The sequence below is a fragment of the Marmota flaviventris genome, chromosome 12 (assembly GCF_047511675.1).
Source record: "Marmota flaviventris isolate mMarFla1 chromosome 12, mMarFla1.hap1, whole genome shotgun sequence".
NCBI classification, from domain to species: Eukaryota; Metazoa; Chordata; class Mammalia; order Rodentia; family Sciuridae; genus Marmota; species Marmota flaviventris.
Genome location: NC_092509.1, coordinates 77897573 through 77968149, shown reverse-complemented (window position 1 = coordinate 77968149; position 70577 = coordinate 77897573). Strand labels below are relative to the sequence as shown.

The 70577-nt window shown below is 49.4% G+C and overlaps 2 protein-coding genes across 3 annotated transcripts; both read left to right on the top strand.

Annotated features, from left to right (window-relative positions):
* The first annotated feature begins 37408 nt into the window (after positions 1-37408).
* Positions 37409-50700, top strand: Prelp (proline and arginine rich end leucine rich repeat protein). 2 transcript variants are annotated; one of them, XM_071619737.1, is made up of 3 exons: positions 37409-37529; positions 44627-45618; positions 48119-50700. In XM_071619737.1, exons 2-3 carry the CDS (start codon positions 44643-44645, stop codon positions 48292-48294), a joined length of 1152 nt encoding a protein of 383 aa, XP_071475838.1. In that variant the 5' UTR covers positions 37409-37529; positions 44627-44642; the 3' UTR covers positions 48295-50700. The 2 variants fall into 2 exon arrangements, with proteins under 2 accessions (XP_071475838.1, XP_027801521.1); XM_027945720.2 differs by having other exon boundaries at positions 37409-37539.
* A 4478-nt stretch (positions 50701-55178) lies between these two features.
* Optc (opticin) lies at positions 55179-62935 on the top strand. The gene is made up of 6 exons (XM_027945721.2): positions 55179-55415; positions 56103-56238; positions 57787-57945; positions 58846-59048; positions 62184-62279; positions 62765-62935. The coding sequence occupies exons 1-6, from the start codon at positions 55179-55181 to the stop codon at positions 62933-62935; spliced, it is 1002 nt and encodes a 333-aa protein (XP_027801522.2).
* Positions 62936-70577: the final 7642 nt, after the last annotated feature.

Sequence of the window (70577 nt, the reverse complement as noted above, 5' to 3'; positions counted from 1 at the left end):
AGCTGGCTCACCCTTGGGCCATGGCAGTGTCGACTGTGCCCTCAGCTCCACCTCAGCCCACACCTGTCCTGCCTCCACCTCCCCAGGCTGGGGCCACTCAGCAGGAATCGGCAAAGCACCACCCAGGGCTGTTTCTGTGGCCATAAATGTTAACTAAGCACTCCTCACGCTATTCGTCTTCACGCAAAAGAGAAGGAAACGGACAGGCTGGTGCCATCGACTGCATCTAACAAAATGAGACTCATTGGAGATAAACGTCAGGCCCTGAACCTGGATTCGCAAATCCAACTTCAAGAGCACAGAGTGCTGGGGGCGAGTGGTAGACGTGGCAATTGTAGGAAGGCTTTGGGGCTTTGAGGGCACGGGTGTGATTAGGGCCAAACCTGAACATTCGTCCTTTGGCTGTGTAAATGATAATGTTCACACTGTGCTCAGCACAAAAGTGACCTGCGGGTGGGCACTACCTATTCTCCCCACTTTACAGAAGAAGAAACCTGGGGTGCAGTGTGGCTCACATAACTCATTCAAGGTCTCATGGCTAGTAAGTGGCAGAGCCAGCTTCAATGTGGGCCAGACCCCAAATGCTCTGGAAATGAAGAATGGAATTGGGGACAGGCAGGCAACAATCATCCTCTGCCCCGTGCTAGAGAGAACCCATTTTCAGAATTCTTCTATTTTGTTCTAAGACCAGCACTCCAGGTCTTTGTTAGAGGCACAACAGGGCACATTTACAAGGTGTTTAGGAAGGCTGAACAAAGGAAGCATGCTTTTCTCTTGCATGTTTCATCCCCAGGGGGTCCCAGCCCAGAATGTGGGAGCCACCAGTCACTACTGGGCCCCAGCTCCTGGTCTCACTAGGCTTAACATCCCTAAAAACCCAGCTCCAACTCCTGCACTCTAAGCCCTGCCTTCCACCTCCACAATGTCTCAACCTGACCCCCCCCCCCCGTCCCAATGGCCACTTCTCTAAGGCATCAGCACCTCTCCTGTGATCCCGAGGTCCTTCCTAATGCTTTCCCAATCACTCATCCACAGCAAGCCACTCTCCCCACAACATGAGCCAAATGGGGTCATGTCACGCCACCATCCTAATCCCTTCTATCCCTTACACTCTACCTGGAATATGACCTCAGACCCTGAATCTGGCACTGCCTAACTCTCCAGCCTCTCTCCCTTGGCCCCTTATTTACTGGGCTTTAGCCATGTTGGTCTCCCTCCGGTTTTTGCTTCGTGTCTTGCTCCTGCTGGCCGAGAGGCCCTCACACATGTCTGGAATGCTCTTCCCTGACCCCCAGTTCCAATAGCTGCTCCTTCTCATCTTTCAGATCTGAGCTTAAGGGTCATTTCCTCCAAGAGACCTTCCTACCTCCCAGCTCCTGAATAGGTCTGCCCTCTTGTTCTCCTGCGCAGCTTCCAGGATTCTTATTTCTTTATAGCTCTCAGCACAATTAGAAACCATGTCGTTATTTGTGCATTTGCGGTAAATTCCGTGAGCACAGGGACCACTTTGCTTTCCTCGCATAGTAAACCCAAGGCCGAATACAGAGACACATGGTAAGAATTCAATAAATATTTATTGAGCAGATGAAGGGCTTGAAGGAGAAACAGTTCAGGAGCCTACGAGAGCTTCCAAACCTGAACGGGCTGTCATCTGTGTGATCTCATATTTCACAGCTGGGACCAATTTATTTAGCAAACTCTTAACAGGGCGCTTAGGAGGCACCCAGCACTGCTCTGAGCACATTCTGCATTTGAATTCCGTCCTTCTGATGGTCCTGGGAGGCAGGCACTGGAATGGCATTGCTTCTGTTGTTTGACAAGGAAACAGTCCCAGAGAGGCTGCGGAGCTTGCCTAAGGGATCCCGCCTTCAGTGGGGGCCGAGTGGGAGATGGAAGCGGAGTCCGTGCTCTGAAGAATCTCCACGGAGGCCGCAGTGTGGAAAGTGCCCTTTCTGGAGCTATGGGAGACAGCCCTCCCCAAGGTGGTGGTCCCAGAAGCAAAGGGCTGAGTCCAGGGACCTGGTGTGCCCACGTGTTGGTAGGCATCCAGGCATAGATACGGCCACCCTCTGCGGCCTCCATGGACTGTCCGTCTCCTGCAGTCCTGTCCAGAGGGATTAGACGGATTAATAAAAATTCAGGTGTCTGAACAGTTTGAACACGCTCCCTGGGTGCAGCTCCTTGTTGCTGTCCCCAGGCTGGCCACGACTGGAATATCAATGAGGCCTCTAGTCAGACTGAAGGTCGAGCGACAGCCAGGCAGCAAGGTGGTGCTCACTAAACCAGTCCTTACCTCCTTCCTGCTTGCCCCTGCCTCCATTCCTGACCCCTCCTCGCCTTTCCCAGGATTCCCCTGCCCTCCTGCAGAAGGAGGCAAAAGGGGAAAGGGAGCCACAAGAAAGGACAGGCTGCTTAAGACAACAACATAACCCCCTCCTGAGTTACGAGATTTGGTCCCTGCTGGCAGTTCGCTTGGCCCCCTTCGGTAGCGCAACTTGGGGTTTGTTTTCCAGGCAGGTTGCCATGGAATTCCTGCAAATGGCCCGCACAGCCCAGGGAGAGGGGTCTGGGGCAAGGGGACCTAGAAGCACCCATCCTGTGGAATGGGAGGAGGCCTTTTGGTCTCCTGGGCATTTTTCAGAGGAGCAGGAGAACTGCCTCCCCTCTCCCTCCTCCCCTCTCCCTCCTCCCCTCTCCCTCCTCCCCTCTCCCTCCTCCCCTCCCCCCCACCCCATCCCACTCCTCCCTGGAGCAGGCAGCCAGTCAGATGGCCAGCAGGGGCCAGCCACAGTCTCACTCCAGTTGTTTGGCTTCCTGTCTGCCCAGCACTGTGCAGGGGCTCTGTCGTGGTGGACAGAGATAGGCTTAGGTCCCTTATGCTTGTGGCAGGGCTGAGGCGCCTGGGGCCTGGTGAGATGATGGTGGGAGGGGGACTGTCCATGGGAGACATAAGGCAACTTCCCACCTTTACACAAACTCAGGGGTGATGGAGAGAGGGTAAGGATGTTTACTTAAGCCCCAGGAAGGATAAAAGGAGGAAAGATTAGGATGTGGGGGGCGAGGGGGAGTGGGGACCTACCTGTCTTAGGGTGGGCCCTGAACACACAGGGAAGTCCTCTGGAAGCAGACAGTGACTTTCTCCCAGCCAAGGCAAGGACAGAGAAGCAAGAAAAACTCCTAGAGTGGGGAGAAAGAGAGGCAGCTGACATTTATTGAAGGTCACTGCAGGAAGCAGAGTGCCAGACACCCTGCAGACGTCAGCTGGCCTGTGAGTCTCACGTGGCTACATCCTCTTCCCCAGTGAACAGCGTGAGAGTTGTCTGGGCTCTCTTAATTGAATGAGTGGCAAATAGAGAATGCTGGACCTCAGAGGCCAGGTGAAACATCTGGATCTGACAAGCCAGAGATGTCTTATGACCTTGACCTTGAAAAAGTAATTTCCATATCACAGTCAGTTTCCCATCTGATGAAGCGCAGCCTGGGCTCGATGTTCCCTAAAGCCATTTCCATCACTAAACATATGATGTTTAGTTGGGAACCTGCCTCCATTTATGGCAGCAGGTTCAGTTCCTACTTCTGGTATGATGTCACCTGGGCATAATCTCTAGGCTGGAGTACTGCTAGAAGCCCCTTCAGTGTTGAGGCCAGAGACTGGACATGATGATGATATTGTCTCTGAGTCTGCTTTAATTATCCAAATAAAGAAATAATAATTTATTAAGCCTACAATTTATCCAATGTGGTGTTTAATTGGCAATACAAAGGGTAATTAGACTTGATCCTAGCTTCAATGAGTTGACAGGCTTAAGGGAAATCTGTACCCATGAAGGATGCTTCTAAGTGTGATCAAAAATCACTAACACTACTGGGGCCGGGGCTCGAAGGCAGCATAAATGCCTGGCATGTGTGAGGCACTGGGTTTGATTCTCAGCACCGCATATAAATAAATAAAATAAAGGTCCATCAACAACTAAAAAAACATTTTTAAAAAATCACTAATGTTTTAGAGACCAGCTGGGTGATCCATGCCTGCTTCAGCCCAGCCTCCTTCACTTAGAAATGAAAAGAAAGACCATGGGAGCTGAGGCTGAGATTGTTTGGGACTGTGTGATCTCTATTTTGACGGCTGTGTTTGGTCCCCTTGGATGCTGGCTGCCTTTGATGTGTCTCTGACATCATAATGAGTTGTCTTTGACTGTGGTGAACTGTCGGGGAGGGAATCTGGTGTGGTTGAAAAGTGAGGAGTCTAGTTGGGTGAACAGACCAGGAATAACAATTCACAGTGGCTAAGTGTGAGCAGGGGGCAGACAGAGAGAGGAGTGGTCACGCTTAGGAGGGTCAGGAGCCCAACATTGGAGGGAAGACCCTCAGAAGAAGAGACCACTAGCAGAGTGCCAGGAGGCAGAGGTGAAGGGCCTCTGTATCAAAATGTCAACAGGCCTAGAGGAGAGAGAGCCAGGGGCTCAGTCCACAGATGGCAAATAAACACTGTGCTGGCTGGAGGGTGCAGTGGCCCAGGGTGGAGTGGTAAGAAGCAGTACCAAAGCAGTGGGCAAAGTGTCTTGTAAGTGATGTTAGGGGCCTCAGCTTGATCCTAAGAGAGACAGAAGAGCTACACCTTCCACTTTTGTCCAGAATAGCCCCTAGGTGGACAGTCCCTTCGCCTGCTTTGCTTTGCAAGGTTCCTGGCTGTGTAGTAAACCCTCCTCCTCTCACTTGGTCAGATACTGCCCATCCTTTAATGCCCTGATCAGATTCCCTCTCCTCCAATAAGTCTTCCTGGACCACTTATTCATTCATTCATTAACAAAGGTGGGTTGCATTCCTCCAGGGGACTGTGCTGGGCATGGGTGGTGACCAAGCAGATGAGGCCTTGGCCCTTGCACAGCATGGGGTTCAGGGGTGCAAAGGCCTCAGTGAGATGCCTCCTCCGAGCTCCTGGATCTGCCTGCAGGAGGCCCTCAAGGGTGACTCCACAAGCACAGTCTCCTCCCTCCTAGGTCGATGGCACCATGGGCGGAGGCCAGGGCTCCTCCATCTTTACATTCTGGATTTTGGCACAGGGCTGGGCACTTGGGATGCTCAGTCCATATTTTAGAGATAGATGGCTTCCCAGCAGCACCAAAAGAAGTGGGACGTTCTCCCAGCTCCCTCCAATTCTGCACAGCCCCTCTGCAGGGAAGGGAGACAGAAGCCCCAGCGGAAACTTTGGCCCCAGGATGCAGAGAGAGACAGAGAAGCTTGAGGCCGGGATGAAAGGAAACGCCTGGGCTGGCCGCCAGCCCTGGATGCCGTGGGCTGGAGTTCGTGGTCCTCGGGTTCTGGAATGTGACGGGCTTGCCAGGGCAGCTCCTCCCTCAGCTGCCTGCTCCTCACCCTGGACAGAGCCACGCTGGCAGCTCCTGCTGGACCTTCCTCACAGTGCACGGGTGCCCCATGGTGGTCAGAAAGCAGGTCCCACTCTCACTCCTCCTGAGGGCTGTGTCCCATTAAAGGAAAGGGCTCATAAGTGTTTGTCCCCACAGTGTATTTCTCCTTCCCGGCATGGGATGAGCCTTGAGCACGGTCAAGGCCAAAGCCCTTTCTCCAACGTAAAATCTCCTTTTTCCAGAGGCTGCTTGCCTGGGCTTCTGAGTTCTTTCCTGACACATGGCACACTTATTGTCAGGGCAGGCTGACCCTGTGCCATCCTCCCCCAAATCAGGCATTGACCCTCCCCCTTCTGTGGGTGGACCCCAACACATTCTAAAGAGAGAGGGTGCTCTTTTGAGACCAGTCTAAATGTCCAGGGGGCCCAGGACACCCTTTGTAATCTTCCACCTTTGAGAGTAAAAATGGTGGCAGACACCAAGGCTTCTATCCCACCTGCAGCTCCCTGATTTGGGAGATGGTCCAAGCACAGATGTGAAGAGCAACATCAGAGGGGATGAAGGCCGGGGAGCCATTGAGGCTGGGGCACAGGGACAAGGCAGGAGGCTGAAGGAGGAGTGGGGTTCTCTGGGGCTGAGATGGCATGTTGTGGAGCTTAGGAACACCCATTTATTCTCTCTTTTCTTCAAATAGCAGGTGGTATGCAACAGCTGGAAGGAGATGAATATCAACCCCCCAGAAGTCCCAGGGTGGAAGGTCCTGTCCCTGTGGCTCTTCCCTGAGGTCTTTGCTGCTTGTCGTCTTGTAGGGCATGAACCTCCTGGAGGAACAGTGCCAAGGTCCGAGGTCCAGGAAGCTAAACTGGAGTTAGAGAGACAAATGCTGCAGAGAGCAGAGGCAGCTACAGGAAGCAGGAGCCGAGCCTGTGAAGTCGGGCAGCGGCGGGGCCAGAGGTGGAGGAGGGCAGCTGGAGAGGGACGCTTCTGGGAAGCCAGATGCCCCGGAGGCAGGAGCGCGTGGACACTCCCTGAGGTCCATGTGCTGAGGCTGGGCAGGACTTGATGACACTCATTTCCTTTAGCCCTCCTGCAGCAAGGGGCCTCACCTCCTTTACAGCATATTGAGCTTATATAAGGAGTTTGAGGGACTTGCTGGAGCTCTCACAGCCAGTGGTGTCGAGAAGATTTTAATCCACGTCTATCAGATTCCACGTGGCTCTCCGACCCTCCATTAGCAGTTCACCCGAGAGAGGAGGTGGCGCCAGGGGAGATGACAGGACTCAAGCTCCAGAATTCCAGAAACTTAAGACTGAAATACACCAGCTCTGCCTCCAGAAGAAATTAGGTCTCAGCCAGAAAAATGTCATGTCTTAATTAGGTAACCAATTAATTTTTGAGCAGAAGTCAAGAAACAACCATCCTCCCTCAGCCCTCTCTGCCCCCCCCTTCTTCCTTGTGTCCCTGCCACCCCATCTTCCTTCCTCCCTCTGACATGATTCATGGAGCAATTACAACCTGTCAGGAATAATGTTAATTATGAAGAACAAGCATGAATAAGAGCCGTTCCCTGCCCTTGGGAAACTCAAGCACGTGGGGAGTTCCAGGAAACTGAGGCAGCTCTTTACAGACTCCTCATGCTCAGCACAGTTTTGTCCTTGCTTCTGAACTCCGAAGTTCACTGTCAGGCCCAGCCAACCCCATGCTTCTCCTCCAGCCCAGCTCCCCCTGTTAGGGATAGGTCAAGCTCCCTCCAAGCCTCTCTTCCTGGAGCCACTCCAGGGGATGCACAGAGCGGGCAGTGAGCTTCAAACAAGCCTGAGCCTTTGGGCTTTGCATCTGCTCACAGCTGTGCCTGGGGTGGCCCAAATTCTCCAGGTCATAAGTCACACTGACTTCCAATCTTGGAACATAGGAACAGTTTCTTGGCTTCCAGCCTCTTCCTCTGTAGCCTCTGACCCAATCAACTCCTCTGCCTGAAGCCAGTCACCACACCCCATTCCTCCCTGCTACGCATGGCAGGGCAGAGCAAGGCTTAGTGGCACCCATGCTGCCCACTCTCAAGGCCTGATGCCTGTTTTCCTCTCTCATTTATTTCTCTGTGTACCACTTATGATCATGCACTCATCCTTTCTTGCCTCTCCAATTCTTCTTCTAGCTCCAACCATACACCCCTTCTCTTCTTCTTCTCTTTACTTTCCTCTTGATTCTTCAACTCAAAACCCCCAAATGTAACATCTGGCAAGTCAAGACCGTCCCTGGAGAGAGGGGAGGGAAAGATGTTGATTGGGAGAAACCATATCCTCTTGCCTACGTGGAGGAGATGGAAAAGACCGGAAACATTTTTATAGTAATAATTTTTTCCCCATCACAATAGCTATCACTTCAGGGAGCCCTTCCCTCTGAGCCCCATAGGATAATTTCTGGATTAAACTAACCATATTCCTAGGTTATTTTTGTCCCCACTGATTCCAAATATTTTGTTCCAATTCCAAGTTACAATGGGCTACCATCAGTCAACTGTTCCAACTTTGAGTTGAGAAGTGTGTCTAGACAAAATCATGGAATTTGCAGGGAAATGGATGGCACTAGAGCAGATTATGCTTAGTGAAGCTAGCCAATCCCTAAAAAACAAATACCAAATGTCTTCTTTGATATAATGAGAGCAACTAAGAACAGAGCAGGGAGGAAGAGCAGGAAGAAAAGATTAACATTAAACAGAGACATGAGGTGGGAGGGAAAGGGAGAGAAAAGGGAAATTGCATGGTAATGGAGGGAGACCCTCATTGTTATACAAAATTACATATAAGAGGTTGTGAGGGGAATGGGAAAATAAACAAGGAGAGAAATGAATTACAGTAGATGGGGTAGAGAGAGAAGATGGGAGGGGAGGGGAGGGGGGAATAGTAGAGGATAGGAAAGGTAGCAGAATACAGCAGTTACTAATAGGGCATTATGTAAAAATGTGGATGTGTAACCGATGTGATTCTGCAATCTGTATTTGGGGTAAAATTGGGAGTTCATAACCAACTTGAATCTAATGTATGAAATATGATATGTCAAGAGCTTTGTAATGTTTTGAACAACCAATAAAAAAAAAAAGAGAGAAGTGTGTCTAGAATATCTCTGGCCCACCCTTCCTCTTAACAACCCTAGTATATTCTGACTGTATTCTTACAATATTGTTGATGATTCCCTCAGTGCCTGCTCAGTCACCTAGAGTGACTGAGTGAAGGCTTCTTAATACCCCAAATTCTATCTATTTCTATTTTGTCCTAAGCCTCGTGAGTAGGTTTGTATCAGTTAGCAATACTGCATAACAAATCACCTCAAATATAGTGATTTAAGATAGCAATAATCATTTATCATCCTTTGTTGTTTCTATGGATCAGAAATCTAGGGGTGGCTTAGCTGGGTAGTTCTGGGGCATGCTTTCTTGTGAGGTTACTATCAAAATGTCACTAAGACTGCAGTGTGAGGCAGGAGAATCCACTTCCCAGTTTGCCTATCACAGGCTGGCAAGAGATGCTGGCTGTGGGAGAGGCCTTCGTTCCTCTTTAAGTGGGCCTCTCCATGTGGCTTGGGCTTCCTCACAACATGGTGGCTTGGTTTCAAGCTGCAGACAGACAAGGTCAGGTGAAGTTGAACCTTTTTATGACCTAAACTTTAGAAGTAACATAGTAACACTTCTGCTGTGCTCCATTTGTCAGAACAATCCCAACATCTTGCCAATGAAAAGGAGAGAAAATATAAATTCTGCCTCTCCGAGGGAGGAGTATTAGTTACAAGAAAAACAAGTGGGATGGAATAAATATGTAGGTATGACCACAAAGTCTCTGACTATTGAGCACATAATACAAAGTTATTGGTGAACTTAGTATTTACTGACACCTGGAATTAAAAGTCATGTCATAAGGGGCCTGAGATAAAGAGGAAAAGGATATAGTGCCCCAATCTTTCACCACTCCCTGTATTCACACTTTTTTTCTTGGAATCTTATGACTTCTTAGCTTGACTCTGGTCCCAACTACATGATTTCAATTGACCAATGGAGCATTAGCAGTTGCAGACGTTTTCAAAAGCCCATATTTCTCCTGGGCTCTTGCGCCTCTGGTTTTGCCATGAAATGCATCTGGGGTAGCCCACTGAGGGATTATGAGGCATGTGGGGAGAAGCCAAAGCCTGCTGATCTGCAGGGTTATGCTCTGAATAAACTCCTATGATTTTAAGACCCTGCAGTTTAGAGATGTCAGTTATGCTGTGCTTTTGAGGCAATTGATAACTGATAGGGCCTCTCCTCATATTGTCATGGGAAGCACCTCGTGAGCAGGGAGCCAGGCACCTGTGCTCTAGATCTGAATATCTGCACTAGACAGAATAATGCTCCCAAGGAATGTCCATGTCCTGGTCCCCAGAACCTGTGAATATGTGGCCTTACATGGCAAAAGGGACTTTTGTGGTGAAGTTCAGGACCCTGAGATGGAGAGGTGATCCAGGTGGACCTGATGCAATCACAAAAGTCTTTATGAAAGGGAGGAGGGAGAGTTGGTGTGACGATGGACACAGAGGTTGAAGTGATACCCTGAAGACGGAGGAAGAGGCCACAAGCCAAGGGATGCAGACAGTCTCCAGATGCTGGAAAAGTCAAGGGAACAAGTTCTCCCCTAGAGCCTCAGAAGGAATGTAGTTCAGTGGTGACTTTGATTTCTCTCCTAAGACACATTTCAGATTCCTGACCTCTAGAACTATAAGAGGATGAATTAGTGTTGTTTTAAGCTATTAAACTTGCAGGTATTTGTTAGAGCAGCCTTAAGAAATGAATATAGTATATAATAACTCTAAGTGCTCCAAACAATCACATCACCAGGAGCCTAACTTATTCCTAATGGAAAATGGGGATGGCTATGGTTTGGTTATAGTTTGAGTGCCCACCAGGGCTTCATGGATTAAAATATATTGCTCTTATGAGAAATTAAGAGGGTGAAAACTTACTCCAACTAGGGTTAAGAGGTGGGGGCTTTGGGAATTGATCAGAGTTAGATGAGATCATTAGAGTAAAACCAGTGACTGGATCCTGGTGGTTTTATAAGCAGAGGGAAAGAGACAGTCTCCCCACACAGACCCCACTCTTGCCATGTGATGCTTCGTGCCACCTCAGGAGTCTGCCCACAAGAAGGCCAGCCCCTGTAGAGACCTCTCAACCCTGGAGCTGAATCAGGGTTGAAAAGAGCCCAGTCAACCTCTTTTCCTTGTAGACTTCCTGGGGTATTCCATTAGAGTAGCAACAGCACAAATGCACTAATATAGGATATGTGATTGATTGAAGATTGTATCTCTGCTACTGCTCCTTTGAAGCTCTGGGTTGGTCTTAGAGACTTTCTTGACCAGTGGAGCGAGGCACAGATGATGTTCTGAAAATTTCAAGGAAGTTTGCAGCTTCCTCCCAGGTCTCTGGAAGCACTGAGAAACTTGTGGCTAAAGCCGCCTTTATCAGTCAAACACTGAAATGCCCTCAGACAAAGCCACATGGAGCAGAAGAACCATCCAGCCTTGTCCCAATTCTGACCCACAAAATCCAGAGATACATTAACAAGTGTTTTAAGCCACTAGGTTTTGAGGCAGCTATAGTCCAGCATGATTACCTGCACAGTGCATTAACACCTCCCTCACCTCCCTTACGGGGTAGTAGGAGTCTCAAGGGAATAGCGTGGGAGAAGGACCCTGAAAGCGACCAGTTAGATTATCATTATGCAGGAGCTGAAATGGAGTGAAAGAGGAAAGGCAAAGCCCCCAGATAGGTGCTGTTGAGGATAAGACACTATAAAGATGACAAAACTGAGACTCAGAGATGGTGTGCTGTGGACTGAATTGTCTCCTCACCCCACATTTATATGTTAGATCCCTAACTCCCCATGTCACTATATTTGGATAAAGGTTAGGGTCCTAATCCAATGGGATTGTTGGGAACTTCTCCACATGCATGCACTGAGGAAAGACCATGTGAGCTCCCAGCAGGGAGGTGGGCATCTGCAGGCCAGGAAGAGGACCCTCACCAGAACCCAGCAAGTAGCTACCTGCTCTCAGATTTCCAGTCTCCAGAACTGTGAGAAAATGAACGTCTATGGTGTCTTGCTATGGTAGCCCAAACAGACTAACACAGGCGATTACCAAAGTCCCTCTGCCACTAAGCAGGCTTTCCTAATTCCTGTTATGAGGCTTTTTCTGCCGTACCCATTGTCTCTGAGAGAATACATATCCCCTCCACCACCTGCTCTCTGGGCATCTTGTGGGCAAGTTTCTTTGACTAAACCACATGTAGGGAGGGAGGATTTGGAGAAGTCAGCCCTGTTTAAAGCCAGGCCTGTTTCCTACTCAATCTTCCACCAAATTTTCTACGGCTCTCCTACCCTGAGTCACTAATCTCTTCTCACTGCTTTCACACCCCATGGGGTATTTCCAGGAGCAATAGTTTGGGCAAGTGGTCACAGATGGACTGGACAAAGAACCCAGCTTTCCCCCCGGGAAATAGCTTGGCTCTCTTCTTCTTTCTATCACTCCTTCCATTGGCTTCCGGAGACAGGGGAGCCCTGGCGGCTTCCCCTAGACTTGTCGTCTAGATCTCTCTATCACCCCACCATTTCCCTGGAAGCTGAGGGAGGCCGTGTGGAGTTGGGTGGGTTGGACAGGGTGGGGAGGATGGTTCAGCAGAAGGTCTGGGAATCAGAGAGTCTAGGATTGGAACTGGACTGGGATAAGGAGAGTGAAGAAGCCCCAACCTTCCAACTCCCTTGCTGCAACTTCTCTTTTCCACTGGCTCCGTGCAGCCATGACCTCTGTGCCTGAATTTGCCAAACACAGGAATGGTATCACTGTTTCCCACGATGGAATTTCCACCCTTTCTGCAAAGATACTACCTACACATTTTTTTTCTTTTTTTCGTGGGGTGAGGGACTGTTGGGAATTACACTCAGACATGCTTTACCACTGAGCTACATCCCCAATCCTTTTTTATTTTTTTGTTTTGAGACAGGTCTCACTAAGTTGCTTAGGGCCTTACTAAGTTGCTGAGGCTGGACTCGAACCTGTGATCCTCCTGCCTCAACCTCCCAAGTGCCTGGGATTACAGGCATGTGCCATTATGTCTGGCTCCCAGAAAATTCTTGAAGGCAAGGCTTAGTGAACAAAACTGGCTTGGAGGTCCTGAGGCACTCTCTGTAGGATGGGGAGACTAAACACGTACGCCTGGGTGTGCATGTCTGTGGGCACATTTGAATGGGGAAGTCACTGAAGAAGGTCGAGCTGAGAGAGGGCGTTAACTGAGCTACTCTCCAAAAGTCCCGCTGACACCCTCCACCTGAGGGTTAGGTTACCTGGGGACATGAACTAGCGGGTGATGGTCCAGTGATCTGGAAGTGTGCCCTCCCTCCTTCTGCAGCCAGAGCCCCTTTCTCCCTCCTGAGGTGTGGGAACAGTGAGCAGACAGCCATGGTCCCTCTTCTTCAGCAAGAACATTTCCAAGTCGTTTTGCAGCCTGTCCCCATGGAGGCCTCTGTTGGCAGAAGGTTCCATGGCTCCATCTCACAAATTGTCGAGGGGGCCGGGAGGGGTACTCGGGACTCACCAGGTGTCCTTCAGAGGAGTCAGGGTGAGGCAGCTCTTCCAGACATCAAGGTGGCGCTCCATTAAGTGCATGAAGGTCAAGGGAGGCTGTGTCTGGAGTCTATGCTGGGCTCCCCTTAGCAGCAGGCACCAAAACACCCGCATTCATGACCTATTACACCAACAGAGGTGGCAACGGCTGTGAAATTGCAAAACATTTTCCATCCCCAGTCCCTGTTCTGGTGACTTCTCTCTTCATTGCTCACTCTTCCAGTTTTTCCATATTTGCCTGAGTTGAATGAATGACTGGATTCAAGGGAATTTTTTCTTTTTCTTTTCTTTCTTTCTTCTTCTTCTTTTTTTTTTTTGTGTGAAATGTTTGGAAAATAACTGCAAGCATTACAGTGGACCTTTCTCCTGGTTTTTTGTTGTTGTTGTTGTTGTTTTCTTTTTTTTAAAGAGTGGGGTTGGAATAACATTTTCTTCTTTTGGAAGACTTGGGTTTGTAGACTACCTCACTTACGTTTTCTAAAAAAGTGCCAGTTCTTTAAAAAGCCAATTTGGTAATCTATACACATATATATGATTTTAAATGTATGGATCTTGATCCACAAGCTCATGTGTACAAGAAATGTGACTTTTTATAATTTTCTTTAAGAAATTAAATTTTTATTTGGACTTTTCAGTCAGCTGGGCTGGCAGAATCTCATTCATTTTAGGAATCAACCCCCTTCTCCCACGGTTGTGTCAAATTTGTGGGGTAGACTCAGACTCTGATGTTCAGTGTTACCTGTTTGAAAAACATCCTCTGAGACCTCCATCTCCCACCTGGCCTTGGTGAGTGAACCTCTCAGAGGGGGAGATGCTGCCCTTGTTCCCATCCTGTGGTCCCTTTAGATTGGTGGCTCTTTCTGTTACTTCTCTGTCACTTAATGATGATACTGAGGCACCATCACATGCTGGGACAAACAAGAGATGATTTCCTGGGAAAACGTGTATTTCTGCCTGATGGTTTAGTACCTGCCTTAACATCCCTGCAACACTTGTCTCCGGGACCCTGTTGCCTCCTATTTGCTGTCTGGTGCAGAGGGTGTAAGTCTTCCTGGGGTTCCTTGGCTCTCTTGGGGCTCAGCCCAGTTATTGGGTCAAGAAATGGGTCAAGGCTCACCTCTCCAAAACTCATAAGTGTCTGAGTTCTCTATCCATTCACCCAAGTTTTAGGAGATACCAATCATGCAGCGGGTATTGTTGTATTTTTCTTCCTATTTTTTTTTTTTTAATATAATCTGAAGGATGCAGTCAAAGGGATGAAAACTGGGTGGAGATTTTTGCTCTGCTGATACAGCTCTGCCCGGAGGCTTTGAGGAGGAAGGTCAAAAAGTAGAAGGAAATATTGGGAGGGAACATAAGTCACTACTTCAGAAATTTTCCTACCCCACCCAAAGACTCACAGCCTTTTAATATGGTGACCATATGTCCGGTATTTTCTATGATAGCCCCAATTCAAATAACTTTATTCTTTAAAAAAAAAAAAAAAGAGGCCCTCTGTTCAATCCCTAGCTAAGTACATTTTATTTGCATCCTTTGCACGAGTTTTTCATATAGATATATTAAAAGTGCAAGTGGGGAGATGATGAGAGGACCCTGAGCTTTACTGTGTTGTGTGTGTGTGTGTGTGTGTGTGTGACCTGTCACAGCAATGTGGGTGTGCTTCTGGGTCCCATTGTGCTGGCTGGAATAAGGCATTTCTCAGAAACCCCATCCAAAGAGGAAGGGGAGTGCCCTGAGAACTTCCAGCTCATGAGTCCACTTCTAGTTTGTGGGCTCCTGGCTCCCCAACTTGCCAGGGCAGCCAACTCCTCGGCTAGAAAGCTGTGAATTCCTACCTGCTTCAAGGACTCATCAAAATGATCACACAAGTGCCTGAACTTGGGGGAGTGACAACCACATAGCTCCTCCTTCCCTCATTTATCCTTGGGCAGCAGCTGGGATTGTCCCAGTTCACAGTTCACAGTCATGCTTTGTCTTGCAGGGCGAGAAAGCAGTACACCTAAGTCTCCTGGGTATGTCACTCTCCAGCCTGACCCTCTGCCTCTCTTACCTCACAGGCCACCTCTAGCTGGTCCCAGCTACTCCCATGGCTTCAGCTATCACCAGCCTGCAGATCACCCAAGTCTGCGTCGCCAGCCTACAGGTCTCACCTGAACTTCACACCTGTACACCCACCTGCCCATGGGAGAGTTCCACTCAGATGTTGAATGTGAAAAACCTCATCAGTTTGTCCCAAAGTGAGCTCATTCATCCCAGTAAGCTCGATCCTCCCTTGTCTCCCCACCTCTCTGTGTCATAGTCAATACAGGCTTTTAGTCTGTGCATGTCAGTGGGTGAGTTTGGGGTGAAAGGGAGTGTTAGTGACTGCTGAGCCCAGCCCAGTTTCTGTGCTTGATTTCCAGTCATCTTTCCCCTATCCTCTAGTACCCTCACCTCCCAAACCTATGCACTAACTCACTCTTGAAAGTTCTGGAAAATGCCATCACTATTAAAAAAAAAAAATCCTTTTTTTTTTTTTTTTTTGGTGGAGCTGGGGATCAAATCCAAGTCCTCACCCATGATAGCAAATGCTCTACTACTGACCTACACCCCCAACCCCAATTTTATCAGTTTAATGTATGCTGATACATCTGAAAGGTGTTGCCCACCCTCCCTTTCAGGGGGCACCTCTTCTGGGAAGCCTCCCCTGACCCATCCAGACAGAGTCAGTCAACCTGTCCTCAAGGCTCCCACATCCATATGGCACCCAGCATTCTACTGGGAGCCTCTGAAGGTCCTCAGAATCTCCAGTGCAGCTTTTAATGGACTGCAGATGTCCCAGCCCAGCCGTCAAGCCAGCGGATCCAAATTGTGAGGAAGGAGGCCCCAGGGGATTCAGAGGTACACACTGCAAGGGCAGCCACAACTGCAGGGACTTTCTTTGTATTCATATTTCTTGGAAGCATTAAATTATGAACTCCTTGACAGTGGGACTCTTGTCTGAGTCAACTCTCTAATCCCCATGGCACCTTGGATGGTGCCAAGGAAGAAGAGGACGAATGAACCCTGGTACGACACTGTGGGCTCTGTGCTGCTCTGGTTTAAGGGTTGCCTGGGTGTTAGCTCATTCAGTGTTCTCGGAATCTCCCCCTGTGGTGCACTACTAATCCCATTTATAGAGGAGGAAATGCTTGATGAATGAAGGAATGAATGAATGAATCATAATTCCTGGAGCCTGATTATTTTAAGGAAAACTGCATGTGATTCATGTCATCACATGACTTTATCTTTTGGATAAATTCAGACTTTTCAGCTAGTGAGTATAACGTAGGTTACAGCTGGGTCCTGGAATATGCCTTCTTAGAATAAAACCATATTTCCCAGCCTCCCTTGCAGCTAGGCGTACCCTTTGGCTTGCCTGGCCAGTGGGCTATGAACTGTGATGGTCCTTGCTACTCCCACACCATAGTCCTTCACTTCCTGCCAACAGGGAAGTCAGCAAGGGGTAAGCCTGTCCCATGAGGCCATGCAGAGAAGGGAAGAGGGATGACATAATAGAGAGGTCCCAGCACTGCAGGACTCTATGAAGCAGACTATTAAGGTGTTTTTTTTTTTCTCTCTCTTTTTTAAAAAACATTTTTTAGTTGTAGATGGACACAGTATCTTTGCTTTATTTATTTATTTATTTAATGTGGTGCTAAGGATGGAACCCAGTGCCACACGCATTCGAGGAAAATGCCCAACCGCTGAGCTACAACCCCAGCCCTGTCAAGCTTTTTATATGAGACAAAATCTTGACTTTTCTTAAATATTGTTATTCTGGGTTTCTGTCACGCATGGGAACTGATGTCCTAACCCAGACAATGGGTTTGAGTAAATGGGTATCGTATGCCCAGGACCTTACTGGCCCTTTGGGACGTAACAGGGAGACCTATGTACACAGGACACAGTCCCTACCCTTCACTTGCATGGTGAGCATGAAGAAGTAACTGGAGGACAAAGAAAATAAATATAAGGTGGGTGCTGACATGTTCAGCTCACATCCTGAGCCCCCTGAGTTCAGGTGAGAAATGTCTTCTTCCCCTCTGACCTTGTTAGGGAAGCAGAAAGAGAGAAGCCAGGAACAGATGTGATTATGTTCTAGAAAAGAGACCTACTTGAGTGGTGGCAGAACCAGAAAGAAGTTTCTAGAAACCCACCCAAGAAGCCCAGGAGAGTCCAGCCTGAGTCGGCTGCTTCCCCAAAGTAAGGAGGGGGTTTGACAGAACCAAGCCAGAGGAGCTTCCCCAGGAGGGAGGATGGCATTCTTTTTTTTTTTTGTGGTATATATGTGTATTAAGAATTGTAATGCAAAAAAAGAAGTACATGTATAAAGGCATAAATTGGCATGAACATACTTTATATACAGAGATATGAAAAACTGTGCTCATATGTATAATAAAAATTATAATGCACAGAACTGTGAAAAAATAATAATAATAACAATAACTGCTGGAACAAGAGGATTCTGTAAAGTAGGAGTACCAAACTGAGAAATGAGACATCATCTAGAAACCTAAATGATCATGGGACCTCAAACTTAAATCCTTAAGTTCCCCTCTCATGTATATATTTAGCTCTTGAGGATGGCATTCTTGTTGTCCACTTCCTCACAGCCACCAGCCCAAGACCCAGCTTGAGCTGCTATCTGCTGTCTGGAGGAGAGCTGTCGGGAGAGCATGGAAAACCCTAAGGCTATTACTGAAGTCCTAGGTTACTGTTCAGAGCGCAGGGGGCAGGGCCTGGGCCCACTCAGCTACTCCTAAGCTAACAAGGCCTAAAGGACCATGAATCCTGCCCCTGACTGCGGAATTGATGGTGGAACCTTCCTTCCAGAATTTGTTGGAGGGACAGGTGGCATTCAGGAACCAGTGTACAAAGCAGGAAGGCCCATGTCCCACCACAGCCACACAGCACCTGGGTGACACCCAGTCTTTCTCTCGACCTCCGGGGCCACCTCCTCCTAGAGACTGTGCACTTCTCTCTGAGCTTCCTGTGACCCAGACACCCACACACAGCTCAGTCTCTGGACTGGCCCTCTGGATGGTCCCCACTCTCCCTGTCTGCTAGTCCTAGCTTCCCCATGGACGCAGACACCTCTCTGGGACTCAAGAGGTTCAGGACAGCCTGACTGTACCCTTTACTGAGGAGATTTCAAAAATCCCCCTTTCCCCAGCCACACGTGGGAATCAAGTGCCCAGATTTTTTTTTTTAGATTCCTTTTTTTTTTTTTAGATTTTAGTGTTGTCCTGACACTGTTTTCTAGAGAAGTGACATTGCAAAAGCTTACAGGGGTCTTGAACTCCAGACCTAGACTACTTGGGTTCAAATCCTTGCTCTTCTACTTACTACCCATAACTTTATAGGCAGTTCCTGAATCTCTCTGTGCCTCAGTGTTCCTAGCTATAAAATGGAAATAATAATGACTCATTTTACAGGTAGGGCTGGTGTGAGGAAGGGTCGAGGTGATGCACGTGGAGCATTTAGGTCCTGTCTGCCATAGAGCAGGAGCTATGGAACCGATAACATGATTCTCACGTGGTCTCATGCAAGTCTCATAACACTGGAAAATAGGAAAAAGTGTCTCCTCTTCACAGAAGAGAAAAATCAGGCTCAGAAAAGTTAAGTGACTCTCCTCGGGCAACAGGGTCCGCAAGTAACCACACGGTTCCTCAAAGCGGGGATTCAGAGCCCACAGACGTGGCACATGGAAGCTTTGCGCTCTGGATCCTCCGGCTCCCTGTCCTCAGGCATTCCTGTGGCTTCCCCACACATTTCTGAAGGCTCCCAAGAACAGTCCGCATTCCCACCCCAAACCCACCCTGGGTAGGGGAATGGCCTCCAGCTCACCACACTCCTGTCTGCCTGGTGTCAGGCAGGAACCACACTGGGCTCCAGTGGCAGTGTGGGTGGGCACCGTCGGGATGGGGGAGGGCCACTGCCCCATGTCCTCTCCAGGGCCTGCCTGCCTGCCTGCCATCCAGGTTGTCTCTTATCATTAACCAGCAGGGCTTTGCTAGCACAGCTGCCAGTGGCCAGAGGAGCGAGCCTGTCCCAGACCACGACTCAGCTGCTGAGACGGCTGGTAGACCAGCCGAGCCAGGAAGCGGGCTGGGTCGGGGTCCTCGGACAGGCTGAAGGTAGAGGGCTTTGAGCTCGCTGTCTGCATGGGAGCCTGATGGGATCTGGGAGGCAGACGATGTTGCATGGGATGTCTGGGTGGGATCCCCAGGCAGGATGGCCTGGGCGGGGCCACTGGCAGCTCTGATGAGGTGTTTATGTGAGTGGGTGTGTTGTGAATGCCGATCCCTTCAGGGTGTTCTGAGCTTTGAAACCACAGTCCCTTTGCAGATGTTCTCTGGGGTTCTGATGAGCACCTTCCAACCACATAGGTACCATCTTTATCTCTGTCACAGATGAGGAGCTGAAACTCCCAGGTCCTGACGCCAGATCAGAGTTCTTGTTACTAATCCCACTACTACACAAAGACGGAAGCCAAGGAGACCGGGCTGGTCCCGGACACGGACACGTGCCTGAGGGAAGCGGGTCAGGAACAGGGTGGGGAGCAGAGGCCTGCGCTGCTCTGACCCTGCCGAGGCTTGCCAGGCAGGAATGCAGCCCCAGAATTGCGAGATCTTTGGATTTTTCCAGAGAAGCTGAAAATCTGGATTTTGAAAATATGAAATCTCCCATTTTTCAATGTTGACAACCAATTTAATTTCTATTAAAATGTCTAGTGAACTAAAGAAAACACATTCTTGGGCTGGACTCAGCTCCAGGCTGCCAGATTTGGGCCCACACATTGCCTTCAGGGTGCCAGTGAGTCCCAGATGAGTCCCTGCTGTCCTCCGCCAAAATAGAACATTCAAATGCCCTGGGGTGGATCAAATAAAAGTCAGCATAAAGAAATGATTTGTTCAGTGCTTCTATAGCAGACTTAGTTTGGGGGCTGAGATACAACTTGACAAGAACACGCAAAAGCCCCACTCTCATGCACCATATAATTGGTGAGACATAATAAAGACAAGTATATAAATATGAAAGACAAGTATATAAATATGAAAAATTCATAGTGTTACTACAAAGAAAAATAAAGCCAAAATGGGAGTTTAAAAGTTTTGGGCCAGCTGGGCATGGTAGCACACTCCTGTAATCCTAGCAATTTAGGAGCTTGAGACAGGAAGATAACAAGTTTGAGACCAGCCTGAGCAATGAAGCAAGACTTGATCTTAGAATAAAAATTAAAAAGGGCTGAGGATGTGGCTCAGTGGTAGAGCACCATTGGGTTCAATCCCCAGCACCTGAAAAAAAAAAAAAAGTTTGGGGCAGATATTTTAATTTCATATAGGGTGGCCAGAGACGGCTTCCCTGAGAAGGAGGGAATGTGACTCAAAAAGAGAAGGGAAGGAATTGTAGAGATAGCTGTTGGAAGAACGTCCAAAAGAGGGAATGGCAAGTACAAAGGCCCTGAGGTCCAACAGAGAGGACTGGAGGGATTGAGAAACAGGAAGGAAGCAGAACGGAGGGGCACACAGCAGACTAGAGGTGAGAAGCAAGTAAAGAGGGGAGAGAGAAGTCAAAGCTTTGGGTTTTACTCTGAGATCAAAAGCCACAGCATAATAGGATCTTCTTGTTGCTGTTAAGAATAGATGGAGAGGCCGGGTGTGGTGGCACACGCCTGTAATCCCAGCGGCTCAGGAGGCTGAGGCAGGAGGATCTCAAGTTCAAAGCCAGCCTCAGCAATGGTGAGGAGCTAAGTAACTCAGTGAGATCCTGTTTCTAAATAAAATACAAAATAGGGCTGGGGATGTGGCTCAGTGGTCGAGTGCCCCTGAGTTCAATCCCCAGTTCGCCCCCCAATCAAAAAAAAAAAAAAAAAGATGGAGAGGGGGTTGGGATTGTGGCTCAGTGGTAGAGCGCTCACTTAGCACACGTGAGGCCCAGGTTCAGTCCTCAGCATCACATAAAAATAATAAAGTAATAAAGGTATTGTGTCCATCTACAACTAAAAACAATTTTATAAGAATAGATGGAGAAACAAAGGCAGAGCCAAGAGACCCTTTGGGAGACTGGTAGAATAATCTGGGCGAGGGAATGGCGCTAGCTGGGACTGGAGTGGTGGCCGCGAAGGGAGTGAGAGGCTATCAGATTCTGGATACTTTGTAGGTAACCCAGAGCTGTGCTGGCCCAGGTTTAACCACCAGCTCTCGGGTAGGGCTGATTTCTGTGGTGTCAGTACAGGGAACATTGCAGATTTCAGGTTACCAACAGCATGTCAGCTGCCTCACAAGATTCCCAGAAATTTAACAATTGGCTCTTGTAAACCAATACAGGCCAGCTTCAGCCCCCCACTGGGTAGAACTAACAGGATCTGCTAATGCGAAAAGACAGAAAGAGAACAAGGAGGACTCCAAGTTTGGGGCAGTTCATGAAATGAAATTGTCATTTATTTGGATAGGGAGAAATAAAATGGGATTTGGCTTAGGGTGGAATATCAGAGGTCTCAGTTTGGACATCATGTATTTGAAAAATCCATTATATCTCTTATTCTTATACTTCAAAAAACATGATTATTCCTGTTTTTCACAATGTTCACTTATATCTATCCACATATTGGCCAGTCAGTTGCTCTTCGTTCTTTCTTGACTCTCAGACCTTCCATCTAGGATCATTTTTCTTTTGCTTGACTCTATTTCTATCCCCTGAAAGTACCTGTATTTTACCTTCACTCTTTAAATGTGTTCTCACTGAGGAAAGAATTTTAGGTGAGCAGCTATTTTCTTCCAACATATTAAAAAAATTTAAGATAACTTGTCATTAATATTTTTCTTTTTCTTTTTTGGTACTAGGGATTGAACTTAGGGACACTTGACTACTGAGCCACATCCCCAGCCCTGTTTCATATTTTATTTAGAGACAGGGTCTCACTGAGTTGCTCAGCCCCTCAAAGTTGCTGAGGCTGGCTTTGAACTTGCTATCCTCCTGCCTAGGCCTCCCAAGCAGCTGGGATTACAGGCATGCACCACCACGCCCAGCTTTTTTGTTGTGTTTTGAGTTACTAATGTTTCACAATAACAGGGCTATCTTTATCCTTTTTGAAATGAATTCATCTTGTGATTTGTGGCCTTTCGTCAGTTCTAGAACCTTATCAGCTGTCTTCTGTTTAGATGGTCTCTCTCTCTCATGTTTTCTTGGAACTCCAATTAAACATATGTTGATTTTTCTTACTCTGTCCTCTATGGTCAATGTTTCTTTTCCAGTTTCCATCTTTTTGCTCCCCTGTGCTAAGTTTTGGAGAATTTCCTCTGTCCTTTAGTTTACGGAATCTCTCCAGATCTATCTTTTGAGTTTTCATTTTTATTAATTGAATTGATTATTTCTAGAAGTTTTATTGGGTGGTTTTCCAAATATAAATCAATTGTTATAGTCTATTAACTTCAAATATTTTCAAACATGTTTGTTTGTTTGCTGCACATCATACTTGAAAAAAAATTTTTTCCTGGGAACAATTTGAGACCTGAGAGATGAGGGTGCCCTCCTCCAGAGAAGCATTTTTGCTTATTTTGCCTTTTTTTTTTTTTTTTTTTTTTTTGCTTTTTGCCAAGAACTTATGGGGAGTACTCATCTGAAACCATCTTAAATCAAGTTCAGGGTATTGAGGTTCCTTAGACCACACAGTGATGGGAACTCTGCCAAATTGTTACCAGCCTGGTTTAATTTCAGTTCACCTTGACTCCAAGGGTATGAAAGTCCTATGTGGTCCTTGATTATGGAGGGGAATATGTCCCTCTCTTCTTCAAGCCCTGAGCTTCAATTTTTTATCTCCTTGCCTGTGCAGGCATCAAAACAAAAGCTGAAAAATTTACTGGGAATCACAAAATACCACGAGGGCCAAATTTCAATTTCTGTCTCAGGGTTTCCCATTTCACCCATAAATTTTACCTAGTTGTTTCTCTCTTTCTATTTTTTTCTAGGAAAAATTTTTTTAAAAATATTCTATCTATCTTTTTTATTTGTTTTCAATAGTAGACTTTGTCCAAACAGCCTAGTCCATCATTACTGGGCATTGAGAATTCCACTGAATGGTTTTGGGGCATCAGGAGTGACATGACAAAACATTTTTTGTGTGTGAAGATGAAAATATTTTATATCTAATTGGTGTATGAGAAAACACTCAGCATCATTAATTGTCAGGGAAATAAAAATTAAAACTACAATGAGATATCACCTCATATCTGTTAAAATGAATATTACCAAAAAGATTAAAATATTGGCAAAGATGTGGAAGAAAAGGAAATCTTTGAATACTGTTGGCAGGTACAAAATGAGTACAAATTGAGTATCTCTTATCCTAAATGTTTGGGACTGGAGATCTTTGGATTGGATTTTTAAAAAATTTTGAAATATTTTCATATACATAAGGAAACATTTTGAGGATAGGACCCAAATCTGAATACAAAATTCACTTGTGCTTCATATATACTTTCTAAACATAGCCTGAAGGTAATTTTATGAAATCCTTTTAATAATTTTGTGCCTGAAATAAAGTTTTACAATGTGGAGTTTTCCACTTGTGGTGTCAAATCAGTACTCAAAGAATTACAGACTTTGGAGCATTTCAAAATCTGAATTAAGGATGCTCAACTCGTTACAGCCATTTTAGAAAACAGTATGAAGTTTCCCCAAAGATTAAGAATTAAGCTATCAGATGATTCAACAAAACCAGTATGTTGAAGAGAGAGCTGAATTCTCATTCATTGCAACATCAGTAAGAATAAACAACATATGGAATCAAGCTAGGTGTCCATCAACAGATAAATGGATTTTTAAAATGTGGTATACATACACAGTGGAATACCATTCAGTCTTTGAAAAGAAAGAAACCCCATCATTTGCATGAACATAGATGAATTTGGGGGATATTAAGTGAAACAAGTCAGACACACAGACAGACACACACACACACACACACACACAATGAATACCACATGATGTCACTTATACATGAACTCTTGAAACTTTGAGCTCATGGAAGCAGGGTAGAATGATGGTTGCCTGGAAATGAGGGTGGGAGATTGGAGAGATATCAGCAGAAGTACAAAATTCCAGTTAGATGGGACAAATAGTTTCAAGAGATCTGTTGTACACCACGGTGACTACAGTTGATACCAATGTATTAAATACTTGAAAAATGCTAAGAGTAAATTTTAAGTATTCTCACCACAAAAATAGTTCTGTGAGGAAATTCATGTTTATGAGCTCAATTTAACATGTACACAATGTACACATTTATCAAAACATCACATTGTACACCACAAATATATACAATTGTTTATTCATCAATTTAAAATTTTTTCCAACACATCTGACTGTGGTTACATGGGTATCTACGTTAGTTAAAGTTCATCCAAGTGGACACTGCAAACGCATACCTGTTATCCTATGTAAATTATAACTCAAAAATAGTTGATTTTTTAAAGTAAGAAAATGGTCTCTCTTGCCTCTGGTGAAGAATGGATGATAGAGAACCAGAGGCCTCACCCAGAACACTGGATGGAGTCAAGATGGCGCCGCTTGCCATGGAGCCATCTGTGGATTCCAGTGTCTGATTGCAGGTTAAGGGAGAGCCCATGATTATAAATGCATCGCTCATCAGTTTGTATAATTGAGACGATCCCGTAGCTACATGGACTGGAATGGTTTATTGGAATAAATCCAGAGCTAAATGGAAATGACGTGGAAGAACAGAAGAGCTAGAGATGAATGGGATAAACCCAAAGGTGCTTCTCAGGGGACACAGCCTCATCCTACAAGAAGAGAAGCCAGGATGCCTTCCTTGTTGGAAGGGAAAGGAGGGAGAGAGACACTGAAGTGAGACAGTGGGTAAGGTCCCCGGACAGATGGGGGTGGCTTGATCTGGAGATCAGAATGGGTGCAGAGGGCAGGTCTGAGGCAACCTTGACCTCGAAGGGGCAGGAAGGGTGGCAACTCTTGCTGAACCCACAGGGCTCATGTCTCTAGGCCCTCTCAGTCCTCACCAGTCCTCCAGCTGTTTGTGGGATTTGGGGGGCCCTAGCCTAAAGGGACTATCAAAAGCACAAGACGTGAAATCTCTATGGGTGCAGTGTGGCTTTTGACAAGGTATTTCATTAGAGTCTCAGTGTCCTTATATTTAAATTAGGAATAACAACTAAAATGAGATGATATGTGAAGGTTTACATATGGCTGGGCATATGGGAGACATTTAATGTGGGGGAATTTATTATTATTATTCTTGGGAAAAAGACTAATGCAAGGGGAACAAATGAAGGAATAATTTAGGACAGGATATAATTAAGGATATTTTTAGGCAGTACAGACCAGACACCAGCTTTCGGCTTGGAAGAAGCATAGGAAAAGAATAGCAAACAAAAAGCAAAGTTAATTCATCATTCCTGCATTACAGAAATATGTTTTAGCAACCTACTATGGATTATCTCCCCCTTCATAGCACCACGGTTTGTGATACACTAAGACTTATTTGTGTTTATTTCTATATCCACCACTATATTGAAGACTCCTCCAGGAGGGCAGGGACCCCGTCTCTTTCATTCGCAGCTGTATTCTCAGAGCCTAGCATAGCACCAGTCACATAGTAAGTGTTCAATGTTTGTTGAACACTTTGTCCAATGAGTTCCAGGCCTGTGCAGGGTTCTGGGATGATTTTATTGCAAGCCCTCATTAGGTAGCTCCTCTAAGGGCGTCCTCCAGATCTCCATGACAGCAGAAGGTATCAGGCAGGGGGCCTGAGGTCACCATGGAGGAAAGAGAGACAAGGCAGACAGACATGGAAATGGGCAGGGCTGGCCCAGGAGAGCCCTGATGGGGCTGTTTGTCTTCATCCCAGGAAGACAGACTGGGGTGAAGGGAGAAAGTAAGATAATTCCTTGGTCAAGAAGTTCAAGGTCCAATGTGGTGGTTTGAACCTGGAGGAACCTCCCAGGCCGGGGTGGCAGGGTTGGGTGGGGTGGGGGGGGGTGCTGGAAAGTGAGAGTGCCCCCCTCTTCCACCACCAACTTCAGGCTTGAGATGAGACAGGACCTAGCTCTGGGGAGGGTCCAGGCGAGAGCAGGGAGCCCAGCTGAAGGCTTGGGGAGTCTTAATGGCACCACAGGGCTCCAAGAGGGACCTGTCACCCCATAGGGCCCAATGGAAAGGAGAGTGCTTCTGGGGACAAGCAGCCAGGATGATTTAATCCCACTGCAATGTGGCAGCTAATGAATGTCACATCCCTCCCTGAGCTTAGCCACCAGGGTAGCCCCACTGCAATGTGGCTAATGAATGTCACATCCCTTCCCTGAACTCAGCCACCAGAGTAGCCCAAAGACTGGAGGAGAGAGGAAGCCAAGAAGAGTGAAACCAAGTGCCCCTCCACGCACCCAGCCCCTTGGTGCAGACAGACAACGGAGGCCATCACAGCCCGGCTGTGGAGAGAGCTGGCTCCCCTTCTGTCCCCAGCTCTTGCCCTTCTTCTTCTGATCACCCCTCTCATGCCTTCCCACCTCCCCTCACTTTTCCTCTCTCCAGAACAAACAGGAGGGAGGGTGGCTGCCTGCCCAGAGAGCTACTGCATTCAGGAGGAGCTCACAGATGAGTAATGCCAGTGACATAATGGCCCCCGACAACACCCCGCCTTTGACCCAGCGCCTGTCTCCCAAGATCCCAAAGCGCTCTTTAAACCTAAGTCCACTTAAGACCAGGGAGGGCTCCTCTGCCCGCCTCCTCTCCCTCACAAGTTCGAGGCCTCTGGTGTCTGCCTCACAGGAAGGACCACAAGTTCGGGGCAACTCAGAGAGACTCGGCCTCAAAACAAAATCAAAAGGGCTGCAGCTCAGTGGTGGAGAGCTTGCTGAGCATGTGCAAGACCCCAAGTTCATTCCCCAATACTAAAAAGAAAAAAATTAATGAAAGGAAGAGGCCTGGATTCCAGTATGAGAGAAGCAAGGTAGACGGAAGGAAAAACTTCCCAATAACGTCTTCTCATCTCAAAGTGCCAGGCTGATAATATTGGTGGGTGGTGGGGAGAGAGCCTTCCTTCCTGAGGGTCTCTATAAAGCAGACCCCACCCCATCCTAGGCTGCTTCCCCTGACGCCCCACGCCACTTTGCTAGCTCCACAGCCTTTCATTGCGCCCTGGCCCGTGGAGCAGACAGTCCAGGCTGCCAGCCACCTTCCAAAACATGTTTTGCCTTTTTGCCTTCATTCTGTGGCTTGGCTCAGTGAGGCCTGAAAATTCCCCACACCTGGGGTGGGCCAAGATGGGACGCTCTGGTGCTCACATCACTCTTTCCAATTCGAAGGCCCTGAACGCCTCGTGAGATGGGACAGCCAGGCCTGTGGCCCTGATATTAGCCAGGGGCAGCTTCCAGGGACCACATGGGGGCAGCCCATGGGGATGCCATGGTGTAGAGGGTCTGGTCTTACTGCACAGCCCCTATTCCCACCTCAGAGTAGCCCTGAAAAGAGGGTGCCCAGAACAGTCTTCTGAGACCTGGCTGGGGTGGCCGCATTAGATCACTACAGAGAGGTGACCGGCTCCAAGGGGCAGCATGTGTGCCCGGCAAATTACTTCCCCAGCCCACAGGCCAGAGCTGTCCTGGCTAAATTCTCTGTCTACGAACGCCAAGGCCAGTGTAAACACTACAAGGAAACACAGTGTCTCTTGGCAAGGACACTTCATAACAATGCTCTGGATCCCTCCACAACACGATTTCATGAGCCACAGCCATTAACAGCATTTATCCTTTACCAGGTACCTTCAGAGCCAGGTGTCACAGGCCTGGGCCCTTTAATTGCCCAGTAAGGGTCTGTATCTCCCATGTAGACGGTGGGTCAGCTCTTGGAGAAGAGGTGGGAAGCCACCCCACTGGTGCCATGGGGCACTTCTAGTGGCCCTCAAGGCCCCTTCTGTCCTCCCTGGGCACTGAGGGGGAGGAGGAAGATGAAGGCAGGCATTGCTCCTCCCCCCCCCCCCTCAGCTGGGAGAAGCCTTTTTCTCGCTGCTCTTAGGAAAAGCCCCGTCTGTAGGGGACACAGATCAGCCACTTCTGAGCACCCAGGAGCCACCCATCTAAAGGCAGAGCCACACCATGTGAGGAGTGGACCTAGGAGTCCAGGCACAACCCCGAGCAAGGGACAAGTGTGGGGACAGAGGGATCTGCTGGAGTAGGGGTGCTCTGACAAGTTCCAGGTTCAAGTGGGGCCTCCACTCTCCGGAGACCCAAGCCTAAGCAGGGGACAGGCATGCCAGCGACACAGTGGCTGTGGCTTCTCCCTCTGCCTCTGCTTGGTGTCCCCTGTCACCAGCGCCAGGAAGTGACAGAGCCCTAGGCCATGGATGGGAGTTCATGCTTTTTCCAGTGTCGTGTTGCTGGTGACATCCTGCAGTAGCGATTCAGAGCCGAGAGGGAGCAAACAGCCTGATCTCAAACGTGTTCTTGGTTCTTGTCTTTGCCTCTGGCTGAGGCCTTTGGGCCGAGCAGGTTGGGAGACTCACAGATTCAGAAGGAAGCCAGGGTGGGCAGCCACGTGGCTGAGCCCCTGCGGCCTGTGATTTGGCCCTGAACAAGGCCAGGGCAGCGCATAGGGGGTCAGGAGGAGGGGCCCACAGAGGCCAAGAGGGAGCCCAGGCAGGGCTCCCCGAGCTGCAGGCCAACCACTCATTTTTCCAGACTGGGCAAGCCAAGCCAAAGAAAGGAGAAATACAAAGGAAGGAGGCTGAGGCGTGTGGGAGTATTGAGAGGAGTGGGCGAGGGTGGGTGACACCTGCCAGACAAGATGACAGTTCTGTTATTTCAGTAAAAGCCACAGACCAGGCCTCAGGAGAGCAGATTTTCAACCCAGCTTGACACCAGGGATAGCGTGGGCAGAGATGGAGTCATAGCTTGTTTTATTAAACACACACACACACACACACACACACACACATACGCACACACGCATGCACTAGCTCAGAGCCTGCGGGATCCCATTCATTCTGCAAGTTTATTAGTAGAACATAGACAGCATAGATTCTGGAGCGAGGCTGCTGGGTTTGAATCCTAGCTTTGATGCTTTCTGTATACCTCGACACTTACTGATGTATAATACCCCGTGTTTTGGTTTCCTCATCTTCAAAATGGGGATCATGATAATAGTGCCTGCTCCTGGGTTGTCAGAGGATTAGACAAGCTACTGTACCATAAAGGTCATGCCTGGCATGTAGGGAGAACTCGGCAAGTGTTAGCTCTTCCGACCATTAGTATCTATTTGCTGGGAGCTGGATTTGTGCTGTGGGGACCCTCTGATCATGCAAAGGAGACAGACATGGAAATAAACCCTACCGGCATTGTTAAGTGCAGTAATGGAGCTGTGGCCAGAGGGGCACGGGTGAGGGCAAGCTCACTGCATGTGGGAACCAGGGACAGCTTTTCACAGGAGGTAACATTTGAATTGGGTTTTTCAGGGTGGATGGGAGTTCTCCAAATGGAGAATAAGAGGAAGAAGAACATGGAACCCGGATTGGGCCAAGGCCTAAAGACAGAAAAGCCAGGGAATCGTAATCCCTTGATTCTAGTTCTCAGTCCCACCGGAACTGTGGAAGGAAGAGAGAATGACAGGAACGTTGGGACATACTTGTGTCAGGGGCCAAGGCATTCGAATTTCATCCCATAAACAACTGAGAGGTACTGCAGAATTTTAAGCACAGGGATTACATGATCAGGTTTGTGTTTTGAAATAATACTCTTGCTGGGTCATGAAAAATAGATTAGAAAATGAGAAGACTGCAAAAAAGGGAGAATTTTGCAATGACTCAGACAAACACACCAGAGCAGAAACTTCCAGAGTTTGTGGGCTTGATGCCAGGTTGCTGCTGAGCAGAGCGCAGGCTTCTCAATACCCACTGTGTGTCAGACTGGGGTGGTCCCGCATCCCCCAGTGGAATCCATGTGTGGTATAGGCCTTCGAGAGCTAGTAGAGGGGGCAGAGAACAGGCATAGGTCCGGGGACGGCCATCCACTAAGGGACCGCAGGAGCACATGGACCAAAGGGTCATTAACTACCCAGGGCTTGGAGAATACAGTGCCCTCAGGGAGAACATTCTAGAAGATGTAACATAGGCCAAGAAGGGTTTTTTAGACAATGAGCAAAGATATGGAGAGGTGAAATGGCTTGGAGGGCTCTGGTCACTGTGAGACAGTCACGTGTTGGAGTCTAGAGTTTGAGAAATGGGCCTGGGAAGGGGTCAGAGGGTGCAGCTTGGACTGCTCTCTGTAGGCCCGTAATCCTCACCAAGGGGGTAGATCAGGACCACTCACAATGACCAGCCTTTAAAAACACAGATGTGGGGTGTAGGGTATTTGCCCACCATGCACAAGGCCTGGGGTTCCATCTGTAGCAGTGATGGGGGGGGTGGAAACACAGGTGTACTTGAATTTGCATGGATAGGGGTGGGGCCTCGGGCACTTTTAAGAGCCTTCAATTGAATCCAGAATATACTAGGGCCCCAAACTCAAGCCCTTGGAACAGAAAGCCACAGAAACAGAACCTGGTCAGATTCATCTTTAGGAAGAGGGTGGTGGTGGGGCAGTCGGGGAGATAAGAGGCAGGGAGGCCTGTCAGGATGCTACAGGATCTGGAGGGAAATAGTGCCCTGAAGGAGAGAAAGGGGCAGCTTGGAAAGCCGAGGAGAAAGTAGACCTGAAGGAACTTGGGGATTACATGAGGCAGAATGACTATGATGAAGAAGAGTTGAGAGGACCCCCAGTTTTATTTTTAAAAAATAAAAAAAAATTTGACAGGTGTGGTGGTACACACCCGTAATCCCAGCGGCTGGGGAGGCTGAAGCAGGAGGATCATGACTTCAAAGCCAGCCTCAGTAAAAGTGAGGCATTAAGCAACTCAGTGAGACCCTGTCTCTAAATAAAATACAAAATAGGACTGGGGATGGGGCTCAGTGGTTGAGTGCCCCTGAGTTCAATCCCTGATACCCCGCTTCCCCCCCCAAAAAAAGTTTGTGCCGATAGCTGGACTTGCAAGAATAGAAAATACCTAATGATAGATGTAAAGTTAGGTATTTAGAAATTATTTAGGGGCTGGGGTTTTGGCTCAGTGGTAGAGCGCTCACATAGCCATGCATGAGGCCCTGGGTTTGATCCTCAGCACCACGTTAAGGTAAATATAAAGATATTGTGTCCACCTAAAACTAAAAAATAAATATTAAAAAAAAGAAATTATTTAAAGAATTTGTGTTTCAGCCATCACAGAAGCATGGATACTCACAAACAAGAGCATGGGTGTGGGTGGTCCAGGTTCAGATCTTGTACTAGATGTGTGACCTTGAACCTATGGACCTGAACCATCTGTGCCACTGTTTCTCACCTGTACTGAGAGTACCACAGCAGTCCTTGCTCACAGAAAGGTGTGAGGACCAGAGCTGGCTCGTGCAGAGGGTTGAGAAGGTGCTGGATATACGGGGACTTTCAGGAAGTTTTGCCAATAACATTACTGTGATTTAAAGATGCTGCTCAGGGGACCTGTGGATGTAGAGACCCCTGAGCCACTGTGGCAGGGCTGCTTTGCTCCTGCCCTACTTGACCATGTGACAGAAGACATGAATGACCACACATGTCCATAACTGGTCACTGTGGCAGTGGGGGCTTATTTAGAATGACACCTGGAACCTGGATATTTAATCTAGGTGCTTATGACTTTCTGCAACTTATGATTTTTTTTTTTTACAACATAAAATTAAGTTACAGTGCAGTGGTGCATGCCCATAACCCCAGCAATTTAGGAGGCTGAGGTTCTAGACCAGCCTGGGCAATTTAGCAAAACTCTGTCTCCAAATAAAAATTTCAAAAGGGCTGAGGAGGTAGCTCAGTGGTAAAGTGCTCCCCGGTACCACAAAAAAAAAGAAAGAAAGAAAGAAAATTAAGCTAGACTAGAGTTTGAAGATGATGTGACTGAAACATCCCAGAACCTAGAAGAACCTGACTTGGGAGGGTAAAGTGCCATCATTGCTCACCATGAGCCTGGCTTCTTAAAGCCTGAGCCTGGCTTCTTAAGGCCTCGGGGACCACATGAGCAATGCTTACTGGGCATGCTCCAGACTGTTGTTCAGACACAGGGCCTGGTGGCAGAGCCAGGGCTCTTATTGCCTGTGCACGTGGTGATAAGGTTTTTGGAATGACGTGGTCATTTTCACCAGGTGACCAGCCCAGCCTCTCTCTGTAGGACTGTGCAGCCTGCCCACAAGGTAAGGAGCCCTAGACAGGATCATGGACAATGAGCAGAAAGGGAAACAGGGGTCCTTCAGTACAACTGTGCTCATGGCGTGGTGGACAAATAAGCCTCACTTCTTCCTTCCCTGACTTCGCCCTCCCCTCCCCCAGGTCTGTGGTGAGGCAGGAAAAGGAAGCAGCCTACAAACGACTTTGACCTCATTTTCCATAAGCCTAAGGTTTCTCAGCATTGACACAGTGTCTTGGCCAGAGGTCAGGGGGACAAGGAAACTTCTTCCCCCGCCCGCCGCCAGAAGAAGTGGAGGATGGGAGAGAATGAGGGGTTTCTGTGGGGCCTCAAGGATGGGACCAGTGGCCTGCCTCCTGGCAGATGCCCGGCAGCCAACCTGCCCCCAGAGAGAAATGACAGCCCTGCAGGAGGCTTCTGTCCCCTACATGCAGTGAGAAAGTGCCAGCCAGAAGCCTCACAGGATCAAGGGTGTGTTCAGCAGTATGGTTAGCCCAGGGCCACATGCATGCCCTTCCCAGAGATCCCGCCACACCGCACTGGGCCCTGGCACCCGATAAACCTGCCTCAAGCTGCTGCATAGGCCCAGGGGAGGGGTGAAGGGGACCGAGAAAGACTGAGATGGAGTTTTCCACTTTCTCATGAAAGGAGCACTCAGATCCAGAAATTAGAGGAGAAAACTAAATGTACTTCTTGTGCTGCTGAGTTGATGCACTATAATGAATACCTGGCAAATGCAAATGACCCAAGGTCACCTAGTTAGTATGGAAAGGAGGCACAGCCAGGACCTGAACTAGGTTTGGGAGACTCTAAGTTCAGCACTGTTGGCCTTAAAAATCAGGAACCTAAATGTCCATCAAGAGGGAATGATCATATACATGGGGTTGGGGGAGGAGCAAGGGCAGGGAACAGAGAGAGAGAGAAAGAACCTATGACCCAATGTAGGGAGATCTTTAAAATACACAAGATAAAAATAAAGTATCTGGTTACTTATTTGTTGCTTACATCTGCTTTAGACACATCTGCCAGGATACAAGACACTGGTTCCCTGATAACCTCCTGGAGGAAATTAGGTAATGAGGCAACAGGCCAGAGAAGATTTGTCTGTGTGTAAACTTCTACCCAAACCTTCTGAATTTTGAATCAAGAAAATTACTACCTATTCAAAAAATAATAACTTTGTTTTTAAAATAAAGTAACAGAGAATCTCCTTGTTCAACCCTTTTCAGTTCAATGAAACAGACCCCTACTGAGTGCCCAGGGTGTGCCAAGCCCTTGATGGGTACTGTGGCTCTGCCACATTGAACCGGATACCATCTCGGGCCACCAGGAGCCCACTCACCCCAGGCAACCCAGGCCCCCCAGGCTGGAGAGCGGGAAGGACAACCACAGGCCTCCCACAGCTGGGAGCCTCAGCTGGTGAGGGGTGAGGGTCTGTCCACGGCCAGCCTCTGTGGGGCCTGATGACCACTGGGCCCAGACTCCTCAGGCCCACACTGCCTTTCCCAGCACTGGGGAGGTCAGAGCCTGAAGCAGCTCCTTTCTGCGTGTGTAGGCAAAGGGTACCACACAATCTGCCCCTTCTCTGGTTGCAAGCACTCACTGCTGAGGACCAAAGCAGCCCTAATCAGGAGGGTCAAAAAACCACAAGCCCCCAGATGGCTTTCAGTCCAGACTGGAAATGCAGCTCAAATCCACCACAGTGGACATCCCTCTCCTGCCTGGTCTTCTGCATTTTCTGGCCCTGCATTCTGTCCCTAAATCTGCTGTCCCAGCCCTCTCCTAGGTCAATGCTGCAGCAACCTAGATACCTGCACTTCCCGCTGTTTGCCCAGCATTCACAGCTATGTCCCTGGGTGTCCTCTGACCACACTAGGAAGAAAGAAATACCTCCCTGGAGCCAGGTGCTGTGGTGTGGCACATGCCAATAATCCAGCCACCTGGGAAGGAGGATGGCAAGTTGGAAGCCAACCTGCGCAACTTAGAGAGAGCCTGTCTCAAAATAAAAGTGCTGGGAGTGTAACTCAGTGATAGAGCACTTGACTAGCAGGCGGGAGGCCCTGGGTTCCATCCCCTCGACGGCAAAAACTAAACAAAACCTTTCCAAGGTGAAGCCACACCTCTGTGTGTTGCCTAGACTCTAGGAGAGAGGGGAGGCTTTTTAGGGAGGAACCACCTGGCTTCCAGTGATCCTCACCTTACCCTGGTAGAGGCTGGGAGGGAGATTGGGCAGGGTTACTGCCTTCAAAGTACAGACGAGGAACATGAGGCTCAGACATGTTGTATGACCCACTTGCCAGGTAGCTAGAGAGCAGCACGGCTGACATTTTAACCCAGGTGTCCTGACTCCAAACCTCAGACTCTTCACAATACTGTTAGAAGAGAACCTGAGGTCACTTAGTACAACCTTGTGTTTTGTGAATGATGAATTAAAGTCAGAGAGGGAGAGGAGCATCTCTGAGGTCTCCCAACATGTAAGATATAATGCTGCTCTCAAGAACCTGGCCCCTCTAGAGGCTGTTTTAGCCTCTATCGAAGGGATGAAGGCAGGTTGGTTAAGATGACCTGATATTCCCTCCCTTCCAGTGTTCCCTGATTTGTCCCAACTCCCATTTCTCAGCTTCTACCAGGGGCTGTGAACTCAGATGTCTTCAAGGACAGGAAGTTAAGTCATGGAGTGGCCCTGGACTCCAGGATAAGAGAGCAGAGAGGGTCAGTGTGTGGGACAGAGAAGCGCTTGCCCTGCTTAAAGGCATTCAAACCCAATTACAAAAAAAATCAATGTTTCAGCTGGGCATAGCGGCACACGCCTGTAATCCCGGCTGCTCAGGAAGCTGAGACAGGAGGACTGTGAGTTCAAAACCACCCTCAGCAACCTAGCGAGGCCCTAAGCATACTACAAGACCCTGTGTCAAAGTAAAATATAAAAAAAAGACTGGGGATGTGGCTTAGTGGTTGAGCACCCTGGATTCAATCCCCAGTACCAAAAAAAAAAAAAAAATTAATGGTTCAAAGTGTACCAATAGTTTGTGGGTGTATGTGGGGGGCAGGGGGTAGAAGAAACAAGAACGAGTGTGATTCGGTAGTTGTTGAAACTGGGTATAGGTAATGAGGTCATTAATTAATATTCTTCCATGTAGGTGTATGTATGTTTTAAATTTTCCATAATATGAATTTTAATCAATGTGCTATCAAAATTCTATTAGGTCCTTGAGTCATATCATATCCACAGGTCACCAATCAGAACTGTACTCTAGGCCTTCCTGAGTGTCCCACTGGCTGTCCCCCATCTTTGGGGCAATTCTGTCTGCATAGCCTGGACAGGGAAATGAGAGAGTGGGAAGGAGACGCTCCTGCTTGGGAAGGGCTGGGAAGTGGGTTGTCACCTGCCCAGGAGCACAGGCTCTGGGGATTTGGGTGGATGCAGTGATAACACCTGCCTCTGCCCACACTCCTCGTAGCTGTCCTTCCCCTGGAACCCAGTTTCTTCCCTGCACCTCACCGTACTCTGCTCATCTAGGTCTCTGTGAGCCGGGGTCTGATGCTCTCAGTCTACAGAGCAGGCTGTGCCCCATCTGGGGGAAACATGAAGGGCACAAGTGGCCCAGTGCTGATGGGAATCTGGAGAGGCACCAGCCGAGCTCCCGCGGGGCCTCACTAGCAGGATCTGGAAGGCACAGGATCTGGGGAGGAAGCGGGTGGGGAGAGAAGGTGTGGGTTGGAATTTTCCTTCTTCCCTTCTCAGGCCGACTGCCATTCACTATAACCCCTTTCTAAACCCTAATGTCTTTGACAAATGTTTACAAATGTCCTGGTTTACAAAGTGCTCCACATTTATGGTGTCATTTGATCTTCCCAACCCTCGGAGGTAGAGACATACCCATATTATACAGGAGGAAACGGAGGCTCCTCGTGATCAGGCAACTTGTCCAAGATCATAGCTTGTAAGTGGCAGAGCCCAGGGACGACCCAAATTTATTTATTGATATTCTATTTTTTCCTGAGACTCACTATATTGCCTAGGCTGGTCTCAAACTCCTGGGTTCAAGTGATTCTCTTGCCCCAGTCTCCAGAGTAGCTAGGAGTGCAGGTATGTGTCATTGTGCTTGGCTTTGACTTTAACTTTTATGTTCTTTTTGAGGGATGGGTGTGGGGGAGTCCCCTGTCATTGGGCTCTGCAGCTTTCCAGGGGCCCATGGAGACAGAAGTGAATTTCACTAGGGTTCTAAATAGTCAATGGGGATGGCAGGAAGTTTCCTGGGGTTACTACTTTGACTGCAAGTGTGCTGAGACTTTTAACTGAACAGTGTTGTTAAAGGCATTGGTGATACTTGAATGGATCTTCTGGGATATTGACAGTCACTGGGGAAATTTGGATTTCCCAGTCACTTTATGGGATGACCACACAGCACCCAAATCTCACTTGAATGTGATAGAGACACTGAAAGAAGATTCCAGCATTGTCCACATGAACTAGGAACAGTGACCTTGGGTCTTCCATCAGATCTGAATTTAGTTTTAACTTTGCTGTGTGTGACTCAGGCCCAACTTTTGCCTTTCTGGTCCTTAGGCCAGCCAAACCAAAGTGATCTCCTGTGCCAGCTCACTGCACGGTAAGACTCCACTCTGTTAACAATCTCCTGGAGAAGATGCTTTGGGGAAGGACAGTCCCTGATCAGAAGAAGCATCCCAGCCCCCTCACTGGGCTGGGAATCTAACACCAGGGAGAGACCAGCATCAAAGCAAGGCACTTGTAAGGAGGAATTCAACAGGCCTGTGCTGGACTGGCCTGGCCTACGGAGGCTTGATTCCCATGCCTGTTCCCCTGTTAATTTAGCTTGTTTTCCAAACAGGGGCCAAATAGTCCTCTCCAGCAGCAGCAGCAGCAGCAGAAGGAAACATTATTAAAAGCGAGTCCGTTAGTGGGCATGGTGTGTGGACGAAGTCTTTGGAGTTTTGGCTGCCAAATAAAGACTTTATTGTTGTCATTCCTCCTTTCCCAAGCTCCCTCCCTCTCTCCTCTCCTCCCTCCCTCCTCTCCCTCCCTGCAATCTGCCCCTCCCTCCCCCTAACCTAACCTCCCCACCCTAGTAGGATCTGGTGGAAGAAAAGTCAGCACGCACCACCACGGGAGATCAGAACTTCTAGCTGGCTCTCTGCTGCCACAGCTCCACCGAAGGGTGGGGAGGAAGAGGAGGACCACTGACCCAGAGCTGAGGACAGCAGGTGTGTGCAGGTAAGCCCGGGCTGGGAGAGGCCCAGGAGATCTGAAGTCTCCTTTTTCCAGCCAGTTACCCCCTGCCCTTCCCATCCAGCTTACTGATCAAGCCTCTGTCTTCCCAGTGTGTCCCTGCTTCCTTCCCCCCCCCCTCCTCCCCAAAGAGCTCAAATGCAGTCTTCCTCCTTTCCTCCCCCGCCCTCTTCCTCTTCTCCTCTCCATCCTCCTGTACCCCCATATTCGCTGCTGCTAAAGGGAAACTTTCTTGCTACAGATGTTTGCTGTAGCCCAGAGAGCTACGTCGCACACAGAATTCCAACAGAGCAGGTGTTGCCATAGAAACTGGACACTAAGCCCATCTCTCTGCACCTTTCATGTATTGTCACACTTTGTCAAAGACACACACACTCTCTCTGCATCTAGTCTCTCACCCTCTCACACACCTCTCCAGCTGTAAGAGCAAAGAGAAAGTGTGTCTTCCCACGGAGATGGCAGAGCCAAAAGAAAATCATGTGTCCTGAGTCTAGGCCGGGCAGGGAGGGGACGAGTGAGACAGGAGCTGGAAGACTCTCTCCGTTCTTTTGAGCTTAATTGGGTAGGAGGGAGAAAGATGTAGCCTTCCAAGCAGATCTGCTCAGCAGTCCGAATTTCTGTCTTCCTGGTCCAAACCACTTGGCTTTTGGAAAGAAAGAAAGAAAAGAAAGCAACCCTGCCTGCAAGTCTTTTTTTTTTTTGGTACCAGGGACTGAAGCCAGGGGCACTTAACCACTGAGCCACATCCCCGGCTTGTTTTATTTTATTTTTTTTAATTTAGACACAGGGTCTTGCTAAGTTGCTCAGGGCCTTGCTAAGTTGCTGAGGCTGGTTTTGAACTCGTAATCCTCCTGCCTCAGCCTCCTGAGCCACTGGGAATACAGGCATGTGCCACCACCACATCCAGCCTGCAAGTCTTAGAGGTCCTGATTCCCAAATCTAGGGCAGTTGTTTTTTTGGTTGTTGTTTTTTTTTGTTTGTTTGTTTGTTTTGTTTTGTTTTTCTCTCCTTTGTAGGCAAAAAAAAAAAAAAAATCTCTCCTTAAAGCCATTCCAAAATTAACACAACCCTTGAGGTTAGAAAGGGGATCTTGTGGTAGAGGGAAAAGAAGACAGTTATTCCTTAAGCTATCAGGGAAGGGAAAACTGGGGACCCCTCCCCATCCCCAAAACTCACTGACAAGGTGGGGAGTGGAGGTCCCGTGGCAGGCAGGGTTTGGGCTGGCAGGATTCCCAGGCATAGCTCATCTCCAGACCACCAGGGGTGGTGGGGACAGTGGCTGTGAGGACAGCTTGCTAAAAACACAGTGTGTGGACCCTCATTCCAGGCAGGCTGAATGCAAACCAGGAATCCATGCTTTTTAAAATACATCCAGGGTCCCAATGGTTGGCCAGGGCTTGATAAACTGAGTTGGGGCCTGAGGGAGACCTTCTGCCATGTATGAACCCAGGACTTCTCCAGTGTTCTCTGAGCAGAAGGCTGTGTGGTTGCCTGGAAAAGGAGCTCCAAGTGTCCCAAGAGGCCCTCCCTTATCTGGAGAGTCAGAGTGAGCACTGGAGGGAATAGGACTGTCCCCGGTGAGTGGCCCTCTCCATCCTGCTTGCAAGCCCAAGCATCTCTATCACAAAGGATCATTTCAGAAACATAGTTCCCTCAGTACAGCTTCAAAGAGCTCCTGTTTCTTCTTATCTGCTGAACATGATGCTGGCTGAGCTCCAACCCTTCTAGACTCCCTCTCCTCTTCATGACAGCTTTCGGTTCTGATGGGCTGTCTCAGAGGTCGGGCCTACTGTGAAGTTCTTTGCTCCCTCTTCATTTCCCTGGAGGGTAGCCCTGTTTATTGAACACAAGAGAGAAGCATCTCAAAGCCAGAGGGGTAAAACAAAAAACCAGGTATGAAAGACTGTCCCCCAGGCAGCAGAGGAAGGAGACTCCACCTTTGCTACCCTCTTACCAGCTGCAGAAAGTGTGGGGCGAGGTTAGTGAACCAGAGGGACAGAGTTAGCTTTTCCCAGGTGGCCAGGGGGCTTTTAGGGTCTCTCCAAACTCATTGATTCCGAGTCCTAAGTGGAGTCTTCAGAGTCACAAAGAAGTTGCTCTGCATGGAAGAGGCAATATCTACACTGCAAGAAAGACCCCTGCTTTTGAGCAGTGAGTGGGGCTGCCCTTGAACGAGGCTGAAGGAGAAAAGGCCCCTTACCTTGAAATATTATCAATAGTCCCTTGGCATTCACTGAGCACTTACTTTGCCACATTAACTCACTTAACTTTCAAAATAATCCAAAAAGTGGTTGGCTAGGGGTAAAGTGCCTACCTAGCATGTACGAGGTCCTGGATTTGATCACCAGCATTGGGGGGAAAAGAAAGGTATTAGTATGTCCAGGGTAAACAACTACAGATCTGGTTGAGATCCAAATCTATAATTACTGGAGCCATCAGACAGATGATGATGATGATGATGATTCCTCCTCCTCCTCCTCCTCCTCCTCCTCTTCTTCTTCTTCTTCTTCTTTGTTGGTACTGGGGGTTGAACTCAGGGCACTCGAACACTGAGCCATATCTCCAGCCCTATTTTGTATTTTATTCCTAGACAGGGTCTCACTGAGTTGCTTAGTGCCTCACCTTTGCTGAGGCTGGCTCTGAACTCGCGATCCTCCTGCCTCAGCCTCCTGAGCCGCTGAGATCACAGGCGTGCGCCACCATTCCTGGCAAACAGATTCTTCTTGTCCTTCTTAAGCAGCTGGAGATGCTGGAGATGCTGGGGTGGAGCCAGGCCTGGTGGTGCATACCTGGAATCCTAGCTACTCACCAGGCTGAGGCAGGATTATAAATTTGAAGCCAGGCTGGGCAACTTGGTGAGACCCTGTTTCAACATCAAAGGACTGGGGCCATAGCTCAGAGGTACAGTGCTTGCCCAGCATATACGGGTTAGCGGATCCTCAGTACTTGATCCTCAGTACTACACCAAGAAAAAGAAACCCAGGGAGGGAGCAGAGAGGAGGCCATGGTGGGCAGCAGGCTGTCAGAGGAGAAAAGTCTTCTCACTCTTCTCACTCTGGTTTCTTCCACTCTGGTTTCCCAGAAGGGAAAATTTGCTCTTCTGGACTCGTTGCCGGAGGCCATAAAACTTCATTCTGTTTACACTTTGCCTTGTGGTAGACACTGGGGAGACAGATGGTCTCTCCATAATAGTATTATATTTATTTTTAGCACTCTTTGATCGGTAGCACATTTAAAAGTTGCTTATCACATTCCCTTCTGACAAATGCATGAGGAATGTAGACAGAGAGAAGGTTTTGTTATCCCCATTTTACAGATGAGGCAATTGAGGCTCAGAACAGGACCACACCAGTCCTAATGGGGATTGGAAAGAGTTCCAGGCTGACTGGGTGCACCTGTCTCATTCCTCTACAAATGAGCGAATGAGCGGACAGAGATGCCTGATTGTCCCTGCTTCCAATTGCCCTCTGGGCTACAGAAAGAGATATAGAGAACAGAATGGCTTCCAAAAGTCTGGGTTTAAAAGAGAAAGAAGAGGAAGAAGAGATGGGACTAAGTGTGTAGCTCAGTGGTGGAGTGCATGCTTAGCGTGGGTGAGGCACTGGGTTCCATCCCCAGCACCAAAAATGGGGTCTAGGGAGTGTCCGTAGGCCTGGTTTGGGGACAGGGTATCTGTCTGTGCTAAGCCACGAGGACACTTAAAGACGACTACTTAGCCAGATAATTTGTTGTAAGAATGTCAGTTCATAGTATGAATAAAACTGATGCTAACCCTGCCCAGCCCTGGCAGACGACCCTGACCTCTCCACACAAAGCCAACTATCCTTAAACCAGCTCCTAAGGACTTGACAAGCCCTCTGGGCCTCAGCCCAGCCTTGTTCAAAGCTGAAACACTGTACCAGTCCTGGATTTTAACCTTAAATAAATGTGATAGATAGGAAAGAGGAATAGCTCACTTTAAAGATCAATGAACTCCCTAGAGAACCCACTCTTTTGTAGATAAATAAATAGATAAATCAATAAGTCCTGCCATTTGTAGAGATTTTGACCTCGATTGCGTGCCTTCGAATGCATGATCTCATTTAAATCCTCACACAGATGAGCTGGCTGGTGCCCGGGGAAGAGAGTCAGAGCTAGGGTTCAAGTTCAGATTTATATAGTTGGAACTGACATTTGAATTTTAAACTCTCTTAGGAAATGTGCCTAAATGTAGAGAGTGAATTTAGGGTTGGCCAAAGCAACTGCTCTTCCCCTCCATGAAGCAGCACCTTTGTGAGAGCCGGTGCTGGAGACCGGGCTGCATGAATCACGTCGTTGTAGGTGTCTAACAAGTGGTCATTGACTAGCAGAAAGGGGGGGTGGGGTGGGGAGGTGTGCTTGCAAAAGCATAAGAAATTTTAAACACACATGCATACTCCACCCTGAGGGAGCTTGATATTGGACAGAAGGCAGGAGTGGAGAGGGGTAGGTTTGGGGCTCTGTGGGAGGGACTGTGACTCTCCTTGAAGTCTGGGTACCTCCAGGATCTTGGGTCTGGTTTTAGAGACTTAGGATATCACTGAGCTTGGGCCAGAGATCTGCTGTGCTGCCAGCCAAGCTCTGCAGGGCAGAGCAGGCCCCTGAAAAAGGGCTTAGAAACTAGCACTATTTCCTTGTGTGCTCAGGCCGTGGAGTGGCTCTGATTCAGCCTGGGGCTCCAAGCTTCTGTGGAAACTTGCCCCATGCCCCACGCCCCAGGGTGCATTTCCTAGGGAGCCTCTTGTAGGTTCTGGGAGGAATTTGGCTAGCCCTTGAGGACTGGAATGCAAAAGGGTCAAAGGGACTAGTGGGAGGATAAGATGGTTCTCCAAGGGTCTGGCACTGGAGATGGGGATGTGGTGGCCCTGCAGGGCAGAACTGGGACTGACCTTCCCATTCATGTCACCCTGACAATGGCCATCCAGGCTCTGTGACACTGAGAACCCACCCCCGCAGAGGCCAGCTCCCAAGTCACTCCCAGATAACAGAGCAGGAAGTTTCTGGAAGCTCTGCAAGCATTGCTTGCTTTAAGGGCACCTCACATGTGCTTTGGTGACAAAGGCAATGAAGGGGAATAAGGAACTTCAGCCGCCTCTAGACTTGGCCTTGGAGCCAGTATTCATTCTCACAGCAGGAGAGATTTACTTCTGGGTGATTAAAATACAAAGAAATTCACAAAGGGGGGGGGGAAGGTCCATAAGTTGGGCTTTTAAAAATGTTTATGTTTAGAATATTAGTGTTTAAACTGCCCCTTAATTTATATGTAATATGATTGTGTGCTATTTTCCAGAAAATTATAGGCTTTATAAAGTGTTAATTCATAATTCAACAAATATAAGTGATCTGGAGTCCAGCAATGAGGCTCAAGTTTAAGGTTCCACAATGAACGTCTTGTCTTTTCAGTCCTTTCAGTGGGTCGCCAGACTGTCACACCTCCACAGCAGGTGAGGCCAGGAACCTCACTGCAAGGCCCCTGGGGGTAGAGAGGTCCAGGGAAAAATGGCCTGAGACCCCCTTGGAGAAGCCAGCCTCCCTCTCCGCTTCCTTCCCACACATGCATGCACACAGGGCACATGTGAGTGTGAGTCTGCTTCTATGTGTGGAATGGGGAGAGGACCATGCATGTAGGCGTGTAAGAGTGTGCAGCTGGGTTCTAGGGTGTGTGTGCACGTGTGAGTGAAAGCTGTGAACCCCAAGAAGCCTGCATCCCTAGGGCCTGGGACAGGGGGTGGACCATCACAATTGAGCAGAAAGTACAAAAAAATCCATTTGCAACTATGTGGGAAGGGGACCTTGGCTGGAGACCAGCAGGGATAGAGTAGGGTTGATAGTCTTAGAAAGGGAAGGTACAGGGCACCCTCTTCCTGGACCCTTCCCAGCCCAGGCCAGGGGAGGAAGCCTGTGGGAACTGCCACTCGCCACCGTGGCCCTGGGTTGATTGATATTTCTCTAGGTTCATTCATCTCCAACCACATGGCCCTATCTGAGGTGTCATCAAGGCCAATGGAAAGGCAAATCCAAAAGATCCTTCAGCTTCCTATTCCAATGTTACTGAAGACAAAAGGAAGTTCCTCTTGATAGCTTACCTCAATATTACCAACTCCAAAGGATATGGAGAGCAGAAATACCAGGTCAAAGGAAAAAGTGCTTTTCCCCTATATCTTTCTATTCCTTTCCTATTTATTTTCCCAGGAGCCTCCACATCTGGGGAGAAATTCCTGGCATGGCTTATGCTGGCAAAGACCAGCATTCTCTGAGCCAAGTGCAGTGGGCGAGGAGAGGGGAGGCCAGAGCACGGGTGAGCATGGGTGGATGCAGGGTGTCTGAGCACTTTCCTTCTTCCCATGAGCTCTGCTCTGGAAGGCGGAAGATTTCGATTTTTGTACTCAGTTGTCTGTGAAATGACTTCCTGGCCTTAGCAAGCCACTTTTTCCCTCCAGACTCACTTTTCTGTAAACAGTGGGTTCTTGGTGGGGTCAAACCATTTTTGGTAATGAAATTTTTTCTTTTCTTTTCTCAAATGAATGTTTTGGCTAAACCTCAATATATACAACAGATTTTTAAAATCTAAGTTGGTACAAGAATGGGTTGAGAGTACCCAGGGCCACCTCCTCAGTTCCCCAACCCAAGGGACCCTGTGGAAATGGAGGCACAGTTTGAAAAACACTGTGATAGGATCTCTAAGGACTCTTCCAGATGTAATACCCCAGGACTCAAGGCGCATACATCCTAACATGCCTCTTATAAAGGCAGGAATGATCTTTTCATGCCACAAATGGAGAGATGCAGGACCAGAGGGTCAAGGGCTTTCTCCAACTCCTGACCCAGTTCAGTGGGCTTTCTCCCAGGATGGACCATCCTCCCCAGAGCAGGTTCATTGCTACTATGTGGGAAATCCAGAACCTGGAGCCTTCTTTATCCTCACCTGCTCTACAGTCCCCTAGCTCTGGACCATCTCCCCAGGAGCCAGTCCTGCCTGGCTCTGGCCATAGAGTCAAGGCATCTACCCCTGCAGCCCTGCAAACTAATGAACCCCTGGGTCTCCCCTCTGCAGGTGAATCACCTGGATCATGAGGTCATCCCTCTGCTGGCTCCTCCCACTTCTCCTCATCTTGGCCTCAGGGGCCCAAGGCCAGTCAACAAGACGACCAAGACCCGGGAGCCGGCCCAGGCCCAGGCCCCAGCCCCGGCCCAGGCCCACTCCAAGCTTTCCCCAGCCCCATGAGCCAGCAGAGCCCACAGACCTGCCTCCCCCACTGCCTCCGGGCCCTCCATCTGTCTTCCCTGACTGTCCCCGGGAATGCTACTGCCCCCCTGATTTCCCATCGGCCCTCTACTGTGACAGCCGCAACCTGCGCAAGGTCCCTGTCATCCCGCCCCGCATCCATTACCTCTATCTCCAGAACAACTTCATCTCTGAGCTCCCTGTGGAGTCCTTCAAGAACGCCACGGGCCTGAGGTGGATCAACCTGGACAACAACCGGATTCGCAAGGTAGACCAGAGGGTGCTGGAGAAACTGCCCAGCCTGGTGTTCCTCTACATGGAGAAGAACCAGCTGGAAGAGGTGCCCTCGGCCCTGCCCCGGAACCTGGAGCAGCTGAGGCTCAGCCAGAACCACATCTCCAGGATCCCCCCGGGCGTCTTCAGCAAGCTGGAGAACCTGCTGCTCCTGGATCTGCAGCACAACAGGCTGAGCGACGGCGTCTTCAAGCCCGACACCTTCCAGGGCCTCAAGAGCCTCATGCAGCTCAACCTGGCCCACAACATCCTGAGAAAGATGCCACCCAAGGTCCCCTCGGCCATTCACCAGCTCTACCTGGACAGCAACAAGATCGAGACCATCCCTAATGGATACTTCAAGGGCTTCCCCAACCTTGCCTTCATCCGGCTGAACTACAACAGGCTGTCGGATAGGGGACTCCCCAAGAACTCCTTCAACATCTCCAACCTGCTCGTGCTGCACCTGTCCCACAACAAGATTAGCAATGTGCCGGCCATCAACAACAAGCTGGAGCACCTGTACCTCAACAACAACAGCATAGAGAGTGAGTGGGGTGGGGCCAGGGCTGCAGGGGCCAGGGCCAGGGAGGGTGGGGGCTCTACACCCTTTCTCAGGAGCCTCAGAGTGGGCAATACCAAAAGCATCCTCTGGGAAGGATGTGGCTGGGTGGTAAGTGCTTGCCTAGCATCAGGAGGCTTTGGGTTTGATCCTTAGCACTGGAAAAGCATCCACTTGATCTCTGGACTGCAAATCTTGGCCTTACCACTTGCTGTATGTATGTGACCTTGAAAAGTTAGTTGACCCTTCCAGGAAGTTTTCTCATCTATAAAAAAAGAATGAAAACAATACCTTGTAGCACAAGGTTGATAGGAGGACTTAATAGTTAAATATGGATGAAGTTACAAAATGCCATGTTTGGAGGGTAATAGGTTTTCTTCCTCCATCTGTTCTCATCAGTACCAGTTTCTTTGGCATCTGGATCTATTAATAGGGTAGACATAGAATATACTCCTGGACATTCTCCTAAAAACAGAATAGAAATATTGAATGCTCACCCTGAAATGTCCTGGGCTTGTATGCTGCAGAAGCCAGCACTGTGGGAGAAAGCTTCTTCTCAAAGTTGGACCTCAGTTTTGAAGAGTCTGTGAAAGGTATCCAGAGAGGCAGCTATTTTTTCAGCATATACAACTGGTAAAAATGTGGCAGCTAGGGGAAAAAAAATGCCTGTATGCTGGTGCTTTCTGAATCTGTCTGGAAGGTTGCAATGTTTAGTTGCACATTGGAGAGAGAGAGTTGGGCTAAGCTATATTACAGGGTCCTCAGTTTATTGCAGCATAGAACAGGAAGTGGAGAGTCTCAACTTTGCTTTAATCAGAATGTCAGATCCGAGCAGAAGCTTCAGAAATGAAAGAGTATCTGGCTCCCTTCATATAAGGAATGAAGGGTGAAGAGAATCAAGGAAAAAGAAAGGGAAACCTAGAACAATATGAGAGGATCTTTGGTTTCTAATCCAAAAAGAGAGAATTTAAGTTTCTATGATCTTGGAACAAATGGACACAACAGGCCTGTTCATGTATCTGGGATAATTACAAGAAGTGAAGAAGGTGTTTGTTTGTTTATCTTGCAAGAAACAAATTCAGGAAAATAGAAAAACAGTCTAATTTTACCCTGCAGATAGCAATTAAATTGGAACACATTAACCCCAGAAAGATGAATAGGTTGAGAATATAGACAGAAAGGACACTTCAATTAATAGATGGTGACAGTTCCAGACTGTGGAAAAACAAGTTGCAGAGAGGTATCTCAGACTGCTGAGGTTGAAGCCAGAAAAATCATGCCCTCCACTGCAAGCGCTCACCCCCACCCAGCCTGACTTCCACATCACTAACAGAATAGGATGGGCACAGTGGGACCCGGGTCAGCATGATGATTATGTTTTCTTTTCTTTCTTTTTTGGTACCGGGGATTCAACCCAGAGGCACTTAACCATGGAGCCACATTCCCAGCCCTTTTTTATATTTTATTTAGAGACAGGATCTTGATGAGTTGCTTAGGGCCTTGATCCTGAGGCTGGCTTTGAACTCAAAATCCTCCTGCACCAGCCTCCCTCCCAAGACACTGGGATTACAGGCATGTGTCACCATGCCTGGCACGATTATGTTTTCAACAATTATCATATTGCTGCCACCTGTACATTTTGCAAAATGACACCATAAACATTCCCTCGTTGATGTACAGGGCAGGTACCACCCTCAACATTTCACACAATGAGGAACAAGTGTCAGAATAATAAGGCACAAAATAATAAAGCCCTATGGGAAAATCTACCTGGGTCAGGGTCCTTCCACTACCTCAACCATGAAAGAGAAAAAACAGGAGAGGAAGAGAAGATAACAATGACTGCTCCCTCTCTCCCCTCCTTCGACTCCACAGAGGACAAGCAAGGCCAGGCTTAGGGAGAAAAAAGAATCTTATTTAGAAGATGACATGCCTCATCTGTCTCACAAGAGGCAAAGGAGAAAATGGAATCTCCGGCCATGGCACTTGAGAATCAGTGGGCTCATCACCTCCCCAGCTCTCTGTTCCTCTTCCTGTCATCCCTACTTCTGTCGACATAACCATCTTCCATCCATCCTCACACTCCACACCCACCCCACAGGCGTAATTCTCCAGAGTAATTCTCACATCCCCATGGCTTCCGATCTTCCCTCCCTCTGTTCCTTCTCCACACTTAGCTAGATTCCTCTTTCTACAGCATAAACCTGATCATGGGGGTCTCTAAGGACCCCTTCCAATTTAACACCCCAGGATGCAATGGGTCAGATATCCTAACATCCAATTCTCCAGAGTGATTTCAATAACAATTATTGATCATTTCCAACTTCAGTCATTTTGCAAATGAATAAACAGCCTGGAGGTTAGGGCCACCCATCTATGGTCACCCATTCCCAAGGTCGGCTAGTTCCAGAGAGAATTCTAGAGTCCTTCCTTCTCTTTGCCTCCCACGCACCCTGCTGTTGACGTCTCCCCTTCTTTCTCCATAGAAATCAATGGGACGCAGATCTGTCCCCATGACCTGGTGGCCTTCCACGACTTCTCCTCAGACCTAGAGAACGTGCCACACCTGCGCTACCTGCGGCTGGATGGGAACTTCCTGAAGCCACCCATCCCACTGGACCTCATGATGTGCTTCCGCCTCCTGCAGTCCGTGGTCATCTAGACCTTGCCCTGGGCTGGACCTCCTCCGACCGCACTTGAAGGCGCCTGTGCCCATCATTTTTCTCTGTCGCCCTCTCTTGCTCCCAGCCCCGCCTCTTACCTCTCCCCTTTCTGAGGATGGGAGATGCCGTAGGTTCTGCTGCAGCTCTGAAGCAAGACTTCCCAGGGCTTGATTTGGTCCCACCCAGTTCAAAGGCACCCCCTGCACACACACACCCAAACGGCTGGCCTCCTGTGATCTCCCTCTACTCCAGAAACACAGATGTATGCCTAAGGACTTCACATACCCTCTTCCCTCTTCCACCCATCACTCCTGGCTCAGGCTGGGCCATGGATTGACATCTGACCTTGGTCCTGGCCAAGTGAGACAAAGAGATGATTTGGGGAAGCCCAGAGGTGAGCTTCGGAGAGTCCTGCTGGAGATTTCTCCATCTTGGGCAACGCTGCCCCAAAGAGGCTGAGAAATCCAGGTCTCCTCAACCAAGGATCCCTCCTTCCAAAACTGCTGTTCCACCTCCCTGTTCAGGGACACTGCACTGCTCTCTGCCATCCACATTATCCAGGAAGGAAGTGTGAGGGAATGACCAAGATGGGCCGGAGGGTTAGGGTTCCCAAAGGGCCTGCATCTGGCTGTCTCTGCACAGGGATAGTCTGAAGTCCCTCCTCCTTCTCCAGGCAAACCCAGCATACACCCTCCTGCTGGGCCTCAGATAGGAACAGTGGCTCAAAGAACTGGGATTCAGCTAGAGGGAGGGGGCTGGGGATCAGGGTCTGAGGCTGGGCCCATGTCAGTATAGATGGGCCCTGCAGCCCCCCTGACCCAACTTTAACACAAGTCCTGAGGCCCTGGGGAACACAGTGTTCACAGTGGAAGGTCAAGAGACACCGCCCCACCCCGCCATCTGTTCTGTGTTAGTGTGATCAGCCCAGTCACTTCCACCCCCAAGCAGGCGGTTCTTGAGGAACAAGGAAGAAGGGGCGGAGCATCTGGAAATCTCCCAGAAGCCTCTGCCACATTGGAATTTGGCCCCCATTTCTAAGACAGACACATCAGTGACACCTGGTGGCTGCTGAAGGTCACAGCTGGCTCCAGACTCCTCACCCTCTCCGTGGGGTGATGTTCCAAGGTTAAGAAGCTGGTATAGGATTCCAGCTTGGAAGAGCCACGGGTGACGTGCATGGTGCCTCTCTCCTCTAGAGCCCAAAGGGCACAAAGGTGCAGAGGTCTGCATCTTTACTAACAGTGAATGAGCATAAATGGGAAACCTTGGAGAGCCCAGATGAGAATACAGTTTGACCTTGATCCTGACAGATCCATTTGCTCTCAGCTCCCACATCCATAAACACAGGTGGGGATAAGATGCTCCTTTGAGGTCCCAGTTCTCATGTACCAAGTCTTCATCTCTGCACTCTCCAGCACACCCTAATGCAGGACAAGTCTTACCTATTACCCCTTTCTTTGCAGTAATTTATTCCCTATATGATTGTACCTCCCCAAAGGATTCTTTTTTCTCCTTACCTGGCCCAGGTGAGCAGCTCAGCAGGTCTCCAAGTGGCACCTGGGCTTCCTCACCTACCTCTTCCCCCCTAATTTACTCCAGGGGCTCTGACCCTCTGTAGTCCTGAGTGTGTATGCTGGTGGGGAGTATGGAGAGGTGGATGTTCTGGAAACAGGTAACACAGGGCCCACCCTCAAGCCAGGATGAGAAAAGCTCCAAAGGTTTCAAGAAGTTGGATTAAGCCGAGTCCCAAACATTAAGGCATTTCTATTATACTCTCATTCACTTCTTTTTTGCACCTTCTAGGTCCATCCCACCCCCGACTCTTTTCCCTGCTCCATTCAGCTTCCTCTTCTGGCTGCAGCTGGTTTCTCCAAGGCTCCTGCTTAAAGTCAACATATTATTATGGCTGTAAGCAACCTGGTGCTATGGCCTGGATAAGCCCCCTTCGGACCTGTTCACACCCTGCGACCTCAGCCCCTTTGGTGAGGCCCTTAGGGGAGCACAGCTCCTGTGACTCCCCAGGGGGAGCCTAGTCCTGCAAACCTTTTAGTGGCCACACCATCATCATCATTCCATTGCCCCATCTAGAATCTGTCTGCTCCCTGTGTTGCTCTCTGCAGCTGTACACCACAGGGGGAGCATTCAATTGGCATCATAGGTTACCCCCACCCCGGCCAAGCACACACAATGGGCAGGTTGCCTTTCAGTTTAGAAAGCCCCTTCTCTTTACCCAAGTTCATTGCCTCAGTGCTGTTGGCATCTACATAAACAGGTGTGTATGTAGGTGTGTATGTGTACTCTGCACATATAGCTACTCTCTCTTGAAGACCATGTTAACTTTGTGGAACAAGTTTCACATTTCAACACGCTTTACAGCAGAGGAAATAAAGTAATATGAAAAACAACTTGCTTGAAATTGAGACTGTGAACAGGTCAAGATAATACCTTAAAGTCATCTGTATCCCTATCCCCTGACACCACCCCCCACCTCCACACCTCTTACTGAGAAGATGGGTGGAGGAAAGATATTATTCTTAAGAATCTGCTGGGACAGTCATCTCAAAGCTTTTTCTCAGAGAATTTCCTCAAAACTCATAGCCCTCAAGAGAAATTATTCCTAATGTTAGACTAGAAATCAAACAGCCACATCTGAATCCAAACCCCCAGGTTCTTTTGACCCACAGACACTAAATTGTCAAGGTCTCCCCAGGCTCAGTTTTGAGGCACAGGTGGAAAGACAAAACAGTCAACTTTCCTGGCCAAGCTTAGGGATGAATTGGGGAAATGTAATGTGCACAGGAACAATGGAAAAGCCATTTTGAGGGCAGAGAATAAAGGGCCAAATCATTTGAAATGGGGGTCTGTAGGCCATGCAGAAGTTCCTGAAAGGCAAGCAGGGGGTGCCCCTGGCTCCTTTTTGGAAGGAACTTGGCTCCAAAAGTGACTTACTAGAATCCCAGTTCATACCACCTTCTGTAGGAGAAAACTGCCAAATATGCCCTCCTGCTTCCCATCCTGCCTGCTGAACACCTGCTTCAGGTCCATTTGGCAAATGTTCAGGGACATCAACTATAGGCCAGGTTCCCAGTTAAGAATTTAGGCTGAGCAATACAGACCCCATGCCCTTGAGGAATTCATAACTTGGTAAAGGGGGAAATTCCACGAATTGGATTTCAGTCTGAAGCGTTAGGAGTCATGCTGTGTACAAACAGCAGGGAGGAGAGGACCCCTGTCTCTGCTTAGGGGAAACTGGAAAGGCTCCTGTCATTTAAGCAGGCTCTTAGGGATCACTCGAATTTTGTCAAATGGGAAAAGGAAAAAGCACATGTCTGGAATGGTCAACTCAAGGAGGAGAGGAGTCCACCCTGGGGAAGGGGGAGGGGGATTCTGAGGAGAAGGAAAGAACTGTGTTCCTGTCCTGGAGTTATGTGGCTAGCAGTCCTCAGCAGGGAATATACCTTGCTATCCAAAAAGCAGGAGGGTTCTTGAACTTTCCACCCCCACCACTCTCCCTGCCCAGAACATAGGCAGCAACAAGGTCATCTGGCCAGGCTTCTGTCCACACCACCTGCCACCTCCGTTCCATCAACATGCCTTGTGCCTCTGCTAATGAGAGATTAGGATTAGGACGCCTCCCCCGACCACCCGCCCCCTTTGCCAGGCTCTCGCGGAGCTGAGCCGTCTGCAACAGCACGCGGGTGGGCCATTTCCCACGCAGGTCACTCATACACGTCCATGGCCACTCCCTGAAATCCATGGGAACCGGTGTGTAACCGCGAGCTTGCGAAAGCGAGAACAGAAGTTGGGAGAGAGTCTAGGACCGGAGCCTGCATCAGAAGGAGGCTCCCAGCGGAGGATGCGGGGGCGCGCGTCAGGCAGCCGGCGCATGCGCGGTCGCGAGGCTGGCAATGAGGTTGGAGGGAGCTCGGAGGAGGACCCATCGCAGGGCAGAGGCATCGCGACCTGCGAGGGTGTCATGAGAGAGTGGAGAGGGAGGGAGGAAGCAAGTGGCGGGGGAATGAATGAACAGTAGCGTTGGCTGGAATAAAGTGTGGGACCGGAGGGGGGATGCTCCCAGACCGACCTTGGGGACATAGGTCCTCTGGCCTGGCTATGGAGAGGAAAGCCGAGGAGCACAGTCTGCCAAATGCGCCATCTGCTTCCCCGGATCCCTTCTGGCTGCAGGACTACACCTCCCTCCACCCAGGAGAGGCCTGGATGGTGTAGCTCCAGGGTGGGGAAGTGCCAGAGGCACAGGAACGTACATTTCTCAGGTGCCCAGCTTTCTTGGGTTGAGGGAAGGCCCCCTCCCACACCGGCTATTAGGTCTGCCCCTTTACCTGTTAGACCAGGGCAGAGATGAGTTTGCCAAGACCATCTATTCTGAGTGCCCGAAGACACATGGTCTCAGGGCTCCCTGGGATGAGGTCGAAAAGATGAAATCCTACAAACCAAGGCAAACTCTGGTGTGAGACTCAGGGAATCTAGGTGCTGGGTGTGGCTCTGAGTGATCTTGGGCAAGTCGCCGCCCTTCTCTGAGCCTTGGCTTCCTCATCTGTTCAATACAGGGATTAGACTCAGTTGGCCTTGCGGTTAGAATAAAGGATTAGCCAGTGGGAGGGAACAGGGAGCAGGGAACATCATGGAAGAGCCTGGCAGAGGTGCCGGCTGCAGGCTGGCAGAATCAGAGAAACATTTTAGCCACGCCCACTCACCGCCTGTCTGAGGCACCAAGTAAAGAAGAATTTCTCTTGATAAGTACATCTCTGAGGGGAGGATGTACTTCCCAGCCAGCCCCAAAGGCTCCTCATGGTGTCTTCAGTGTTTATGATCAGGAAGTCCTTTCTGGTGTCCAAGCCCAACTCCCTTCCATGGAGTTGTTGGAGGAGGCTTCTGGTTCCGTGTCCTTTCTTCCTAGAAGTTTTAAAGAATTTTCTGCATCCTCCTCCTGATCATCATCTGTGAACTTTCAGTTGGCTTTCGAATCCTTCCCCACCCCCTCTTCACCATCTCTTTGCATCCCGCAGGCCCAGACCCTCCCGCTGGTGATTTTGTTCAATATGGTTCCTTTCAGGGACTGTGGGTGTGGGGGCTGGTTGGCACTCTTTGGCTCAGCCTCTTTTTATCTTTGGATTCCATCTATGAAGCCAATCCTCATCACTCTTTGGCTGGAGAGGAAAAAAAAAAAAACTGGGAAGGCAAGTTCCAGCCCTCCACATACCCTCAACCCAGCCCTCTCAGAAAGTTCAGAATCTGAGGGTGAGGCCCCTTCATTTTAGGGTGGGCACCGCCTGCCCCTCAAAGACCTGGCCTTATCAGGAGGGTGGCCAGAAAGAGAGGGAGCAGACAGTTAAGAGAAAGAGAGGGGGTGGGTGGCAAGGCTGGTGGAGGGAGAGAGAGGAAGAATTTCCTTCATCAAGCAAAGGAATGGAATTGGGGACCCCCTGAGGAAAGAGGAGGGGAAACAGCAGGACATCACAAAGAATGAGAAGTCTGATTGGACCCACGCCTGCCTGCCTGCTTGTCTCCTGCCCAGCGTCTGCCCCACGGCAGCCACCCTTTCCATCAGAGTCCCTCTGTCTGTATGCTGTAGGGCTCCATTTGGAACCAAAGGGCATCTAAAGGGTAAGGTTCAAGGTTGGAGGCCTCAGGGCCACAGGTGAGGGGAAAGAGCTGGGGCTGGGCCAGGGAGGACGGAGGGAGTCTAGGCCTCTGGCTGCAGAAGTTGGAGGAGGCTTCTGGTTGGGTAGTGAACTCTGCCTCAGGAGTTTGTTTAAAATTCACATAGTTTGATTTGGAGTAAGGAATGGGAAATGAGGTGAAATGTGCCCCTTTGCTACTGCTAGGGGCTTAGCCCTTTGCCCAGCTGAAATTGAGGAGGAGGGTCTACTAGAAATGTGTGCAGGGACTTTGGGGAGGGCCGTGTGATCAGTCACACACCTGCTGTGTCTGTGTATCCACTCTCCATGGATATATCCACGGCCATTCCACACACATCTCTCTGCCCATCTGAACAACATGGGTGAGCTAAATAAATGAACATTCACACTCACGTGACCATCGCACATGGGCATGGTCACCAGTGTGCTCACACATACACAGATGTACAGATATCTAAGGAATTTTCTGGATGTGTCTACTTTCTTACAACACACAAAGAACTCTCTGATTTCTAGAAATAGGTTTGTAAAAAGTTGCCTCTCTCAATCTATTTTATGAACTAACATTCTTTACATTGCATGTCAAATTGTAAGTCCATGTCTCCAAACAGATGAGGTGCTCCTGAGAAGGGCCACACCATGTTCATTCTGCCCCTGCCAGAGGCAAGTCTAGTGCCAGGAACTTAACAAGGACCCCATACATGTTTGTTGAGTGAATGCATGATTGAGTGATCTCTAACACACACACACACACACACACACACATACTACAAAAGACTCCTTGAGGTTGAGGGTTTCTCTAAATCTAATTTAGTGTCTAACTGTTATATTTTGAGTGTGCGGTTAAGGGAGAATATCTACACAGATGCACAAATGCATGCCGGGAGCGCTGGGAGGTGCATGGATAAAGGGCTTTGGTGAGTGTGTCTGTGATGAGGAATCAGGATTATGTGGGTGTCTGCATGTGCTGTATGAGATAACACCAGTGTGGGTGTGTGGAAAAGGTGCTGGGGGTGCCCCCAGTCATAGCCCAGCCTTTAGGGAGCTTGAGTGTGGAGTGAAGGTGCTGAGTAAGCGTGCATGATGAATGGTGGGAAGGGGAGGATGTTTTCAAGCCATTCCCACGAGTCTCAGACAGCCGCTCTTCCTCATGCGCACCCCCCAGGATGGATGCTGCAGTGATTCCACCCAGTTCTCACCCCATTCCCACCCCCAGGGCCCTCATGAGGCTCTCCACGTTGTTCCTGAGCCTGCTGGCCTTGGTGCTGCGGGAGGCAGGGCCGGCTTCTCTCCCAGAGAAGGAACGGAGGAGGAGAGAGGAGCAGAGCCACTATGGGGAAAGCGATCCTTACTCAGAGCTGCATGTGGGGAGCTACATGGTGAGCCCGGATGACTACAGTGAGGTCATTGACCTGAGCAGCTATGAGGAGCTGGCCGACTATGGGGACCAGCTGGCTGAGGTGAGGGACACGCAACTGACCATACCCTGCAAGACCAGGCCCCTGGCCCCTCTCCACCTGCCCCATGATGCAGGTTTCTCAAGCCTCCAACTCTCTGTAAGGGGCATAGGACCCTCCATAGGACATTGTCACTTACATGATATTAAGAAAATCTTAATATCAAACCTCCAGTTAGAATATTGATGGCAAATTAGAAGGACCCCCCCACACCCCCTTAGAAGTCATGCGTCCCTCCCAGGCTGTCAGGTATGACAGTGTGCCTCATAGAGGTGAGGGTCAGCAAAGTCTTCATATTCTCCCTGAAAAGGAAATATCACCTGCATCTCTTTTCCTAGACTGTCCTCCAGTTTGAAGCCTCTGCTGTGGGTGCTATGAGCCAGGTCAGCATGGAGGAGCACCTGCTTAGGGAATTGGGGACCCAGGTGCTAGTTCTGCCTTAGCACCGACTGGCTCCCTGATCCGAGTCCCTCCCCAATCTGGGCCTCAGTTTCCTCATCTATCTAATGAACACGTGGATCTGATACTCTTTAAGGTCCCTTCCAGGCTCACTCTTTATGCTCTTCCTCCGTCCTCTTTCACAGTGACTCTTTGCAAGTTTGAGATGGGTCACTGAGGTTTCTAAAGCCCAAAGTTAGGTCCTTTGTGGGCAAAATCCAGCCTACTATATGCTGTGTGCTGTGTCTCCAGGTTAAGGTAACCAGTCTGGCTCCTCCAACCAGGATCAGTCCCACCCAGAGCAAGATGACTCCAAGGACACCCTTGTCAAACCCCACGATGACCAAGCCTACTCTGCCAGGCCCACTGGGCTCCCCAGCCAGCCATGGTAAGTACACAGTCAAATGGTTATCATATCTGTAGGTCCAAGGTTCCGCAGCCATGACCCAGCGCCAGGTGGTACCCAAGTGGAGTGTGGTCAGGAGTAGAAACAGAATGTCAAGGCTGGCACCTGACAGCAGGGAGAGGAGGGGAGATAGCCATGGGGGGGGGGGGGGCGGGGTTGGCTTTCCTAAACAAAGCAACTGCAAGCTTTCCCTGTGCCCCAACAGAGCCACCCTACCCTAATTAACAGCATCACTCAGGGAGCAAGGTGAGTGGTAATTAGATTAGAGACAATTAAAAGCCTGTAGAGAAGAATAAATAACTTTGTGGCTGTCACTGGCATGGGGGCAAATGAAGCAGTCACTGCTTTCAGCCTCACATTCACCTCCTTAGCAGCCCCAGCCCCTCCCCGTTCCCTCCCAAAGCCTTTCTGGAGCCAGGGATGCTGGTGTGGCCAATGGAGAGCGCTCAGAACGCTGCTGGGGACCAGAAACTGGGGCATCGGAAGGAAGCAGCTCATTCTGGGCCTGCTTGACCTTGGCATCCCTATTCTCAGGGTATTTGCGTGGGTGCTCCTGGGGGACTGGAGCATCAGCCAAGACCTTTGGTCAGGATCCGTGACCTTGCAGAGCCATAGAAGCTATTAAACCCTTAAGAGACTGTAAAGAGCCTTAGCTGGACCTGCCATTCAAGGTCTTGGGATAAGAAGGGTCCTGGGGCCCCCTGCTTTACCAGTCCCGCTGGTCACTGTTGGCAGGGAACTGCTGCTTCATCTTGGGGCTGTTACTGCTACCGTAGTGCTTCCTTGAGTCGGGCTAATAATGGCCTCACAGGAATTTCTGTCCTGCGAGAACAACTGACAGAACCTCCCGTACAGTTCCAGGGCCTGAGCCAATACAGTCTTCCCAACTTTTTAAAGGTGGTCTGAATTGGATGGACTGCCTTAGCCTCATGAGTGCTGGATACAGAGGTGGGGCCATGGACTGGGGCTAGGGGAGGGCTGTTTCCCAGTAGAAAATCGGGGTGCTGCTGCCATAAGAAGGGGAGATGGATATAGCACGGGCATTGGCCAGTCCATCTGGGCCTTACTGTGCTTCTCAGAGCCTCAGAGAACATGTCCAGCTGCTCTTCCCAAAGGCAGCTGGCAGACCCAGCAACCAACCCCCGACTATTCCACTGAATTCTGGCTTTGTTTCATCTTTACTGTTCCTGTTGAGACCAGAGAGGAGACCTATGGAAAAAAAGTCCACTAGATATTCTAGAAATGCTCACATAGACCCAGGAAAACCTACAAAGGACCAGGGTCTGATGAAAGTACTGAGTAGGAACTAAGGGTGAAGCTGATTGATTCTCTTAGGTTGAGGACTGAGGGACAGGCTGAGAGCCGTCAGTACCATCTGGGTACATCGGCCAATTGGTTCTAGACAGCAACCCACAGGCCATCAAGAGGACACATGGCTCAGATACTCCCTGGGTCAAGAGCCATGGGCTTCAGAGGCTGAAGGGAGTCTGATCAGGAGTCTCCCTTTGTTCTGTCTTCCACCTGGGCCAGGCCTGCCCACCTGCCTGGTCTGTGTGTGCCTCGGATCTTCTGTGTACTGTGATGACATTGACCTAGAGAACATTCCTCCTCTTCCCCGGATGACCACCTATCTGTACGCCCGCTTCAACCGCATCAGCCGCATCAGGACCAGAGACTTCGAAGGGCTGAGTATGTAATGCCCTGAGAAAAGGGGAGAGGGGCCACCAGGGTCCTTTCCTTTGCATCTGGCCACATGAACAGTGACCAGACACTGTTCTCCCCCACCTGTGTTAGTCTTTTTTAAAAATATTTTTTAGTTGATGGACCTTTATTTATTTCTATGTGGTGCTAATGATGGAACCCAGTGCCTCACACATGCTAGGCAAGCACTCTACCACTGAGCTTCAGCCCCAGCCCACCTGTGTGTTAGTCTTTCCCTTTTAGTTCTGTCTCCAGCTGTCAAAGGGAAAGATCCCCCAAGTCCTTCTAATTCCTTTCCTTGACGAGTTTAAATGGTAGAAGTGTTCTGTTCTCATTTTTTTTTTCTACAAACATCTGGGCAGGGAAGGTGGGATGAAGCCAACATTTTCAATATGTCTCAGCACCTATAGCTCTGCTGGCCTCTGGACCAGATCATCCTCCACCTATAAATGATGCTGTTGGCTGCTCTAGGCCTCATGTCCTGATAGGAGAGCCGGGCTCCACTCCAGCTTCCATTGCCAATCACCCACAGCCTTTCCAGCCTTGGTGCCCATTGTGAAAAGTGCAGAGGGCTCAGTACGCTGATAGGGACCAGGTGGGATGGGTCCAGAGATTCCCGGGCTAGTTGGCTCTTGCCTTTCAGAGGTTTCTTCCAGTGGGATCCAAGGTGGGCAACCCAGAATCCAGGGAAAGGTATTGAGGAATCCGCGGGCTTTTCCAAGGGGTCCTTTAGACTGTGATTTCTTCTGGTTTGGACCTACTGCAGGGAGAAAGCTGGTTAGAATTCCCTTATCTTGAGAGGGATGGAGCAGGATACCCAGGTACATCCCTGCAAGGAAAGATAATGTGTTCCAGTATCTTTCTTTGTTCTCTCCCAATGTCCCTCAGCAAAACTGAAAAGGATTGACCTCACCAGCAACTTCATCTCCTCCATTGACAATGACGCCCTCCGCTTGCTGCCTGCCCTGCAGGATCTGATCCTCCCAGAGAACCAGTTGGTGGCTTTGCCCCTGCTGCCCAGTGGCATCGAGTTCCTGGATGTCCGCTTGAATAGGCTCCGGAGCTCGGGGATACAGCCTGAGGCCTTCAGGGTGAGTCAGGGACTCAGACCACCACACGCCACCTGCCCCCACCCACATCATGCGCGGTGCACCCTCCAGGGTGTTCTGAGGTCTAAAAATCCATGATTATTTTTCATCCTTTTCTGTTTGTACTTTGGGTTGGAAGAAATGGATTCTGACTCAAGGAAAAGGAGTTTCATAGCATGCCATTCCAAGAGCCTCCTCAAATGGGACACCCAGTACTATCAGGCCTCATGAGCCTGTTACTGGGAATGGGGGGCCAAAAAACAAGATCAGTGCTAAGAAACCAGTCTTCCTGCTCCTCTGAGGGGCGTGTGTCTCCTGTCTTGGCTTCTTTCTCTGCTTCGGCTCCATTCATCTCTCTGCACACCTGCATCCTCAGCACATTCCCAGGATCTGCTCCCCAAAATGTCAGACCCCACCCCCAAATGCCTTTGGCTTTGGCTTGCAAAAGTGCTAACTCTAACCCTAAATCCTAAGTATCATTTCCCCCCCAAAAAAACATCAACAAGTGATTTTCTATTATCCAGTTCTCAAGAGAGTAAATCCAATGAGTCCTTGGCTGTCTGTCTGTCTAGTTTTGATGGGAAGGGCTAAGTTGTAAGATGTGACTATGCCCTCCTGCGATTATCAAGAATACAACTAACAATAAATATTGTTAAGGATGTGGGGGGAAAGGTATATTCATACATTGCTGGTGGAACTGTAAACTGGTGCAATCTCTCTGGAAAGCAATATGGAGATTTCTTAGAAAACTTGGAATGGAACCACCATTTGACTCAGTTATCCCACTCCTTGGCATATACCCAAAGGACTTAAAATCAATATACTACAGTGATGCAGCCACATCAGTGTTTGTAGCAGCTGAATTTACAATAACCAAGCTATGAAACCAACCTAGGTGCCCTTCAACAGATAAATGAATAAGCAAAATGTGATATATACACACAATGGAAAATTACTCGGCCATAAAGAAGAATGAAATTATGGCATTTTCTGATAAATGGTTGGAACTGGAGAATATCATGCTAAGTGAAATAAGCCAGTCCCCAAAATACCAAAGGCCTAATATTCTCTGATATGTGGATACTGACCCACAACAAGGGAGGGTGAGGAGGGGAAGAATAGAAGTTCATTGGATCCGACAAAAGGGAATGAAGGGAAGGGGGGCGCATAGGAATAGGAAAGACAGTAGAATGAATCAGATATAACTGTCCTGTGCTCATATATGAAGGCATGACCAGTGTAACTCCATGCCATGTACAACCACAAAAATGGGAAGTTATATTCCATGTATGTATAACATGTCAAAATATACTCTAGTATCTAAAAACAACAAATTAAAAACATATGCCCCCCTGGGACAGGGTTAGGAAGAACAGAGGGTGCAGTTCCGCTGAAGAAGTGAAGTGCAGTGTGGACCAGGCTGACCCCTGCATGCATACTGGCTGGACATTAGTAATGGCCTTCAAAAGCCCATTACTCACTTGCCAGCCGTGTCTTCTTCATTTGGACTCACTTTCAGCCTCTGTCTGTCTCTCTTAAGTACAGTCATCAACACCAGGCCACATATATGATAGTGAACTTCTAAGATTGTCTCACCTAGTGATGTTGTAGCCTTTTTAGTTCATGTAAGTACGCTCTGTGATGTTCGTACAATGGCAGAATTACCTGATGTCCCTGTCGTTCAGCAATCATGACTATGGTGGGCTCTTTTGGCAAACTGTTTAGAAGCATCAAATATCCAGGCACAGTGGTGCTCACTTGTGATTCCAGCAACTCGGGAGGATGAGACAGGGGGAGCGCAAGTTTGAGACTAACCTAAGTAACTTAGTTAGATCCTGTCTTGAAATATAAAATACAAAGTGCTGGGGAGGTAGCTGAGAGGTAGAGAAGCTTGGGTTCAACCCTCAGTACCAAAAGAAGGAGAAGGAGAAGAAGAAGAAGAAGGAGGAGGAGGAGGAGGAGGAGGAGGAGGAGAGGAAGGAAGGAAGGGAGGGAGGGAGGGAGGGAAAGGAGAAGAGGAGGAGGAAGAGGAAGAGGAAGAGAAAGAGAAGAAAGGAAGGGAGGAAGAGGAGGGGGAAGAGGAGGAGGAAGGATGAGTAGAAATCAAATAAGGCAGCTACCATTTTGAAACCGGGTGAAGGCACACACTTTCCTGTTCTCTCCCCTCTCCCAAACACCTTCCACCCTCAGCCTTCTGGGTGCAGTGCTAATAGCCCTACTGCCGTGGAAACCAGAACCCTCCCCTGGGGTGTCCTCAGGCCCCAGTCTTCCCATCTCAAAGTGAAGAGCTGGGGTCTGGTGATCACAGAGCCCCCCTGGACTTGATGATCCAAGTCCAGCCCTGAGAAACAGCCTGTCTCCGTCTTAGGAGGACTTCTTTGCCTTCGGGGCTGTTTCCTCCGTCCAGGGGAAGGCAGGGGCTTTGGAACCAGAGGGACCTGGGCTCATGGGTGAGTCATCTCACCTCTCTGATCTTGTTTCCTCATCTGCAAATTGAGAGTAATAACACCTGCGTGCCCCAATGGCCGCAGGATTTAGTAAAACAGCACTTACACAGAGCACGGGCAGATGACATAGATAGTAGCTGCTCCATGTACACTAGCTATTATTCTTCCTTGTTCTCTGAGCCCCCAAAGGCTTATCTCACCCCAAATCCTTCTCTGACTCGCCTGCCTGATTCTGAAGGTGCTCTCAAGCTCACACACCCTTGGTCTGGGTGTGCCTTGGATTTTCATTCTCTGACATCTCCCGAGCAAGTTCCACACATCTGCACTGGGGGGAAAAAATCCCTTCTGATGGCAGAGAAGTTGAGGCTGAGCTGAAATGTCCCCTGGTCCTTCCTCACCTCTACCTTATCCCTGTTCATCCCCTGCTCCCCATAGCTGTCACTAACAGCCCCTGCCATGCCTCTAGCTGCTTGCACCTCAAAAACAGCAGCACCTGGATAGGTAGAGGTAGTGTAGTGTGCGTCAACTCCTTAAAGGTCCTAGCTCCCCCCTCCCACCACCAAAGAGCCCACTACAGAGCGCGGCACACAGCAGTAAACCCTGAGTGCATGGAAGGGGGTCACCTGACCCTGGCCACCTCAGGAACCTCCTCACTGCCCACCAGCCTCCCATGCTCTTTGTGTCCCTGCAGGCACTGGAGAAGCTGCAGTTTCTCTACCTGGCAGACAACCGACTGGATTCCATCCCCTGGCCTTTGCCTCTGAGCCTGCGCTCACTCCACCTGCAGGTGAGGAGCCTCAGCCACAGGGGGGCCACAGCCAGTGCAGAGGGTGGACAGCAGATAACAGGGCAGAGGGCCCCATAAGGCCTGGGCATCAGAGGTGTGTGGGAGACATGGTCTCGTCTAGATGGCTGTCCATGGCTCCAGTTTGATTTTCTCTGTCTCTTCCTTTGAAAACACTCCCTCTCCTCTACCTCTTCATCTCGTCTCAGCCACCTGCTTTTCCTACCTCCTGTTTCTCTTCTTCTCTTCCCATCACTGCCTCCTTCCTTCCTTCTCCCTCCCATCCTTCACCCCTCTTCATCTCTCCCACCTCTCTCCCTGCTTGATACTCTCTTCTCACCCCTCGTTGTGTGGTCTGGGCTCTGGTGCCTCGGTTTCCCCAAGTGCACCGGAAGGGCAGGGCTGGTGGGAAGGGCTGGTGGCACCTTCAGTGCTGCCTGGGGCCAGAGCGTCTGGGAGGGTGCTCAGCTGCTGCGCGTTCTTTCCAGAATAATATGATAGAGACCATGCAGACAGACGCCTTCTGTGACCCTGTGGAGCACAGACACACCCGCAGGAAACTGGAAGACATTCGGCTGGACGGGAACCCCATCAACCTGAGCCTGTTCCCCAGCGCCTACTTCTGCCTGCCTCGGCTCCCCATAGGCCGCTTCACCTAGTCTGTCCCTCCCTCTCTTCCAAGTAGGAGCCCTTGGAGGCCCCCAAGGCCACATAGAAAATCACCTGTCTAAACAGTGGTCTTTAGCCCAAGCATTAGAGAGCCTCATGCTCCAGTTGCAAAAATCACCACCTTACTCCCCACCCCACCCGCGCGCGCGCGCGCACACACACACACACACACACACACGTGTCCTTCAGTAGCCAAATTTGCATTTCTCCCTCCTCTTTCTTTAACACCTTATGGCTGCTGGCTCAGGAACTGCAGTGTCTGCACAGAGATCTTCTCCTTGTTCCCCATCCCTCCCATCCACACCGAATGCCAGGAAACCCATGAAAGAGGAGGAGGAGACAGAGGAGTTCAGAGAAATGAAGCAGAGGATGGAGAGGGAAGAAGAGAGAGGGGGAGAAGCAGTCGTGTGCTGGAACCACTCTTACTAATGACGAGGCTTGCAAGATTGAATTTTCCAGAACTTTGCAAATCAGTTATTAAACACAGTCATTATGAAAAATTATATTATATAACCTCACAATTAAACGTATCACATCAAAATACATAAATGTAGTAAATACTCAAAACTCACTGCTTCTCAATTGTTTTACTATTAATCACACTCCTGAAGTTATTTGTGTAAGATATCGGTGTGGTGGAGATTTCATACAGTGATGCACTACTGGGCATCTTTTCCCAGTTCCTTGTTTGGTGACATCATGTTCGCTACTTGATGTTGGCCATGGTAAAAGATTTTTAAAATGCTACAGATTGGGGGGGTTTTGTTGTTGTTGTTTACTTACTTATTTATTTTTTAAGAGAGTTGGTTGCTCAAGCTTTCTAGAACATCAAAGAAAAGAAAAAATAAAGCCAGTGGTGCATGCCCGCAATCCCAGCAGCTCAGGAGGCTGAGGCAGGAGAATTGTGAGTTCAAAGCCAGCCTCGGCAATTTAGCAAGGTCCTAAGCAACTCATCAAGACCCTGTCTCTAAATAAAAAAATAAAAAAGGGCTGGGGATGTGGCTCAGTGGTTAAGCGCCTTGGGGTCCAATCTCCTGTACCAGAGAGAGAGAGAGAGAGAGAGAGAGAGAGAGAGAGAGAGAGAGAGAAATAGCTATTTAAACTATCCATTCCTTACCCCGACACTGCCCTACTTGGGGTGAGTAGGGTTTCTGTGGGATGTTCCTTAATATTTTTTAGTACTGGGGATTGAACCCAGAGGTTCTTTAGCACTGAGTTACATTCCCCATCCCTTTTTATATTTTATTTTGAGATAGGGTTCTGCTAAATTGCCTAGGCTAGCCTCAAATTTGTGATCCTCTTGCCTTAGCCTCCCAAGTCTCTGGGAACCTTCCTTAATATCTTGGGACCTGCTTAAATTTGGAGGGCTGCCAATCAGAAGATGGAGAGCTGATCCAACTCTTTACCTGGACACCCTCTTGATAGCGCTGACCTTTTCCCAGCCTCACCTGCCAGTCTCTGAGCTTGGCACAACTCGCTGGTTCCTGGCCACAGTTGTTGCCATCCTTCCCAACCTCCTGCACGTTCAACCACCAGAGGGCAGCCTTGTGCAGAGATAAATAAATAAACAGAGTAATTATTCACCTGCAGCCTTTTGGAGGCTGGGTGGAGCCTGCTGTGTTAGGAGGCTGGGAAGAAGGGAGCCATTGTTTCTTGAATAATAAGTGGGGATGGAGGTTCCCCCCTTTCCCTGCTTCTCATAAGGAGCCACTGGGCAGGGAGGGTGTGATGGATGGTGTTGGGCATCAGGTTTTGGCTGAGGCATAGGGCAGGCATGGTGCAGGCAGTACCTTTACTCATTGGGCAAGGGTTTTATGGAGCACCTGCCTGCTGGATGCCAGACACTGTTACATGCTGGTGACAAGATGGTGTGCAACAGAGACATGCTCCTTTTCCTCACAGAACTTAGACTCTAGCACCGAAGACAGGTCTTGAACAAATAATCCCACAACCAACCACACTGTTCAATTCCACGTCAGTGCTATAAAGGGAAGCTTGCAAGAAGGGGACCAAGTCTAAGGGTCTGGAAGACCTCCTGGCACAATTAACATTAAAGCTGAAAGCAAAGATCAAGTAGGAGTTAGCCAAGCCATGGGTTGCCAGGGCGACCACTCAAGGTCCCAGGTGGTCCTTGAGTCTGGAGGGACAGGTGTTTCTTGTGGCCCACTTGGAAAAGAACCCCATCTATCTACCTCCCCCACCCTTGTCTAGCACCTCACCAAGCACTTTGGATCCTCACAAAACCCTATAAGAAGTCAGGGATTTATTATTCACATTCTTCAGAAGAAGAAATTGAGAACTAGAAAAGATAAATCACTTCCTGTCAGTGGGAAGTCTTGGAAGTGGTAGGAGGTGCCCTTATGCCTTGGCTGAGGGGCACGCCTTCTCTCCTGGAGACTGGAAGGTACTAGCACACCTCACCCCATGGGAGGACTAGGCAGGCCTTTTAGATTGTGAGCTCTCGCTGGCTCCCAAGTGTGTGCCTGTAGAATCTATGTGTGTCTAGCTTTCTCAGTCTCTCTCTCTCTCTCTCTCTCTCTCTCTCTCTCTCTCTCTCTGTCTTGTCCCCTAGTCCTATTTCCTTCCAAGCCCCGTATCTCTTTCATATCCTGCTCTCTTGGATTATGAAAAGGCCTAAGTCAGAACAGCTGAAGGCCTCAAGATTCTAAACTGAAAGAAACCCTCCATTGAGATTTTCCAGAACTGGGGCTCCTGGGTGCGAGAAGCTGTGTGATGCCCGGATGCCCATGGTGAATCTGTACATACAGAAAGTCATCAGCTCCTGCTCTGCTGTAAGGGAAGGGGACTAGCAATTCCAGGGCTCGTGGAGTTTGCCGGGCACTGCAATGAAAACTCTGTGTACCTTGCTTCATTTATCCGAGGAGGACCCTAGACAGCAGGGTGCTTGTCTCCCTGCCTCAGAAGAGGAAACCGCTTGTGAAAGGAAGCAGCCACATTCAAACAGCAAAGAAGCAGCAAGGCTGAAACTCAAACCCAGGTCCATCTGTCAGGTGTCCAAAGTCCTGCTCTTACACCATACCCTAGGGTGGGCGCTGGGTTCAAGTGCGAGTCAAGAAGGCAGCTGCCACTGTGTCTTCCCGGGCCCTCTCTGCTCTGGGGAGGGCTTCCCCAAGGCCGTGCCTCTGCAGCTGTCCCCTGACTAATCCCCCATTTTTGGCTAGGAAGCTCAAGGAACAGAAAGCATGCCCTTGTTGGCTGTCTCCCTGAAAAAATTCTACACAGAGCATCTGTCCCTCACCCTGGGGAAGGGAGGGGACCAGCTCGCTCCCAGCAGCTGTTACATCTTGGTCTGATGTTAAGGAGGAAGGCTCATATTCCACAGGATGGAGGGAGGGTTGGGCCACAGCAAGGCAGTGGGGAGCCCCTCCCTGTCCAGGGGGATGGGCAGAATGGCGGGGAGGGTGGGGCCGGCCACACTGGGAGAAAATAAGAATGGAGCTGAGGAGGGGACCGCAGGGTCCTGTCAGCCCGGCACACTCCAGCAAGCAGTGGGTTTGCTTAGGATCTCCCTCTTCCAAGAACCAGACTTGCCCAACCCCGTTAATCCAGGTCCCCAATTTCTCCGCAGCAGAGGGAGAGTAAGTCTGCATGACGCCCTCGCACCTGCCCGCCCTCAACTCCACAGTCCTCGGTCACCCTGAAGCTCCCAGAGCAAGGCCCAGGGCTGGGGAGGAAATGGAGGGCGGAAGGGCTGCTGGAGGGGTTGGAGCCCAGAGCTTTCCTCGCCCTGACCTCGCCTGGACTTCCTTCCTGCTTCCTCTTCCCTTAGGTCTCCTCCCAGAGAACAGTCATCTCTTTCTCCTGTGCTGCGAATTTGCACTTTAAGAAGCTCTTTTACATAAGGGATCCGATTCCATAGTCCTAACTCTGGGAGGGAGGAATTATCATCCCTACTGTATAGGAAATGGGAGTCTAAGAGAAAGATGACCAACAACAGGTGACATGAAAACCAGGCGGGTGGGGTTGGTCACTTCTTGGGCTTTCCTTCCAGAGAAAAGGGAAACCCCATCTCCAGCGCCTGGAGCCGTGGATTCGTATCCCCTTAAGCACATTTTCTTCTTGTGTTTTGTTTTTGTGTGGATGAGGCAGTGTCTGGCGTGACCGCAGGGCCTAGCGCATGCTAGGCAAGCCCTCCACCTTTCCAGCGCCCGCCTGGAAGCACTTTGAAAAGCAAGCACTGAGAAGGGCATCCCCCAGGCTGGGAAAGCCTGAGTTGGTGACCCCAGCTGGATCGGGGCCTGTATCCTCAGGGATTTCAGCCCGGGAAACCCCCCCCCCCCCCCCCCCGGGCTCAAGGACACACCACCCCATCTCTCCTGCCCCCACATGCTTGTGTCTGTGGACTTCTGACTTTGTCCAGGAGGGAGGCAGACAGACATGAGGCAACCAGTCGGGCTCTGCCAGTCTAGATCCTCCTTCCTCCAGCCTACCCCCCCACCCCCAGCTCCACCGCCAGACACCAGCTCAGTGAAGCCTCCCTCTCTCAAGGTTGTCTCTGGGCTGGCCCGCAGATTCAGACTCCAGCAGCTCAAGAGCTTCCCTCCTGGCTTCGATGAGAATCTCTGTGTGGCATGTCTCCTTGTCCCCACCCCCAGCCCTCCAGGGTGACAAAGCCTCAGAGGCCTCTCCTTCCCGCCTCACTGCAATGAGGCCAGTCTAGCCCTTTCAGACATATGGCCCTGGGCAGGAGTGTGCACCCCTCCTGAACATGCACCCCCTGCACACCCCGCCCTCCTATGCCCCAGACACTGGAGCAAATGGCTTTTCTGCTGCTTCTATGCCACTGGTCCCACTCAGCCTTCAGACTCAGGAGGGAGTGGAAGTGCTTTATGCTGTGGCCACCTGCAAAGGGACTGTGAGCAAGGGAGTGAGCACTGGAATGAGAGTTCAGACTCCTGAGTTTGACCACCTGGAGCTCTGCTTGCTCATGGGACATGTGTCAAAAATCAGCACCTTCCTGGTGAAGCTTTCTGTTGCTCAAAGTCTATCCAAGCCCCAGGGGTATGTTGCCTGGCCCTGCCCTGTTATATTTCTTGTCTGAGAACAAAGACCAAAGCCTCTCCTACCTACTGTCCTCTGTAGCACAAACCCACCTGCTCAGAGAGATAACTGATGGTGATGGAGAGCAAGACAAGGGATGAGACCTAGACAAATGGGTCTAGTTCAAGTCCAGCACATTGGCCTTCCAGCTGGCTTAGCTGCAGACCTTCCTGCCCCTTCTCTGATCCACATTAACCTCACTCCCCCACTGGCACCAAGGCCAAATTTGGGGGCCAACAGAGGTGAGGCAAAGAACCTCACCCCACCCACTGGTACATAGACCTATCCACAAGTATGGCTGTATGCTGGACCGGTAGTCAGTGACGGGTATGATCCAATTGCAGTGGTATCAACCTAAGACAGGAGGCTGACGCCTAAAGGTCAGTTTTCCGATGACGGGTAAGAACCATATGTTGAATTGGACAACCTACCAGGCACGGTCCTTAAGCCACATTGCTTGTTGTTTAATTAATCAGAAGGGGGGAGATGCTGGGAGCCATTAGCCAAGTCGGTATGACAATTTCCTTGCCAGCGTACCCCATGTTGCAGTGACATTGAATGTACATGACCTTGCTCAAGGACCAGGGCGGATTAGGGTGTTCCCGGTTTAGGATAATCGGGTTTAGGGCGTTCCAGGTTTAAGATTATTCCTGCTGGGAATAGGGCATATCCTGCTGCCTGAGTTCCCCTTGAGTTCTCACTGGATTCAGACAGTATATTTTGGAGATAGAAGCCCAGTGGAGGTGGATTTGGGCAGAGAACGTGGATTTGGGCAGAGAACGTGGATTTCCCCAGAACGTGATTGTAGAGTGCCGGTGTGAGTTCGGGAATAAAGAGTTGCTGTTTGAATCTACAAGCTGTGTGGTGGCTCGTGATTGTGTGCCCAGCCAGACTGCGGCACAAATGGGTCTAGTTCAAGTCCAGGTTCTGATCCAAACTCAACAGCACATTGGCCTTCCAGCTGGCTTAGCTGCAGACCTTCCTGCCCCTTCTCTGATCCACACAGAAGAGGGAACAGCCCAGGCTCTCCACACCCATCCTCAGCCATCCTGACACTAGAGATAATAATACTTGAATGCAGTCGTGGAGAAGGGGACCCTTCCCTCCCGGGGGCTCCATGCCGCAGGGCAGGTACCTAGAGCCCAGCACCTGCACGAGCAGTGGTGCCCCTCTTGGGGTTCTAAGAAAACCCTCAAGGGGCCTTGCCCTCAAGGATAGGCAATCAGGGAAAGAAGCCTCTGGCCTTGGAGGGTGCTGGGGGCAGAGGAGCCGTGGATAGGAGTGGGTAGAGAAGAGGTGGGGACCACTGGTGGTTCATGAGGTCCTTGGCTCTGGATAATCCTGACAAACACCAGCCAGGAAGATGCAAACAGCTGCTATGCTGGGAATGTTCTGCAAGATAGGAAGGCGTTAAGCAGTTATCCAGATGTTTCAAGTTAAAGCTCCCTGCAGAGGAGGAGGAAAAATGTCGTCTTTCCAAACCCAGGTCTTTCAAATCAGCTTGTACTTGGGATGAAATCGCCTTGCCAGGATAGAGCTGGCCCTTTGGAGAGATCCGTCTGAAATTTTGGTCTTTTTTTAAAGTCAGTGGATTAGACCATTGTCCCTACAGAGATTGTAGAAGGTTAGAAAGATAGGAAGAGGCAGAAATTCAACATTCCAAAGAACCGGAGAGTCCTTAAGTCCTTTGGTCCATGCCCCTGTGTGCAGGCGGGCCTTTACCAAGTGCAAATGGCAAGGTCCTCTCTGGTTTAAGACAGGGCCAGAAGTCCAGGATGCAAAAAACTACCCTACCACCATTTTTAAGACACTGTGTGCCTTGTGCTAGCCCTTAGCCTTGCATGCACGAGCCTGTTGTATAACCTCCATAGCAGTTTAATGAAATGGGCACTGCCCCAATGTGATAGAGGAGCTCAAAGAGATTAAGTTCTTTGCCCAAGGTCATGCAGCAAGTAAGAGGCAGAACGGAAAGTTCAGGCTGGTGTGTTCGTAAAGCCCTCCAGCCCTCCTGGATTGGAGCTGGGTGTCTGGCATGCGTGCTAAATCCTGTTTCACCTCACACTTCCCATGGGAACTTTGCTCAAAACATTCCCTATAAACATTGTGCAGGCCAGCTCTGTGGCACAGGTCAGGGGCAGACCTGCTACAGAAAACTGACCATAAATGTCTCCTTCTCCACTCCTCTCTAAGGTCCCCCAACTGTTGGCACTGGCCATCTGGATTTCTCCTCCAAGGCTCTCCAGTCTGGGTCTCCCTTCCCACACCCCCTCCCTTCCTATCTATTGTCTCGGAGCCCAACTTCTTGGCTTCTGTACTCCTATTCACCAGCTTCTTTCCACTTCTCTAACCCTGAGCACAATAGACATCTTCCTGCTTATTGGTAAACAGAATCACAGCAGGTCCAGCAGGGCTATTCCAAGCCAGGTTTGAGGTCCCCAAGGAGCCTCTCTTACTGTGGTTTCCCAGTGGGGACATGAACTCCTAGAGAGGTGGCCCGGCCCACCCCTGCCTCTCTGCTGCCTGTGCCCTCCATCCTCCTGGATTATAGCTCACGGTGAAAATGAATATAGG

Bases quoted from the DNA above. Each gene is read 5' to 3' on its own strand.
- Optc (XM_027945721.2), top strand. From the start codon at position 55,179: ATGAGGCTCTCCACGTTGTTCCTGAGCCTGCTGGCCTTGGTGCTGCGG. The intron at 57,946-58,845 runs GTATGTAATGCC...AATGTCCCTCAG, and splicing joins CAGAGACTTCGAAGGGCTGA to CAAAACTGAAAAGGATTGAC. The intron at 62,280-62,764 runs GTGAGGAGCCTC...CGTTCTTTCCAG, and splicing joins TGCGCTCACTCCACCTGCAG to AATAATATGATAGAGACCAT.
- Prelp (XM_071619737.1), top strand. From the start codon at position 44,643: ATGAGGTCATCCCTCTGCTGGCTCCTCCCACTTCTCCTCATCTTGGCC. The intron at 45,619-48,118 runs GTGAGTGGGGTG...CTTTCTCCATAG, and splicing joins CAACAACAACAGCATAGAGA to AAATCAATGGGACGCAGATC.